Genomic DNA, 70820 nt, shown 5'->3' on the forward strand with positions numbered 1-70820 from the left:
ATTGCTGCTGCTCTCCTACCCAGGAATGACTTTTAATTGGGAAATTCTAACGCTCCTGTAGCCTGGCGTGGCAGGGGATGATAGACAAGAGGTCTGTGAAGTCTTTCTTGGTCTTGAGTACAGGCTCTAAAGGCTGACCAAACACCCCTCCCCACCAGCTTGAGGACTGGCGACTCCTCAGTAGTTCTCTGCTTCATTTCTCTGAGTGGGAGCCATCCCAGCAGAGGCTGTCCGCACATAAAAGGAGCACCGTAAACTTCCGCCGTTATTTCTCCTTTCCTACATGTCATCGGTGAGAGAACGATGGCGTCGCAGGAGTAAGGCATAATGGCGCTAGGGTGTGATGGTGAACACATCGAATTTTGGAGCTGGGCTCCAGATACAAGGTCCAAAAAACAATTTCCAGCTGTCAAGTCTTAGCTGTTTGTTCCATTTTTATCTCCAGCATAGAGGTTTGGGTCAATCATACTCCTCAGGTCATTAAACTGGTCTGTCCTCTTTTATTATTTATGTGTGTATGTATTTATTTATTCATTCTCTTTGATTGCCATCCCCACGCCTCACCCCCACTGGCAAGCAGTCCGCTGTACTTCATGTCTATCCTCCTGTTTGCATGCATTCTTCTGAGCAGTGCATTCCTCTCTTGTGCACATACATGTTTAATGTACATAAATGGGGTTTGGTTATAAATCTAATTTTGCGTTTTACTTTTTTCCTAGTACGTGGTCTTTAGGTCCATCCGTGTCGCTCCATATTCTTCTCGATTGCTGTTCCGTGCGGGCCCTCCCCCAGCGCCTTTCTCCGTTCTGCTGTTTTACGGGGCCTTCTCCCAGGGGTGGGCTCCTGCATTGCCTCAGCTCCCGCCCCACAAATATCACAGCTGGGGGCCTCCTCAGCAGACTTTGTGAGAATTTCTTTGGGCTGTCTGTGCAGGAGCAGAAGTGATGGTGTGCGGGGGATGTGTGTAACACAGCGACTTGGTAGTGTTTTTCTCACCTCACCAGCCACCGTGGCTCTCCTCCCAGGGACAGTGCCCCAGGGCAGACCCTGACTTCCCAGGCCAGCCCAGCGTTAGCCGTAGGTAGAAGATGCAGACACAGCCCCTGCTCGCCAAGTTCCTGTGACATATTCCTCCCTGCATCCCTGGGACAGGGCCTCTGTGGACTTGGGTTTTCTGACCACCCTCACGCGGTCTGACTGAGCCCCTGGAGCCCCAGGCCACATCTCCCCTCCTTGGCCCCTGTGCCCCGTCCACCTGCCCTCCTCAGCTATGTGTCAACAAGTCCATGTCATGGCAAATGCACCAAAACTATTGGGAAGTGGATCTTCTCACAGACAGGAGCTTGATGAAGATGAGGATCCGACCTGCCCTGGTTACACGGCGCCCTCAGGTGAGCCAGGCCGAGATCACCTGTTTTAGACACTTCCCTTCACGGGAAAAGATGCTGAAACCCAGAAAAATGATCTCAAGACTGGGTAATGGGTAATGAGAGGCAAAGTCGAGGCCGGAACCCAGGAGCCTGGTCGTCCAGTCCCAGCACCCCTCCCTCCACACCACTGCCTAGTTCCTCCTCCACTGTGGGGACCCCAGACCCACAGACAGCCCCCCCACTCTGTCCCATGAGGTTGAACCCCTTCCTTTCCCGGCTCAGTCTTAAGAAAGATGCAGAAATACTAAACTGGCTTTGTTGGTGGCTCCCCTTCCCTTTCCAATTCAATCAAATCAAACAAGAATAAATAAAATAGAGAAGGAGGAGAGAATAGCAATCAGAACTGTTTCTCAATAGTGAAAAGTCAGCAGTGGAATGAGGGAATAATGTCCTGTAAGAATTCTAGGCCAGTGGGTGTTTCCCCTGCTTTCCAGATGGAGAAACAGAATCAGAGAAGCACCAAGGGGGGACAGGGAAGAAATCTGGCCATTCTTTAGCCAATAGGTCTCAAACTGCCTGTCCGTATGGTTCCATGTTGTCCCGTCCATAAGTCACCAAAGTGGGTTTGGATCCTTTGTCTCCTCCTTGTGGCTCAAAGCATCATTCTTAATACCCTCATATTATGCCTTTATTCTTTCGTCCAACGTTCCCTGAGGCTCATAATAATAGTGGTAGCTCCAGAAACATTCAAATAACGTGTATACAACACTGTCAAAGTGACAAAGTCGAACATAAAGATTGATGAGAAATGTTAAATGTTAATTCTGGACAAGTGATTACTTGGGTGGAACGACAGGATTTGAAGAAGAGGGAGAGAGTTGTGCTAATAAAGAAACAAGGATTTCATTGGACCAGTTGAAGGTCCTTCTCCCTGGACGGCCTCCTGCTCCACGTGGCAGCATGCTGGGGCGCCCCAGAACCTTCCCTCATGAGTTCCAACAGGCTGGGGGAGAAGGGCCCCCCACAGCTGCCAGCTGACTTGGTTACCCACTCAATGGGAGAAGTGTCAGAGAGGGTGAGTGCTTTCTTTGTGCCAGTTTTGTGAACGGTCCAAAGAACCCTTTGAAGGGAATATGACACATACACACCCAGGAGTCTGTCTGCTTCTGTTCCCAGGGCTGTGCCAGGAACCGACAGCATCCCCGGTCCTGCAAGTCCAGCACTTGGCAGCTCCCAGCCCACCCCGTGCTTTGAGCTCAGGGAACGTTTTCTTATTTTTGAATTCACATACTATAAAATTCACCCTTTTAAAAATGTGCAATTCAGTAGTTTTTAGCTTATTCATAGAGTTACATGACCATCGTCACAATCCAATTCCAGAAAAATTTTCATTGCCTCAAAAAGAAACCTCACGCCCATTAGCAGTCACTCTCAATTTCCTCCCTTCTTCTGCCCCCAGCCCCTGGCAGCCACTGATGCGTCTACCTGTGCTGGGCACTCATGTGAACGGGTCAGACAACATGTGGCCTTTTGTGACTGTCTTTTTTCACTTAGCATAATGTTTTCAGGGTTCGTCTGTGTTGTAGGATGAATGAATACTTCATTTTTATAGCTGAATAATATTCCACTGTGTGGATGTGGCACGTTTTATTTATCCGTGCATCAGTTGATACAGTCAGGGTGGAGGTTAGTACTAATCTGAGCCGAACTTGAAACCTAAAAACAGTCTGCAGCTTTTTCCATTTCCTGATCGGGTGGCTGATGTGACAAAATTAGAGATTTAGGACGATGACCGGGCGCACCTGTGCAGATAAGATCTGCTGTGAGGCAGAAAGAGGGGGCGATGGAATTGGGAGCTTCCTTCTCCTAAAGAGGAGGAAAAGTCAAGGTCACCTAGGGAATCTTTGTGCCAGAAGCAAACCTGAACTCCCTCTGTCTCCAGCTCTGACCATAAAGCCATAAAGCCACAGGTTTAACCGCAAGGCTTATTCTGGGGGTGACAGCCCCGCGGTGGTTTCAGCTTTGTCTCATATTTCTCCTGGAGCTCCATTGCACACCAGCCTGCCACACGCCTTCCTGGAATGCACGTGACTGATAACGGCCTCTTGCACCATTATCTGCCAAACCCTGTTAATGAAATGAGTGATTTAGTTATCCTTGTTAGCAATGGCCCCCACTGTACAACGACCGTGAGTGCATGCGCAAGGCTGGCAGGGATGCCCTCCTGGGGCACCTGTGAGCCATCCTTACCATGAGCTCTGTCGGCTCAGCTGGATTGGGAGAGGGGGGCTGCCCAAGGTCATGCGGGTGCAGCCTGTGCCCTGCACACCCCGCGATGCATCAGAGCTGGGAGCATCTGGGGAAACAAGAAACGAGGCCAGAGCACGGCTCCATTTGCCAACTCTGACCTGCAAAGCTGGATGCTGCCTTCTCTCAGCACAAGGAAGGGACACACCGAAGGATCATGGTGACACGTGAGGGTCACTCAGGCCCAGGCAGACCATTTGTCTGTGGTGTTGGGTTTCTGGGCTGGTGCCTCCTCTCTCTTCCAGTGGTGGCTGTCCAGCCCTGAGTCCCTATTTCCTCTGGTCCAGTCTTCTTGCATTTCTCACACTCGCTGTTTCTCAAGGAAAGCAGGGAGGACGGGAGAAAGAAGATAGAAAGGGGTGTGGTTGGGGCAGGTAGGGCTGATCAAGGCCAGTACAGGCAGAGATATGGAAAGTTACTTGGAGCACATCATGTTCAGTGCACACACGTGTGGACACCTGCACACACACGCATGTACACATTTTCTCCTCATCTTGTCTTCAGGAATGTTCTATTCAGGAGTGAGGTCCTCAGGTTCGGAACTAGTTGCCCAGAGTTGCGACTGAGAAATGTGCCTCAGCGTAAAGGGACAAGACTCACGTATTGTTAAGGGGCTGTTGTGAAACGAGCAGAACCAAGTGGTCAGCCCCCTGTTCACCAGGGAGCCAGGTGTCGGACGCGTGCAGGTGACAGTGGGTGTACACTGGCCTGACTCCGGCCCCCACTTAATCCTCAGCTGTGTCTGACAGAGGCTCTAGAAATGCTTGCAGATGTAGAGATTGATTTTGACAGCCCCCTGAATGCTCCTCTCTAAAAACTTTGAGGCAGCTTACAGCACTAATAATGAAACAGAAGGGTGAACTAATTTCTGTGAGAGCAGCATAGTGTGTGCAGAGCAGAATGAAATCGAGGGAGGATCAGTGCCTGCCGGGCTCTCCCTTGGGGCTGGAGTAGCTGCACACCAGACCCTGAGGGGTACAGCCCTTCCCACTCCCCAGAGGGGAAAGGGATGCCTGGGTCCTGGGAAGGAGGTGACGAGGTGCCTTTGATAGCACCCTGCAGGGGAGAAGGAAAAGTCCTGGACCTGCTTCTCGGGGGTCCCTCCCAGAAGATGGGGCAATGCCAGCACGACCATCAGTGTAAGATCCAGACCAAGTACTGTGGCCTGTCATCCAGCTTGAGCTGGGGAGAGAATTCCGTTATCTACTGCAGTCATTTTCAAAGTTCTGTAAAAGGCAGTGGTGCTCTTCTCTTCCCGTAAAATCTTGTGCAAGCTCCCCTGAGGGGCAGGGGGAAGAGAGAGAAGGAGGAGGAGGCAGGGAGGGAGGGGGAGAGAGAGAGAGAAAGGAGAGAACCTTCCTCCGTTCAAATGACAGTGGGACCTGGCCATTTCCCCGTGGCCTCTCTCTCTCCACACACATGCGGCTGAGCACCTCTGCTCTGAATCCCAAGGGTTGGAAAAGCCCCATCTGATCTAAGAGAACGGATCCATACCAGGAGGGAAAGAGGGCGGGAAGGGGAGAGGGAGAGAGGAAGAAAGAGGGGAGGGAGGGAGGGAGGTTTTTAGTTGCTATTTGTACAGGATCATTGTGAGAACCAATAGGAAAATTTATATCCTGAGTCTGATAAATTGGGCTTCCTCTTCTTGTGAGGCAAGGTCACACTTCGGTTCTTTCCATCCTGGTGAAACAAACGTGGTACACCGGGAGACTGAAGAGCCAGTGTTGTGTACTGGCTGAATGTGTGGGCTCTGGAGCCAGATGCCTGGGTTTGAATCCTGGCCGTGCTGCCTAGGAGCTGTGTGATACTGGACAACTTACTTAACCTCTCTGTGCCTCAGTTTCCTCATCAGTAAAAGGGGCTGTCTATAGCACCTACCTGAAGAGGATTAGATGTGTTGGCGTGTATGTGGTGTTTAGAACAGTGTTTGGCACACAGCAATGACTTAAAAACGTTAGCTGTCATTATGTTATAGGTATCTAAGTGTACCATTTCTTGCAATGCCATGTTTTGCCCACACAACTTCCAGCCCCCTGCCCTCAGGTAGGTGCCCTGTCTCACCTCGAGGTTGCAGAGGTGGCTGAGCTGGCTCAGCATGGGGGCAGCCAGGGCTCTGTGAGCACGGTGGACAGCTGGTTAAGGAGGGTGACGTTTGTTGGGGTGGAAGGAATCTACGGTGACATCCAGTCATGATATTATTTTGCAGTTGCATGATGTTGAAAGATGAGCTTTTCTCTAATCTTTATGATCTATGAACCCGAGGGTCCTTTTAGGAGGGGGTGTGTCGCAGATGACCAGCAGACTTCTCCCTCACAGCAGGTGTGTGCCAAGCTCAGAGAAAGGGCAATAGACTGGGGTGGGTCTTGCCTAAAATTCGTAGTCCCATTCTCTTGATCCCACGTGCTCCCTGGGGATAAGGTGGGGTGGCAACATCTCAGGTCCTGTTGAGGAGATTTTCCAGCGTCTTCCATAACAATCGTGAGGCTGTCCACACGGAGGGGGTTGGTGTTATGGAGACACAGGTGACAGCTGCCAGCAGAGTGGTGACGTCAGCCTTTAGTGCTGTGTGTACCTCTTCCTGACATCACCTAGGTTTCCATCAGCCTGTCAAACGCAGCGTGGAGTCACTCCCCACAGGCAGGTTCCCATGTACAGTCGGCCATCCGCTTCCACAGTTCCACATCCGCGGACTCAACCACCGCAGCTCTAACACTGTGTTTACCAAGCACGGTCGGTTGAATCCACAAACATGGAACCTGCGGGTACAGAGGGCCGCCTAAGGGATGTGAGCATCCTGGGATTCTGGTACCTGCGGTGGGTCCTGGAACCAACTCCTCATGGATACCAAGGGACAACTGCATACTCTGGATGATCAAACTCGCAAGCCAGCCTCTGTGGTACCGACAGTGCCTCTCATGGGGTGAGGGGGGCAGGGTGTGTGGGAGGCTTTGTGGCAGGAGGGGCTCGCGTGAAACAAGAAAGACGAGGGTGGAGAAGGAAGCGTGACCCCCTCAGAGAAGTGCAAGTTGGTGTGGATGCGTCAGGGAGGGTGAGGCGTCCGGAGGGAGGAGGCTCCGGCTGCGATGAGGGCAACCTTGGAGTCCCAGCCAAATCATTTTGACTTGATTCCATAGGAAATGGCGTGTGATGTGTGTAGGAGGCCACAGGGGTCTGTCTTCCAGCTGGAGCCCAGAGAGGAAACTTTCTCAGACAGAGAAGTCGGGGCGCCGGGTGGGCTGCAGCAGCCCATGCGAATGCATAAGGCGTATAACCAGGCGTGTGCAGCCGGCCGTGTCTCTAAACCAGATTCTCGAAGTGGGGGATTATCCGTTACTTTTTCTAGTTCTTCAAATCTCTTAATCCTCTAGGCCCTGAGCACGGATAATCCAGGGCTTATGCTGACGTGATTTTTCTCAAGCCTTCATAAGACCATAGTGTATTGTCTTGTCAGAAGGAGAAACTGAGGCACTATGTTCTAAACAGCCTGGGTCCAGGAACGGCCCCCAATCCCTGTGGAGTGAGACTTACATGGTGGGCTGCCCGGCCCCTTCCTACAGCAACCTGCCATCTAAACTTGGTTCTTTTTCCCAAATCTCATAACGAGAGGAGGAAAAGCTTGTACCTAAGAGATCTTATTTGGACCAACGGCCAGTTCAACTGCTCCTGTTCGGCACAGGGTGACAAGCTGGGTTGGGAATTCCAGGGGTCCAGCATCCTTACCCTGTTGGTGAGCCGAGAACCAGAGGAAGCACGAGGATTCGGCAGGTTCAGAAAGATGTCCTGTATGCCTGATCCTTAGCCGTGTGGGAAAGGGGCAGAGCGAGGAGGAAGACTTGAGCCTGAGAAGAGAGGAGGCGTGCAGTGTGTGATGTCCCCAAGCACGCCTGCTTCTCTGGTGGGACGGCCTTTGCAAAGAATGAAGAGTGCGGGACGCTGGTCACGTAGACCTAAGAGTGGAGAGTGGGCAGTCCGCCTCCCGTGGGTGCTGGCCATCCCTCCATCCCTGACTTTCTCCCCACCCTCTCTGGAGCCTCTGCCATCGACCTTTGCCCTCTGAGTTTCCTCCTCTGACCTGGGCTTCTTCTTGTTCTCATTCTCCCTGGGGCAGTGGGAACAGCAGGCGGCCCAGCCAAAGCATGGACATCAGCCTCAGTTCCCCATTCCCAGTAAGTGTGTGAGTATATGTATGAGAGAGGGCGTGTGTGTGTGTGTGTGTGTGTGTGTGTGTGTGTGTAGAGGTTGGGGATCATCCACAGATCAGAGCACGGGGGCAGAGAACTTCTAAAGGGTTGGGCCCCCCCATGGGTCACACCCTTCACCCTGGAGCCTGGAGGGCCTGTCTCTTGGACCCACCACCAGCTTCAACACCTCGAGCAGCCAGAGCCGTGCCCGTCACTGACCGGAGGAAGGTGGAAGAAGACACGGGAGTAAGTCAAGCCCTTGGAGGGACTGGGTGCCGCTGGGCTCGGTGAGAGGCTGGAGAAGCCAGAGATGCTCAGAAAGAGCAGGCAGCACAAGGCTGGAGAGGAGAGGGAAACTGGGGCACTTTGTGCCTCTGCCCCTCCCCCTTGCTTGCTGCACAACAGCCATGCCCCCTTCCCTCGGGCCCTGCAATCTGGGGGCGCTGCAGAGGTGGGAGGTCCTACGTGGAGCAGCAAAGGGTGTGAGGATGGGAGGAGAGTGGTGGCCGATGGGGTCTCTCCAGAGGTGCACAGTGCTTGTCCAATGTCCAAAGGCAGGGACGATGGGGAGCCCCCAGCCAGTGGTCATGTTGTGAGGGAGGGAGAGAGTAAATGAGGGAGTGGTTTAGACAAGACAGAAACCCTGCTTTTACTCACAGGTCCTCACAGTGGCCAGTAAGTACCCTGGAAAAGCTCTGGAATAAATACTCCTGGGCCTTAGAAAACGGAGGTAGGAGATGGTATCATCTGGCGGGAGCTCTGGTTTGTTTATTCCCCCCAGACTGAGGTCAGACACTTTGAGGAACGGGAGACAGTGATGAGCAAGGCTTTGGAGCCAGCCGAGGGGAGGGCTCCGGACAGGTGGGCAGGAGGCCAGCTCAGCCGTCCCCCTTCCCCTTTGCTTTTGTGGACCCGAGGACCAATTCCTGGTTCCCGGGACACTGGCCACTCCCTGCCACCCTCCTTTTTGTCTTCTAGCTTCTCCTGGTGGTGGCAGGCCCTCACGTCAGGTCCCAACAGGAGCCTCTGAGGCTGGCTGGACGCCTGCCACCAACAGCCTGGCTGGGTGGCTCTCTCAGGGTGCGTATCCTGTAAGGTGAGGCTGTGGGGGCCCTGCAGAGTTCTCGGGTCTCCTCTTTGTTGGGTGCCTGCGGGATAAATAGCACCATGATCTTCCTGTGCAGAAGGCTGACCAGCCTTGGTGGGAACAGACACAGGAACCGGGGTCTGTTCCTTCTTCGGCTGCACCGTCTTCCTGTGGAGACACAGATTCCCATCGCGGGCTCCCATTTTCCTGTTCCTTAAATAAAAAAGCAGAGGTCAGTGGCAAGCAAGAAGGAAATTCGTTATCTCCCTCACACCTAAAAGAAACGCCTGCCGCCTCCTGTCTCTCCCTGGGCTCTGTCACCTCCGCCCAGTTTTCTGAGCCCCAAACCCGGTGTTCCTTCAAGACGCCTTGCTCTCAGCCAATTGTCAGTCGGCAAGTGCGCCCCGGGCACGTGCTTTGTGCCAGGCTGTGCCAAGAGCTGCAGAGCCAGCGCTGGGTGAGACACACCTGCCGTCCAGGTGCTCACGGTCCAGGAGAGGGAACAGATGCGGAAACAGGTGATTACAAGTCAGTGCGAGCCGGACAGCAGAAGTGTGCACCCAGGACGGGCAGGAGGGCAGAGACCCCGTTGGGATGTGGGGAGAAGCTTTTCAGAGAAAGTGGTCACACTCGCTGCTGTTTGAGAGGGGTTATTACGGGGAGGCCCTGCAGTAAGCAGTTGATGAGGATCCGCTCATCCAAGTATCGTGACGGCACTGCCTGCACTGCCCCGCACGGAGGGGGTAGGTGACAGCAGGTGGCAAGGCGCCCTGGCCCCAGAGCCCGCACCCACCTCCCTCCCCTCCTGCCCCAGTGCGCCAGCCGGGAAGAGGCCAGGGGTCCCCCTGAAGAAGCAGCCGCTGACAGCCATACCTCTTCTTCCTTCTCTCCTTTACGGGTGGGCCATCCGTCCTTCATTACGCTCATCTTCAGTCCATTCTACCCTGCTGACAGAACGACCCCTCCGAAACACCAAAGGGATACTGTCACTGCCGTAGGTGGCCCTCCCATGGCTTCCCGGCCAGCAGAGGCTAAGGTGAGACTCCTCCGATGGCATACAAAGGCTCCCTTAGTCCTCTCCAGCCTCAGCTTTCCTGTCCGGTCTTACCTCCCCCTCTCCCCCAGCAGCCCTGCACGCGGCCTCATTGCACATACCCTGCTCAGTGGCCTCACAGCCCACAGCCCTGCTGGGTCAGGCCCAGGCCCTGGCACATGACTGTTTTTCTGCCAGAAATGCTTTTCTCCCTGGGTGCCCTGACGAGTTCCTGCACTTCCTGTAGACTCAGGCCATTGTCATCTCTTATGAAACTTCCCTGACTGCCAAAGGCCGGGTTACTCATGCCTTTCCTCAGCTCTTTGCCTGCACCCTCCGTGGTGGACGGGCAGCCTCCCCTGACGAGCTCTGACGGTGCGTGGCTTCCCAAGCCCATGTTCAGTGACTTCCTGGTGGTGGTCAGTAGCTTGCAGCCAGCAGTAGGCGGTGGGAGTACTGGCACTGTAGGAATCTGCACGCTGCAGACAGGCCCTGTGTCCCTCCCCCAGAGCCGAGTAGGCATTTACCAAGATCGCCACCCCCGTGGGCTTCCTCCCCCGGGTCAGGGTCATGATGTGCGTATTTGTGTCTCCCCTCCAAACTGCAGGTGCTTCCAAGGCGGGCTGTGTCTTACTTATCCTTTCACAGACAGGCCCAGCATAACGTCGGGTACTGTGTGGAAGATGCACAGAGATGAGACAGGCCCTAGAGAGCTTGTCATTTAACTGTGGTGACAAAGGACTCTGCTGCCACCATGGTCCTTTGAAAATCTGCCATGCCCATGTCAGCTTCCTGCTTGAAGCCCTCTGTAGCTCCCTTCACCTATGTGACCAGAATGCAAAGTCCCTCGAGGTCGAGGTTTTTATCTGTTTTGTGTAACAGAGGCGGCTCGGTGCTCAGACAGTGCCCAGCGTGGAGAAGAGCTTCGTACCATTCGACACATCGTTGTCGAATGGATAAATAAATGGTGTAGGTCACGCTCCTCAAGACAGCTTCAAGACCTCCCATTAACCGATTCTGCCTTCTCGCAGCTTCTGTGGCTGCTCCTCCTCTGTTGGGAGCCCCCTCACAGTCGCACTGCTCCCTCACCAGCCCCCTGAGTTAGGAGAGGTCCAGGCCAGGGCGCTCTTCTCCAGGCGTGAGCTCCCCTGCTCTTCATCTGGCCCCAACCTTAAGTCAGGATTGTTTTCTACATCCTCAATGTGGCTCTGAGCTCTCTGTGGGCGGGGCTGATGTGTGGACAGCTTCGTGTCCCCTCCAAGACTGCAGCACCTAACATAGTAGGTGCCCAGTGTGGGTTTGTGGTACATATTTGCCTACATTAAAAAAAAAAAAAAAAAGAGACCAGCAAGCTGTATGCAAGTGCCGGCCTCTGACCTAGCCACTCCATGGAGTTTCTCTGATTGTCAGTCATCCACCTAGTGTCAGTGAGGGCTGGGAGGGACGGAGTCCGGAACATGGCTGGAGAAGGTATTAGCCTCGGTGGCCTGAGCCAGTCAAGTCTCAGGGCGGAGGGAGCAGGCTTTGTGACTTGGTCTGTTCCTTCTCTATCCCTCCCAGGTCATGCCACCTCATTCCTGGCTAACTACAGCTGCTTCTGCTAGCCAGTCGACCACCATGGGGGAGCTCGGGATGAGGGGTGGCAGCGAGTGGGAGCGGCAAGCCTGGAAAGTGGGTTGATAGGATGCACTTCCTGATAACTGGAGCTTGGTCAAGATGGCGTCAGTCACCCGAGACTCTGATGGAGAGAATGAAGCGATTGGTTCGGTGCAGGCTCAGAAGACCTCAGTTTGAATCTCAGCTTTGCCAGTAACTTGCCATGTGACAATGGGTAACATACTTGCCTTTCATTGACCTCAATTTCCTTATCTACAAAATGGGCATAGTGATACCTACTTTATACAAGGAAACAATTGAAAGAAGAGTGAGCTAGATGAAGTATGAAAGTGATTAACCCCGGGCCTGGCACACACTGTGTGGTAGATATTTCATTATTTTTAGCTGTTCTGTGTTTCAACTGGAAGCAGAACAAAGGCTTCCTTGTAGGGAACAATCTGGCTGAGGCTCGACAAGTCACCAGGCAGTGATTTGGATGTAGGATCAAGGGATGTTGAAGGATGGGCTAAAGTCTTGCTACTCAAAGTACGGTCCACGGGCCAGCAGCATCAGCATCACCTGGGAGCTTGCTGAAAATGCAGAATCTCATGTCCCACCCCAGGTGCAGTGATTAAGAATCTGCTTTTTGACAAATAAGATCCCAGTGTGATCCATGTGCTCCCTAAGATTGCGTGGCTCCAGGCTGGGGCACGGTTGCAGAGTCCCGCTGTTATCACTCCATGCAGCTTCTCCTCCTCTTTCCTGTGCTAACACATCTTCCTGCAGACAGGTGGGCCCTGTGGGAGCAGGATGTGCAGAGGAACAATGAGGCCTGAGCTGAACCCAGCCCTGCCGGGGCGAGCTGAGCCACCAGCGGGACAGCAGTCTGACTGAACTTCCCCGTCCTGCCCAGGAGATGGCGAGCGTGTGCTGTTGGTGCTTCTCAAAGCCCGCTGAATTGCTTGATACGGTAAGAGCCACATCCATATGCCCTTGTACACTTGTATGGAGTCATCTCTGTCACCCAGGTCTGGTGTGGTTTTCAAGGTGCCTTGTGCAAACGCTTCCCTCCAGCATCCCTATCAGATGTTCTCAGGGTTTGCCCAGGCGGCCGTGCCTGAGGCTGATGTCTGAGCAGAACTTTGGTCCCACTAACCTGGCAGAAGAGAGATGCTCACTGATGTAACATCTCACCGCCATAGGCTCCCACGGGCCCCTGCTCTTCATCCATGCACCACGTCAAAGTAGGCATTTACCCCCATTAGCAAGTGGGTTCCAGGTTAAATGAAAATGGAAAGATAAACAAATAAAAAAGCTGATATTATGTGGCAAGAATTATCAGACAGAAAAAGCCATCCTTAAGTATTAATGAAGGGAAGAAACCCTGCTTGTGGATCCAGGAGCTTGCAGGATTGAGTGGGGTGGAGCAAGGTCAGAATTTGGGGGTAATGATGAAAGGGAGGGGGCTCTTTCTTATCGATTTCTTGCCAAAACGGAGTCTGAACAGAGCATCTTTGGGAATGTGTCTGTGGTTCTCTGGGTCCTGGGCTGGGTGTTCAATACCTGAGCTCTCTCCCCAGTGCCCTATGGGGGTGGGGTAGGACGTTGGAAAGAACCCAGTCTCTGAAGCCAGACTGTGTTCCAATCCCAGCTTGGCTACCTGTTAATTGTATGACCTTGGGCAAGTTACTTCACCTTTCTGTGCCTCAGTTTTCCCATTTGTAAAATGGAAGTAAATATAAATTGCATACTATTCTAAGTGTTTATATGATTTTTTTTATACTTACAAAGTACCCGGCACATAGTAGGTGCTATACAGGTGTTTGACTACTATTATTTCCCTTGAGTTTTAGTCTCTCCCTCAGTAAAACAGGCAGAATCACCCTGTCCTTGGTAGTCAAGGCCCCAGGAGAGGAGTCCAGAGAAAGGAGGCCTGCAGAATCGATACCATCTTCTCTTCCTCTCCAGATCTTCTTTATGTTATGAAAGAAGCCAGAGCAGGTTACCTTCCTGGACGTCTACACCATGGCACCATGCTCTTCAACTGGTAGGCTGGAGTCAAATATATGTCAGGTGGTCAAAGTAAGTGATGCACCTGCGGCAGCTGTCCCAGGCCCTTGTGAGGCAGACCTGTCTCTGCTGGGCTGAGACCCCAGCTTGAGACGTGTGCCCTCCTGTAATATCATGGTTTGGCTCTAATTTGCCTTTCCCTGTGGCCGTGAGACCAGGCCTCTGCTCCCGTTTTATCCCTGTTGCTCCTCAGCACTTCCGAGCCACCCTTTCCTGTCATGGGGGTTGGGTCGGGGGAGGCTGCTGGGAGGTGCTCATAGCCATCAGCCCAGAGAGTGCAGGTAGGTGGAGTTAGTTCTACTCACTCTCATTGAGCATCCCGTTAACTCCAAGCCAGCGTCAGGACTTCAGATGTCTCGCGCTGGACCTCCTCGTGACAGGCCCTTCCCAAAGATTTTCTCTAGAGGATGTGCAGAGGTGCTCTCTGCAGCTCGGAGGATTGAAGTATGAACGAGAAAACCCAAACAACAGCCCCACTCATTTCCGCTTATCTCCCCGCCCCACACTGCAGCCTTCTTCATTGTGATACTGAATTCTTTAGTCTATGTCTTCATGTACCTGTACTAGGGACTGGCCAGTCTGGGGCCCCACATGCAGCCCTACCTGTGGTGGAGGTGACATCTTACCATCCTACAGCTGGTCAGAAAGACCCTTTGGCTTCAGGGGCCTCGGCTGACCCCTTGGTTTGATTCTTGGCTCCGCCGGTGACTTGGTGTCTGACCAGGAACAAGCCCTTCCGATCACTGGGTCTTCCTTAGTTTCTCAACTTGCAAGAGTCTCAGTAACCAGCTCATCAGATCTTAGAACCAACCCCAACCTCCTGACGTGATGTGGGACCTGGAGCAAGTGACTTCCATGCTTGGCCCTCAATCTCATCATCTGTGAAGTGAGGATGCTGGGCTGGATGACCTCGAAGTGCTAATGTCCTGTGAGCCTGTGATTACTGATTGGCCCTCCCGCTGCCTTTTGGTTTGGGGAGCATCACTGCCAAATGGTCAAGACAGCCTGAGGTGTCCCTCATGGGGCTCAGGATGGATTGAGTTCATCATCAGTGTCGACATGACATGGCTGGATTGGGGCAAATGGGGGGCCAGAACCAGGAGAGGGGTCAGGAGGATTCTTAGGATCATGGGTTAGGAAAAAATGGGAGCAGTGTTCTACCATGTTGCATTGTTTTCCTCTTCCTGAGCTATGGGAGGCCTGCCCCCTGCTGGTAGACAGAGAGGTAACCACAAGAGGAGTCAAGGGGAGAGTCTCTCTCGTTCCTCAGCCCGGCTTCTCACTGTTTCCCATCTCTTTCCTCTCGTGTGTTCTTTCACCCAGGGTCAGTTTGTGGTCATTGCTGCCCACTCCTCCTACAATCTCTTTGCTGACTACTCTTGCCCGACGAGTTAGCTTGGCTGTCCTCCTGTACACCTTCAGCCTCATCGCCATTTTCCTCAACTTCAACCAGCAGACATACCTGAGAGGCAATGGGAGAAGCTGACTTAAGGGGAAGGACCCCAGGGCTGAAATTAGCAGAACAGTGCCCACAGAGACTTGGGCAGAAGACGGCGTGGCTCAGCCCACCTGTGCTGAGCACATACCTCTGGGCCTGCATTTTGTCCTCTGAAGGAAGGAGACTTTCCTCCTTTCCAAAATTCAGGAGGGCAGAAACAGACCCAGCTTCCCGTACTCACTTCCGTTACGGCACTTCCCACATGGGTTTGTAACTGTTTGTACATCTCCTTCCTCTACTGGACGTGAGCACCTCGCAGGAGGGACTGTCTTGTTCTCGATGTTCCCCACACCTGGCACAGCGCCTCAATAAATGTGCATTTGGATCTTGTATTCCATGCCTGGCAGTCAGGACCTCTGGGGAAGTTCAGGGCTGGGAGCATGGAAGAAGTCAAGGCTGGCTTGATATCGAAACTTGTGTGGGAAACGATGACCAAGAAAACCCAAGAGTGAGTGTGGGTTTGTCTGATTTCCAGCATGGCTGTGTAAATGGTTACCCCCGTGTATCTTTACATCTGTTCACCACTGCCTGCATGTGTATTTGTGTAGCTGTCTGATTCTGTGTGTGTGTGAAGGGGTGACCCAGAGGGCTAGGTACGTATGTCTGAATACTTGTTTTCAAATAGATGCACGTTTCCATTTCTGTTTCTCTCTGTTTGTGATGTTTGCTTGTGTCTTCCGTAAATCTCTGAACATGCCACACTGGCAAATAAACACGCTGGGATCAAGAGCTCTCCTGTCCCAATGGGGGACATGGAAGTCCACTGAGAAATCTCCGAATATGTGTTCCACTGAGAGCCTCCAAGAGGGATGTGAGAAAAGGAGAAATGTGGCAAAACAAATACAGCATCCACTTCACAAGGAGAGGAACTGAGGCCCAGCAAAAGAGAATATACCCTCAGGGTCACAGGGTTCCGCAGAAGCCAAGGTCTGCTGAGCCGTGCAAACCAGAAGTGGATGGGTCTGGAAAGCAGCTCACCTCAGAGCTGTCCCTGTGCCTCCAGCGTGCTTATCCTTCTTTGCAATCTCTCTCCCAATTCTTTCCCTCCTTTTAGTGAGTTCTTACTTTGCGATGCCTCAACAGTCAAGAACATTATAGAACTGTTGAAGTTTATGCAATGCTATTTGTGGACCGTTTATCCATCAGGTACTCTAGTTAATTAACTCAAGGCCAGGCGGGGCTGCATCCTGTGGACAGAATACTCAGAGAAAATTTCCTCTGAGTTATGCAGGATGTGAACACATCCCACACACTTTTCCATACGCAGGTTGAGTGCCTTCGGAGGTGGGTGCCTATTTTAAGGCAAACTGGTTTTTTTTAAACACATAGGAGTGAAGTCTGTTCATTTGCTTAGCAGCCAGGATAAAGGAAAAATTAGTCATTCCAGAGTTCGGAGCTAATATGTGTCCAGTTCTTTGTGGCTGCCTCTGCCTGATTAAGCAGCACGGGAGGAAGCGACAGGTCCCTAGTCACGTCTGAATGAAATGAGATTCTGGTTGGGGAAGGCCCGGGGGGGGGCCGTGTGCTCGAGAAGGTTTGGGGAAAAATCCTCAGTGAGTGAAGATGCGCTTCCTTTTTTAACCTGCACTGTGCTGCAAGGACTCTGCCTGCTCAGGAGTGCTGTGCAGGTACTGTTTATCAGTTTGGAAAGATTCTGTGCATATTATAAAGCACAAAGTTATTTGTATTTGTCAAAACATAACCAAATTCTTAAGTAATGTTGTAGAAGTTCACTCTATGAACTTTTTAAGATAATGATAAGCAAGGGTGCTGGAGAGCTTTTTAAATATGCAGCAGGGCTGAGCTGTCGTCCAGAGAGTATCCATGTGCCAAGACAGGGAGGCCCAAAGTACCCGGTGGGAAGGTCCCATAGACAGAGTGAGGGCATAGCCCCCTCACCCCCCACATCCATTTCCCGTGGGTTCCTGGCTATCACCTCATAAATCAGAGTATATCTATTGAGGAATAAAAACCACCCCAAATGGACAGCTTCGTGGTCCTCTTCCAGCTCAGAATACAGTGAAGGCCCCTCTCTCTGCCCGCCCCAAGGACTGCTGGGCCTGAGTGGGTGTCTGGAGGCAGAAATCAGAAGAAAAAGCCACTTTCCCCTTTTGTCACCCTCCCTCTCTCTTTCCTGCAGTCCTCTGCAAAAATGGAGGAGCCCCTCTATAAAGAAGACAACCTCTGTCTTTTGTCCTTTGTCCCTGGGTCTTCCAGCAAAATGTCTGTTACAAAGGAGGACTTTAATTAGCGCATTTGAAATTCAAACCCTCGCAATCAGGATCTAGGATCTTAGGGACCCCGCGAGCTTCAGCAAGCCAGCAAGGTGCTGCGGCAGGGCTGTGTGGTGGGAAGGGGAAGGAACAGGCTAGCAAAGAAATAAGGGACCTTGACCTCAAGGATCTGCATTTTAGAGGGGTAGGAGGACAAGGACTTGTGACTAAAATAAGGGAGGATTCCTTTAAAACAGACCATACGCAGCCGTTACCAAGCTGGAGGCGCATGCTGGACAGCACTCACTGGGGAGGCGGCCCTGAATTCTCAGGAGCAACAACTGAGTTCAGAGGCTGTCTTTGCCCTCTGCTGCCTGGATGGGGGTCGTGGGGTGGGGTGTGTGTGGAGCAGTTCTCACCACCTTTTGGTGCCTTTTTTATGCATAGAATTCAGGATAGGAGGTGCATTCAGCTCTAAAAATTCTACTCTCACACAGCTGGAATAATAATATGTGATCATTAAAAACCGTTCTTTTAAAAATACTTAATTTAACAATGCAATATAAAATAAAAGCATAGGAGAATCCCAATTTTGCAGAGAATTACACACAAAACCTAAGCACAAAAATGTTAACAGTAATCATTTCTAAATGGTGAGATTATGAATGTTTTCAATTTCTTTGCATTTTCCTGTTTTCTGCAATGCTTATTTGTTTTTTAATCATAAAAAATGTGTTATTCTACTGTGATGAATTCAGGGTACCTAGGTTGTTCTTTTTTCCGAGAATTATTAAAGCCTTTATTTGATCTGCTCATCAGATCTGCATTATGACACGGATGGCACACTGACCCCACTGTTGACCTGTCGGTCGTTCAACATACAAATATTGAGGACTGGCTGCCTTCTAGGCGCTGAGCTCAATGTGAGGAATTCGACCCAAACCAGACTTGATTTGTACTGGAGGAGCCATGTAAATGCTCAGAAGGCCAGACCTTTAGCCATTCCCACTGCTCCAGGGAAAGTCAGGAAGGACGCCAGTCTCGTCCCAGTGTGGCAGTGAGAGAGGATTTTGAAGAAAGACTTAATCTCAGTGTCAAATGTGAAAATGGGGCTGCACCACATCCACGAGAATCCAGTCTTGCTGTTGACTCCATTCCTCGGCTTGCAGTGGGCTCCCAGAACTTGCTAGTGTGGCACCCAGACGCAAGTCTGAAACCTTCTTAAAAACGGAGAAATGTTACACACTTAAAAAAGTATCCACATCTAAGAACCAACTTTTGCCCAGATCTTGGACTCATTTTGGGTTCCTAGGAAGGGTTTCTGGGAGTGAGAATCTAAGGGGGAGGCTTGGTGATAGTATTCATGTCTATAACCACAGTCAGTTGATAGTTGTGAATGATAGCGATGCTCGAACTCCAGTCCCATCGAGTTTGAAAGGACCATAGTATCTACAAACTTTTCCTTGAGAAGTGAAGAAAATGCCTTCCATAGATGAAAAGAGACATGCCCGAATCAGTCTAGTGATGGAGCCGCACTTGGCACCTCGCCTTCTTGACTCCTATCCAGGGATCAGCATCCTCCAGGGCTGCGTCAGGAGGAAAGGAATTTACTCCCATCATTAGGGTGGGTTAGACATCCCAGATTCCTGAATCCTAGCTTGTAGCTTATCCTAATGGAACCAGCGCTATCAGGCTTCTCTACGCCACTCTCCATACTGCCCTGTGACTCCTTCCTTCTCCCGACCTTCATGTATAAAGCGCCTCTGTGGTGACTGAGTTTACCACTTAGCTCACAGCTTACAAAACGTCAAATGGGGTCAGGATGAAAAGAGGGGAAGAAGAAAGAGACACAGGGGAAAAAAATGTTAAAAACAGCCTCCTTTGAAAAGAAAGAAGGGAAAATGGTACCTGTCAGCCTTCAGATTCTCTAGGAGCAGAAACGGGAGACACAGGTGTGGCTCTCGGCACTCCAGCATCAGATCTGAAGACAACAAGTTTATTAAGAGACTGTCTCACCAGCTCCCACAGCTGCGGAGGGTCAGATCCCTGTGACTAATTCCTTATCACCTCACGTCCCCGTCCTTCTGCTTCTCTGATGCCTCGTTTCCAGACCTGGCCACACGTCATTGATGGCATCCATGGCTTCCTCCTCCACCACAACTGCAAGCGACTGTGCGTTTCAGGCTGGGCGTCAGCACTGACTCCCAGGCCCCATGGAGAAATGCACTTCCTGCTCGTTCCCTAAAAAACAAATCACCGTCACACTTGAACTGAACCCCTCAGCGTGTCTGAATAGTACCTGGTACACGGTATGGCTGATGTCTTCCAGGACCCCTTGCAGGGATGCAATGTGGCGTAAAACAGAAGAAACATTTAGTTATAAAAATTTATGTTTTTATATTTGAGTTTGCGAACCTTGTGGCTTGCGAAAATGAATTCACCTAAGGGGCTCATCTAGGGTTTCAAACACTTGCTGTGGCGTTTTTGTAACGAGTCAAGTTGGCAAGGCTGACTTATTTTCCCAGAAGTCGCCTCCCTGTATGTTTTGGCTTAGAGAGGGGAACAACAGACCATTTTGCACAAGATTTGAAGGACAGGAGAGAAGCAGCAGTCATATTAACTTTTCTCTCAGAAGCTTGGGCCATGTGCTCTTGTAGCTCACATGCTGTCACTTATCTGCCAACTCGGGTCCTTGCGAGGGCTGCACACCAGCCTGCAAGCGTTCCACCTTGCCCTAGGCCCTTCGGCTTCTCTGATTCTGGGGCCAGGTGTGTGCTTAGTGCCATGACAGAAGTGCCAGCTTCTCCTGCAGAACAAGCCCATCTCCAAGGCTGGAGGCAGTGACAACTGTCCTGTGGGTCGCTGGTTGTCCTTGCTCTCTCCCACTTTACCTCTATCTTCTCTTCCTGGCTGTCTGCCCTGGGGACATGAACTCCAGCATCAGACAGGAGGCACCAGCCTTACAGAGACTGTCTCACCAGCTCCCACATTTGTGGAGGGTCAAGTTCCAGTGACTAATTCCTTATCACACATACCTCCTAGTGGCTCTGCTTCTCTGATGGGACCCTGGCTGATGGGAGCTCCTTGCAGTGTCTACCAGCTCCACAAACTCATAGAAAACCCCGAATTACAAATGAAGAGAAGTCTTGAGGCGGTAGCTGTACCCTGTGTGGGAATGAACAAGCAGAGGAGGTGGAGGGAGCAGCTATTGCAGAGCGAGAGGCTCCTGGGAGAACCCAGAGTGGCCTCCAGCAGAGGGCTGTGGACTCCCAGGGGCCAGGTTTGCTGCCCGACCCGGACAACCTTGGGGCTGTTCTGAAGACGCAGATCCAGGTCAGGGTTACCTTCCCTCATTAGGGCACCTACATAAGAGGACATTCATTGCTTTAAGATCATCAACGAAGAAATCTGAGAGCAGAGAACTGAAATTCTTGGCTTTTAAAGTGAAAAGTCTCAATTCACATCTAAGGAAAAATTAGAAAACATATATGTGACGAAGCAAGGATTTTTTTGTTGTTGTTGAGGAAGATTAGCCCTGAGCTAACATCTGCCGCTAATCCTCCTCTTTTTGCTGAGGAAGACTGGCCCTGAGCTAACATCCGTGCCCATCTTCCTCTACTTTATATGTGGGACGCCTGCCACAGCACGGTGTGCCAAGCAGTGCCGTGTCCGCACCTGGGATCTGAACTGGTGAACCCCGGGCCACCGAAAGTGGAACGTGTGAAGTTACCTGCTGCACCACTGGGCCAGCCCCCAAGCAGGGATGTCTTTCTTTCTTTCTTTCTTTCTTTCTTTCTTTCTTCCTTCCTTCCTTCCTTCCTTCCTTCCTCCCTCCCTCCCTCTCTCTCTTTCTTTCTTTCTACCTTCCTTCCTTCCTTCCTTTCTTTCTTTCCTTTTCCTCCTCTCCCTTAGCCCCTCCACTCAATAAAACAAAAGAAAGAGAGAATAGTTGTAGATTACGTGACAGAGTTAGATGCAAGTGTGTGACCCTGTGCCAGGCTCCCCTCATTCAGTCTGGAGATCTGAGAGAGGAGAGGCCTTGGTGAGGTCCAGGGAAAGACAAGTCTTGTAGATGAGATGCCGGATGTACAAATGGACAATGGCCAGACCACGTATATAAATACAACTCTGACCCACACTCTGCAGAGCCAGGCCAGGAAACCAACCCATCCTCTATAGTACTCAGCCCAGGAAGTCAGTGTGCTATCTACAAGTCAGACTTGCAGGAAGTAAGACCACCATCTCTAGCAATCAGTCCAGGAAGCCAAACAGTAACCCCTGTAACAATCGGGCCCCAACACCAGGACTGAATGACTGACAGCTTCCCTAACTTTTGTCCCTGCTTCCAACTTAAGACCAACCAGAGAAAGCTAACCATGAGCTCCTAGCCAGTCACATAGGATGCCCTGCTTCTAGTAAGCCCACCTCTGGCCCCCCCACGCCAACAGCCTCCAATCAGGGCACACCTGAAGCCTTTCCTTTTTCCACTATCAAGCTTTCCCACCTCTCTCTGTATCTGCCAAAATGCAAGTGATGATGGCTGACCCCCCCATCATAGCAAGCTCTGAATAGATAGCCTTTGCTTGTTTCCATTTGGTCGGGCTTCGTTTATTTCTGCACAGAGAAGTCTCCTGTGCTTGCACAATGCAGCAGACTCAGGTCGGATGGTGGTATGGCCTGCCTACGGTGGGGAGGGAGGGTGGAGACAGTGCCCTGAGTTCCCAGTGGCTTTGCACTAGCCCAGGAGGTCGGGTTGCCAGATAAAATGCAGAATGCCCAGCTACCCTTGAATTTCAGAAAAACAACAAATAATTTTTAGTATAGTTTAGCATAAAAACAACTAAAAGTTCTCAGGCCCCACCCCTACTACTAGAAACAGAAATTTAAGAAGGAGAAGGAGTGAGAGCCCTGATAAAGCCGGAAGGAGTCTCAGAGCTAAAAGGAGGGGAACACGTCAGCGGTGACATGGGTGACCATCCCCAGGACTGGATGAGGATGCGGTTTTATCTCAATGGATTTCCAGGGGGAGGTGGCACGGCCGAGAACTAGAAGAGAAATAATTATTCTAGAGCAGGCTAATGAGATCAAGATAGAAGGATGCCCACTTCTTACTGGTGCTTCAGCTATAGGTGTGTAAGCACCGCCCCCCGCCCTGGCCAGTTGAACATCAACCCCAGGAAGAAGGAAAGGGGAGGGGAGAAATACCCTGAAAGGGCTTGGCTGTCAACCTAAAATGACATTTTGGCACTTCTAGGGGAGCATGTCGAGATTGCTGAATTTGACTGGTTTACCTGGAATTGATGTGATCAATTTTCTGCATCAGTCAGAATGGAGCCTCAATATGAAGAAGCAAATCCAGTCATCAGAAATCTTTAAGAAATTAACATTTTGCGCGTATCAGCTCACTGTCAGTGAACTTTTCGAAAATTTATCCCCACCACGTGTACGAGCTTCTGGTCTTTTTAAGTATCGGCTGGAGGGGCACAGGACGTGTTGTGAGAAATAAAACCTCCCCGTTTCCTCCCCAACCCTCACTCTCCAACCTGGCAGTTCCCCCGGGGGCCATTTTCTCCAGAGAGATGTGTTGGCTCTCACTCTATTTGGTCTGTAGTGTGAAAACAAGAGTGTTATTTTTCATTTTTGAAATATCAATTGACATTATTTCATTGAATATACTTTTCAACCTTAATATTCACCACCCACCTTTCACGTCGATGTGCTTCCCCAGACTCTTCATGCTTAGAATCACTGCCTGAAAGGCGACTGTCTCTTCCTACACAGCAAACTGATGATGGTGACGTTGTGGATGGCCATAATGACGATGGAGCCACCTTGATTGAGTGCATGCTGGATCCCACTTGTTTCCACAGTTCATCAGTCCAAGTGACGGCCCTGCAAGTAGATATCATCATCCCCATTTTGCAAATAAGAGAATGAGGCTCAGAGAGGTTCAGTGCCTCGCTCAAGGTAACACAGAGAGTAAGTGGTGGAGTAGGATTTAGATTCGGATTTGTCTAATTCCAAAGCCTGTGATTTTCCCACACTGCCTCACTGCCTGGCCACTCCAGTTCCCTAATTTGCAGGAAATTCCTGCATCCTTTGGTTGGCTCTAATTATAGTCTTTCTAAAGAGGAATGTGCTGGGCCCTCTTCCTGGCTTTGACTGTGCCTCACCGGGAATGCAGGGCATCTTTAACATTTCATTTATTAATAAACACTTACATAATGCCTGCTGTGTGCCAGACACTGCTCTGAGCAGCTTACAAATATTAACTCATTTAATCTTATAAAAACCCCATGAGGTTAAGCACCATTATTATTATTGCTCTCATTTTACAGATAAGGAAACTAAGGCACAGAGGAGTTAAGTCACTGGCCCAAGCTCACACAGCCAGTAAGTTTTGCAGAGCCGGGTTCCACATCTATTACCATGCAAGAGGACCCGCTTCCTTTATAGATTTGGACTTCTCAGCCTAACCTATCTCCTAACTATTTCCTGTGAGTGCTGAGAGGATGACGGGGTCAAGGGCTCAGAGCTCCCCGAAAGAAAGGTCCTGGATGAGCCCAAGTCTTTAAAAATATCCATCATAAGGTGACAGCTGGCACAGGCCCGCTGTAGCTCCCAGTAGCCATCAGCTCTGTTTCCAACAACAGGCCCTTCTTTATTTCCACTGTTTGCTAAGTGCTAATGGCCTCCAAGAAGCCTGCGTCTTTTGAGGCTGAAAACCACATTTCTGGTCTTGGTGGTCCTAACTTTCCTCTCCACCCTGCCTCCCTCCAACCTCAGCCGGCCTGCATGGTTTTGGCTGGTGCAGGGAGAGGGAGGAGCCGACAGGGGGTGCTGTCTCCTCTGAGTAAGCAGTCAGACTGCTGGCCCCAACCTGGGAAGTCCGGCCAGGCCAGGTCGAAAATCTGTGCCTCGTGGAGTTGCTTCATTTTGGCAAGATGCCAGATAGCCACATTTTAGAGATTCTTGTGTGCTAACAGGCGTGACCTGGGAATACTTTGGGGCTATCAGTCATTCACACCTTCGTCACTGGCTTCCCCCCAACAGAAGTGACTAAGGGCAGGGCGGGTAGTGTATCGAAAGTTAGGACTCGAACCCGGTGGAAGACCTCCCCGTGCCCCTCACCTGTTCAGAGGAGCTGCCCTAGTTTGGCACAATCGACTTCTCAATAAACCTTTGACGGTTTGCCTCACTGCATTAACTCTCGGTTTCCACGTCGATAAACCGGAATTAATAATAGCAGCTGGCTCTTAGGGTTATTGAGGATCCAATGCCATATGTATATAAAAAGCATAGTTCAAGGGGGAGCACACACCAAGAGCTCAAGGAATAACTGTCATGCTTGCACAGTAGACGCCAGCTGAAACGCAGCTTGCTGTTTTATGTGAACCCCATTATAACCCACGAAATCGATGTTTTCTTTCCCACTTTACAGATCAAAAGCTAAAACAAGACTTAGAGAGGCTAAAGGACTTGCCCAGGCCATGTAGCTAATAGTCAGAGGAGAAGAGTAGGACCCACAGTCTTGGTTTACTGCCTCCCAATGTCATGCTTATTACATTAGATGCTTATCACATGCTTAGAGACAGTGTTAGCAGCTGTGTCCTTCCCCCACCTCAGCCAACACACACACTCACTCATGCACACTCACACACACTCACTGTGACTTCAGCTTGTTCCTGAGCTCTAGGAGAGCAGCCTGCACGACTGGTGACGGGTTTTCAGTATCATCCAGTCTAGCAGAATCACACTGGGGAGCTGAGAGTAGCCAGGCAGCTCAGGAGCCGTGGGGGCGTTTGCCAGCCATTTCTTTGCTGGCAGAGACAAAGGCTCCGAGGCTTAGTTGAAAACTCCAATGGGTGGTGACTGAGCCCCAGCTGAAAGTGTGCAAGTCCTTATTATGATCCTCACTATCATAGTCCTCCTAGTGGTGTCAGCCTGCTAAAAATAAGGAAGTTATCTCCCAAGATTAATAAAAAGAAAAGAAGAGGATCGGAGTGTGGGAGTTTCGGCATTGGGCTGGGGAAGGGGAAATAGAAGACGACAGACATTACAATAGCAACAAATGAATACCGTGTAATTTCAAACAGTCGATAACGTCATGCTGCAAGGTTGGTAATTCTGCTGAGATAATTGCCCTTCCCTGGATTACTGTGTTTACCAGAGAAATAAATGATTGCTGTGTGTGAGAAGTCATGCTGCCTCTCGCTTCACAAGACGTGGCAGCGAATAAGAGAGCGAATAAGAGCTTTCAATTCTCAGATATTTTCTCCATGCACGGGGATTTCAGGAGCAGAGAGACAGCTCTTGGGGAAGAAGCTAATGTGAGAAAAGCCTCTCTTCCTCCACAGAGAGAGGGAGATGCTCATGGATGACTCAGTCTTAGAGTTGCGCTCCATCTTCCAGCAAGTCTGGGTCTGAAAAATTGTGACTCGCTACTTTCGGCCACTTGTGGGCTTTTCCCCTGCTGCAGAGAGCTGTCTGCTGGTGAAAGCACTGAGCCTGGACTCTGCAGATCTGGGCTGGAAACCAGGGTCTTGGGATGCTCAGCCTCTGCTCCTTCTCTCAGGCAAACCTCCAAATGTTTGTTGGCCGTAAAATCAAAAGATTTGACCAGCTAACCACTTAGATTCCTTTCAGCTCTCAAAGTCCCATCCTAGGAGTCTCCCTGTGTGTCTGGGAGGGGCAGGAACAGTGTGGCAGGCAGAATAATGGTCCCTCAAAGATGTCCAGGTCCCCATCCCTGGAAATTTGGACCTTACATGGCAGATGGGACTTCGCAGATGTGATGAAATTAAGGACCACAGAAGAGGAAAAGTACCTTGGATTAAATGGGTGAAACCAGAGTAATCACAAGGGTCCTTAAAAGATGGAAGAGGGAGAGAGAAGAGTCAGAGGAGATGTGGCAAAGGAAGCACAGGCGGGAGTCATAGGATTGCTGGCTTCGATGATGAAGGAAAGGGCCATAAGCTGAGGAATGCAGGTGGCCTCTGGGAGCTGGACCAGGCAGGGGAATAATTCTCCCCCAGAGGCTCCAGAAGGAAGCAGCCCTGCTGATCCCTTGATTTTAGCTCAGAGAGACCCATTTTGGACTTTCAACCTTCAGAATTGTAAGATAATAAATTTGCGTTGTTTTAAGCCAGTAAGACTGGGTAGTTTGTTAGAGCAGCAATAGGTAACTAACATTAACAGGAAGGCCAGAGGCCAGATGCTGGGGTTGCTTCCCCCACACCCACCACTTAGGGCATCTGCAATGCTGAGGCTAATGCCCAGGCATCCAGTTTCACTTTCCACCAAATTGGGAGCCCATGACTACCTCATGGGGTCAACAAAGAGAAAAGCCACGAATACAGTGACCCCACTGGTCACCACAGCCAACTAATACAGATGATTTAGGGCCTGTGCATGCATTTGTCAGCTGTCAGATGAGACAGGCTAGCTAGCATAACAATACTAACTAGCATTTATTGAGCTCTATGGTTTTCCAGACATTTAGTACCTAGAACAACTACAGGAGATAGATGCCATGGGTGTCTTTATTTGACAGAAGAAGAAGTGGAGGCTGAGAGAGGCTAAGTGTCACAATGAGTAAGGGGTGCTTCTGGCATTCTGCCCAGATCTACCTCAGTCCAGAGTCCAAGCTCTTATTTGGGAGAATTTACTTCCCAGCCCGGAATTCCACAGGCACCACAACATCCAATAAAAGGACCAGACGACTAAGTAGGACAGGCCCTCTATGACAGTGGTTTTCAAACTTTGGTGGCAGCAGAATCACCTGGAGATCTTGGAAAAATGCAGATTCTTGGGCTTCATCTCCAGATACTCTGATTCAGTAGGTATGGCGAGGGGCTTGGGAAATTACATTTCTAATCAGCTTCCACATGATCTTGACACTGCTGGTCCATGGACCGCACTTTGAGTAGCAAGCCATTGCAAGCCATCCCATCTCAGCTCCACCTCCAGGTCCAGTCCCATTGAAACTGCGGCTGAACCCTAATCCTGTTCTATAACTAAACCATTTTTTGTCAAATCAGAATAAAGAGGATTTGTTTTGATAGGGACATTGAGAAAAATGGGTGCCGTCTAGCCTGCATAAATTTCGTAGTGACCACATGTTTTTTCCAGACTTAGAAGAGATGATCCTTACAGAATAATAAAACTGTCTTACATTTGCTCATTCTTTTTAAAATAAAGTACCTTTTTCAAATATCTTGATATATAACCTAAATTCATAAATATATCTTTATGCAATGTGGGCAATAATCTAGCTAGAAAAGCAATTGCATATAAGATACTCAGCTACTGCCTTCCTTGATCTGGATGCCTAAGCAGAGAGTTAGGAAGTAAAGGTTGCAATTGTCATTGAGAAAGTAAAATGCAAGTCAAATATCTCTAACTCTAACCCAAATGAAGCTATTGATTCACGATTCGAGTTTGAAGGATTTCATGTTATGTGAGTGAATATACAGTGAGATGTGTTGAGGGAGGAAAAGATGGACATGAAAAAAAGAGAAACTGAGGAACATAGTGCTGATGCCCCTGTAAGCCACCAGCTTGTCAGTGGAGGAGGGAGTGGGAGGAGGGCCAGGAACCATCTCTCCCCGGAGCTAGCCGTCCCTGGAGCCTCCTGGCCCCTGTATATCTAGGTCACTTTCCTTTCTATGTTTGGGCTCTGAAAATGCACTGGACTCATTAATGAACTTATTCCCGGATTATGTCTAGGGAAGGAGGGAGGGAGGGAGAGAAAAAGCCAAGCTCCAGATGTGAGCCTTGATTTGTGAACGGCCTCTCATCTTAATCCCTCTAAGCAGGACATCATAACAGTTGGCCTGAGTCTCTCTCAGGATCGGGTCAATTTAAACCTCATCTCTCCCTCGCCTCTAACCCTCAGCCTCTTCTCCTGCTTCCGTCTCTCAGCACAGTAAATAAACTCGCCCTCTGCCACGCCCCACCAACACACGCACATTTGTTTTGTGTGTGTTTTGCTTCACTCCACCTTTGCTGCTTCTATCAAACAGGAAAGGAAGGTCATTTCCAGGGCTTCCTTCCCAAGGTGTTGGATTGAGGGGCAAGTGAGAAGGGAAGGGGCGGGAAGGGAGGACAGCTGCTCCCCTCATTAAAATGTTTTCTACTCCAGACCTAAAGGGGAATGCATCTGGGAGAGAAGATTAGCTGAGAGACAGCTTGGACCTCGCGCTGATTGATACTCTATTACCAATTAGTGCCTGATACTCTGTGCAATATATTCTTTCATGGTAATGTACCAGAGAATTATACTCTTTGTAACATTCAACAGGAAGACCCAGCTTATCAAGGACCTATTAAGCAAGTTTTCCTCTAAAAAATTTTTTTTCCCAAAAAAAGTATTTTGGTTTATTCTAGCTATGCCACCATCTCTTCAGCCATCTCCGGTCCCGCCTAAGAAGCCCTGAGACTCTCCCTCCACTGCCAACACCTCCGTGTGTCCCGATAGATGTGACCAGGGAGTTATGGGGAGGCTGGAGAAAACAAGTCCTCCCCAGTCTGGGGGTGACAGCTTTCCTCCTGGAAAAGAGACAACGGTGGTTTTATTCGATTTCCTATGTTAATGGAAAGGAGATTCAGGGTGATGGGGATAATTTAAAATAATTGGTTGACCAGAGAGATAGCAAAGGGCCTGGGAAAACAGCTCGGAGCACTCCTCTCTTCCTTGAGAAGAGCCAAGATCTCCCCAAGATCTCTTCCAAAATCTCTCAGCCATGCCTGGGTTTGCCTGGTGGAACCCTGCCAGAGTTGCTGAGGTGCTTCAGAGACGTGGGCCCCTCAGCAGAGCCTTTCTGTCCCTCGGAAGGAAGGAGCAGATAGCCTGAGCCCGGAGCCTGGACTGACGGGTTAGTACCTGTCCTGGTTTGCACAGTGTGTCAGCCTAGGCTATGGCTGGGACCCTCTTGTCACATTCCTGACTAGGTTCCCATGTCCATAATCCCCTCCAGGGTGAAGGAGCAAACTGATATTTGACGAGAAAGACTAGTGGTATAATTAGAACAGAATTTAATTTTTGCCCCCCCAGTCCCTTTAAATTTTGTCCAATGGCAGAAGCTTTTTCCTTGACCTAGATGAAAATTCAGCAGCTCTCCACGTGGTTTTGGTTTATTTCTTTATAATAAACAGAGCTACGGTAACTTTAGGTCTCAAACACCACCTCCATTTAGGAATTAAATTGCACAGTCCAACATGTTAAATTGTTTTTACCCACAAAGTTGTTTTCATCCACAAAGTTGAGCAGCTCTGTAGTGACAGGTGATGCACGTAACCTGGACAAAGGGCCAACGCAGAGTTTATTGACCGCTTCCCCTGCTGGACCATCCAAACGAGTCTTAACGTTTTCTGGTCAGGTTCCATCTCCACACCTGCTTCAAGTATTTAGCTAACCCCAGTTCAGTTCCTATCCCTCAGTTTGCCCTCCGTCCCTGTTCCACAGTGGAATTTCCTTCCCTTTGTCCAAGTGCATTCAATACATATTTATTGCAGTTCATAACATGGACATGGTGCCATGTTTGGTGTTGTAAGGCAAATCAGAGGTGAGTAAAGTGTGGTCCTTGATCTCAAGATATCTCCACTTCTCTATTTTACCTATCTATCTATCCATCTACCTACCTACCTTCCTACCTATCATCTATAGATAGATAAATGCTGTGATAGATACGATTCATAGATGGGATAGATAGACAGACAGTCAGACAGACAGATAGATACACATACATACACAAGGAGAGATAAAGATATATTCTAGTGGGGATGGAGGGGAGAAGAGGCTAAAACAAGTAATGGAGAGCTAAAATAGAGGCATATTGGCACATTCGCTTTACAGAGACACAAGCAAAGTATCCGAGGGTGGAAGAAAGGAGGTGTTATTACATCTTTCTGGGGGATCATGAAACACGACCTCAAAAGCTCTCCGTGATCTGGCTTTCCCCCACCTCTCTAGTCTGATCTCAGACAACTCTTCCCCAGTCCTCTGTGTCAACCCTGTTAACTTTCTTTCAGTTCCTCGAACCACCCCATCCCTCCCTCCCTCGGCCTTGGCACAGATGTTTCCTTCCACCTGGAATAGTCTGTTTTCTCCATCATCACCTCAGGAGAGCTTTCCTGGTCCTAGATGGGGTCAGGCTCCCCACTATTCTCAGAGCACCCTATATTCTAGACGGTACCCCTTAATATTGTAATTAAACAACCAATATAAAATTAGATGCTCAGCGTCTTTTGCCTTCCCCAGGATGTAACTCCACAGAGGTTAGGAATTATGTCTATCTTGATCATCAATATAATCCTGAACTTGGAACAATGCCTTGCACACAGTAGATACTCGATAAAAATTTTGAGCAGATTAATAAAGATGTATTTAAGATTCTTTATCCTCCTCCTCTTCTCCTTGTCCTTTCTCTTCAAGCCCAGCCGTCCTTCCCTTCAATGTATTACTTCTAATAATATTCTTTCCTCCGTGGTTCTGCACACCGTACAAGACCTCCTGTGGTCTGCTAGGACCCGTCCTGTGAATTAAGAAAAGACCTCCCGTTTGTTCTCCTCTGTATATCTCATTCTGGGCGACATAATCTAGATGTTGCCAATAATTCCTTCAAAACATCATTTGGGGTGTGTCTGAGAGAAGATTGCAACTCAAAGCGTGATCTTTGGACAGAAGCTTCAGAATCACTGGGGAGCTTGTTTGCAATGCAGTCTAGGTTCCCCTGGGTCAGGTTTAACAAGCTCCTCAGGTGATGGTGTACGTTCAACATTGCTATAAGAGAGCTCACCTTCTGGGATCAGATGGCTGGAGAAGAAAGCAGGTTCAGTTATCTGATGTATCAGCAGCGTGCTCTGCAAAGAAGACACTGGGATGGAGTTAGGGGTGCAACAGTTTATTGGGAGGCAATGAAAGAACATGTAGAGCTCAGCAAGGAAAGCCTTCAGACCATGATGCTGATCTGACACCTGTAAAAGGAAAGAGAGGAGGATGGCTGGGTAGGGAGAGTCTCCGACTGCAATGTATTTCTTACAAAGTCTTGGCCGACCCAGTGGGGAACTCCAGAGCACAGACTGCACATTAGCAGAGTTCTGCATTGGGCAGAAATGGCCAGGTCCTCGTAACCCTGTTGTGCTCAGTTATTGGCAGAGGGCTCCCCAGGAAGAGCATGGCCTCTGCATGAAAGCGAGGCAGGGCCAGAAGATGCTAACAGCTGGAGGCTGTCAGCTAACTGCACTCTTTTTCTTTTTGAGGAAGGTTGGCCCCAAGCTAACATCTGTTGCCAATCTTCCTTTTTTCTCCTTCTCTCCCCAAAGCCCCAGTATATAGTTGTATATCCTAGTTGTAAATCCTTCTAGTTCTATGTGGGATGCTGCCACAGCATGGCTTGATGAGCCATGCATAGGTCCATGCCCAGGATGCGAACCGGCAAACCCCTGGCTGCCAAAGCGGAGCACGTAACCACTCAACCACGGGCCTGGCCCCTAGTTAACTGCACTCCTCGAAGCTGAAAAGCAAATTCCTTCTTTAAGGAAGATCCCAGCAATACACCCCCATGGCTGCCACATGTGACATCTGAAGGTAATTTTGCAAGAAACTTATAAAAACTAGTAAATGTATGGAAAGCGGATGGAAGAAAATACCACATTAAAGGAGGCTGGCTTGTGTGCCTTTCCACGAGTGTTTCTGCTGTGCTCTTATTCTTCAGGGAGTTGCCCCCCAAGAGCTCCTGGAAGACAAGGGCCAGAGAATTCTTTCCCTTAAGGAGCCCCAGGGAGAGCCCCTGTCAACCAACATGGCATCCCTGTATTTACAAGACGCATGAGTCAGTAAACAAGACACAGGGGCCACAGGTCTCTGAGCTCACTCGCTATAAGCTCAGTCAGCCCCAGGCTCCCCAGGGGCAGACCTGATCCTGATTGGCAACCTCAGAGCCGGAGAAGAATAAAAACCTGGGGGAGATGGAGCAGAAAGGTCAGAGGTCTGGGGAGGTGAGTGCAAGGACCTGAGGGTAACAAGTGATGCCTCCATGGACTGATTCTCACTTTCATGTCCCTTCCTCCCTCATGCATGTCTGCAAGGGCAGCTAACCACAGAGTCACAAATGATGAAAACATTTGCATATACCAAATTCACATCCATCCTCAGGGACAATTTAAAAAGCCAAATGCACTGTACTTCTCCAACCGTGACGCAGGCTCGTATATCGGGACCCTGCTACTCCAGCACACACTTGTGCACCAGGTACCAAGTTTCCACAACATCCCCTTTGTGTAGATACACTCACAGACAAGAAGTGTAACAGCCACATCTATAAACCCCAAACAACACAGAGGAACACAAATAGACATTCAGAAACACAGTGACTTTATGGTAACTTGAAACCAACAAACATCTGGAGGGTGTGTCTGCACCTTCCAGACGTGCCTCGACAGAGATTTCCCTTGGCCATAGATAGATGCCCATTCAAAGCCTGCAGCGGCTGGGCAGGGGCAGGTAGCTGGGTTCCCTAACCCAGAAGGGCTTAGCAGTTATCTTAGCCATTGTCCTGCCCCCTGCAGGAGGGAACTAAAGCTCTAGGCCCCATGTGGGTGGGGGTGCTTGTACCGGGAAAGGGGGCTACACATTTCCGTAGAGGAGCAGAGCGCAGGGAGGCCCAGGGCCCAAGCCCTACTTGCTGGGGTTTGAATCCCTGCTTCACTGCTTTCTACCTATATGACCTTGGGCAAGTTAGTCATCTCTCTGTGTCTCACTTTTCCTCGTCTATAAAATGGGGATAATAATGGAACTTAGAGGATAGGTTGCTGTAGGAACACCCCAGTCAATATTCGTAAAGTGCTGAGAATGGGCCTGGCACATCCTAAGAGCGAAGCAAGTGTTGGTTCTTATTCTGCCCCTGGGAATTCTCCAGCCCTGGGGATTCCACAGCCTCCCTGGCTCCCTCTCATAAACCAGGGCTAGCCCCCACCCCCCGCACAGACCTGCTGCTGCTGCCAGCTCTGAGCTTCACCAAGCAGGAACAGCTCTCCTGGGATCCTTTTCTCTCTCCTTCCGTCCCTGTTAATGGTTTCTGCAAAGGGAGTTGTGGAGGCAGGGTTGGGTGTCAGCAGGGACATGAGACAAGGCGTGGAATCTTCAGAGCAGCTGCCTGCCTGGGGCTGTCTCACTGGGCCTGTCCGGCTGACCACCCATGTCTGGACTGGGAAGCAGGGGCAGTGCCTTGCTGCAAGGTTTCAGGCGTTACCTTTTGGTGGATTTGTAGGAAGATGGGAAGAGAGACGCTGCTCCAGTAGTCTGGAGATAGATACAGAGACAGAAATAGATATATCTTTATCTGTTTTGGGGAAGAATTACGGAAGTCACGGGGCGTGGCCGAGCTATGGGTCTTGAATTGTAATTCTTCCCAGAGACGAGAGAACCCTTATCCCTCCAAAGGGGAAGTGTAGAGAGGACTGTTGTCTCCAGTCTCTCCTATTCCACCTTAGCTCAAAGCCTCTTCCCTCCAACCCAAGGCAGTTCATTTCCCTTGAGTCCACTCTCCGTTCCGCAGGTTCCCAGGTGAACCGAAATCCAGAGCTATTCTCATCTGGTTGCCCTTGGAGTTTCAGCGCTCGCGGTACAACCTGTTCCTCCATCCTCTCCCCTCCCTCTCTCCCTCCCTCCCTCCCTCCGCCTGGCTGCGCCCTTCTCAGCCCCCCTCCCTCCCCTTGCCCGCGGCCCCAGCTGCGCCCTCCGGGGAGAAGGCCGCGGCCACCGTCCCGCTGAGGGGAGGCGGGCGGGGGAGGAGGGGAGGGGGCGGGGAAGCCGCGCAGGGTGGAGGCCAAGCGCCGCCCGCCGCCGGAGAGGGGCGGCTGAAGGTTGCATCTGCTGGAAGGAGGCTTTTGGCTGCTTGGTAACGGGCTGCCAGAAAGGAGAAAGAGGCAGAGAGCAGGGCAGCGGCTTCTTGACGTCAGGACCAAGCGAAGAGATCGCGCCAGCAAACGCAGCCCGCCGTCCGGTAGGGCCGCCGAAGACGAGAGCAGAGCCCGACGCCAGGCGTCCCCCGGGGCGGGAGTGGGGGCGCGGGAGCCAGTTGACAGGGGCGCAGCATGCCCCCTGTCCCTGGGCCATGGAGATTGCCCTGGTGCCCTTGGAGAACGGCAGTGCCATGACCGTCAGAGGAGGAGGTGAGGCTCGGGGGGGAGAGCTCCAGCGCCCCTCGACGGCTGGGCTCAGCGATGGACCCAAAGAGCCGGCGCCAAGGGGGCGCGGCACGCAGAGGAGCGCGGACCCGGGAGGGCGGCCTCTGCCACCGCTGCCCCAGGAGCCGCCGCAGCCTAGACAGCCTCCGGAGGACGAGGAGGGAGAAGGCGACCCCACCCTGGGCATGGCGGAAGACCACGCGCCGGGCGCAGGGTCCCTTCACCACCAACGCGTCCTCATAAACATCTCCGGGCTGCGCTTCGAGACACAGCTGGGCACCCTGGCGCAGTTCCCCAACACCCTCCTGGGGGACCCAGCCAAGCGCCTGCGCTACTTCGACCCCCTGAGGAACGAGTACTTCTTCGACCGCAACCGGCCCAGCTTCGACGGCATCCTCTACTACTACCAGTCGGGGGGCCGCCTGCGGAGGCCGGTCAACGTCTCGTTGGACGTGTTCGCAGATGAGATCCGCTTCTATCAGCTCGGGGACGAGGCCATGGAGCGCTTCCGGGAGGACGAGGGCTTCATCAAAGAAGAGGAGAAGCCCCTGCCCCGCAACGAGTTCCAGCGCCAGGTGTGGCTTATCTTCGAATACCCGGAAAGCTCGGGGTCCGCGCGGGCCATTGCCATTGTCTCGGTCTTGGTCATTCTCATCTCTATCATCACCTTCTGTTTGGAGACCTTGCCTGAGTTCAGGGATGAACGCGAGCTGCTCCGCCATCCCCCGGTGCCCCACCAGCCTCCTGGGGCCGCCAGGGGGGCCAATGGCAGCGGGGCCATGGCGCCTCCCTCTGGCCCAACGGTGGCGCCTCTCCTGCCCAGGACCTTGGCTGACCCCTTCTTCATTGTGGAGACCACGTGTGTCGTCTGGTTCACCTTCGAGCTGCTTGTACGCTTCTTCGCCTGCCCCAGCAAGGCAGAGTTCTCTCGGAACATCATGAATATCATCGATGTGGTGGCCATCTTCCCCTACTTCATCACCTTGGGCACCGAGCTGGCAGAGCAACAGCCAGGGGGCGGAGGAGGGGGTGGCCAGAATGGGCAGCAGGCCATGTCCCTGGCCATCCTCAGAGTGATCCGCCTGGTTCGGGTGTTCCGCATCTTCAAGCTCTCCCGCCACTCCAAGGGGCTGCAGATCCTGGGCAAGACCTTGCAGGCTTCCATGCGGGAGCTGGGCCTGCTCATCTTCTTCCTCTTCATCGGCGTCATCCTCTTCTCCAGTGCCGTCTACTTTGCAGAGGCTGACAACCAGGAGACCCACTTTTCCAGCATCCCGGATGCCTTCTGGTGGGCAGTAGTCACCATGACTACCGTGGGCTATGGGGACATGAGGCCTGTCACTGTGGGGGGCAAGATCGTCGGCTCGCTGTGTGCCATCGCTGGTGTCCTCACCATCGCCCTACCTGTGCCAGTTATTGTCTCCAACTTCAACTACTTCTACCACCGGGAGACGGACCATGAGGAGCAGGCAGTCCTTAAGGAAGAGCAGGGCAGCCAGAGCCAGGGGGCAGGGCTGGACAGCAGAGGCCAGCGGAAGGCCAGCTGGAGCAAGGGGTCCCTCTGCAAGGCTAGGGGATCCCTGGAGAATGCGGAAGGAGCCCGAAGGGGCAGCTGCCCCCTAGAGAAGTGTAACCTCAAGGCCAAGAGCAATGTGGACTTGCGGAGGTCCCTGTATGCCCTCTGCCTGGACAGCAGCCGGGAAACAGATCTGTAAGGGGAAATCCAGGCGACTGGTAGCGGGGGTGGGGGACGATGGAGGCGTCCTGAACCTGCATATCTACTTTATACCACAGAGTATTTCAATGCCACCCTGTAACCTACATCTGTCCCTCTTTTACTCCTTCCCTCCCGTTCTCCCTCTCTGGATCCCCCCATTTTTCCTCTTCTTGCCATGACACCAAGGGTCGCCTATTTTTAAAAAGCACCACATTCCATGACGCAGAGCTGTTGAAATGGTGAGCGCTGTGAGATGGATGTATTTGTAGCCAGTTTCCTATACCCAAAAGGGGGATAACCCAAACAAAAATAACTTTAAATAGCCCAGATCCCAAGAGATTTTGTAATCCCCCCCAATGTGTTCCAAATTTGCTTTACATATGATTATATTTATTATAGGGGGAATATTATTTTTATGGCCGGTAAGTGGATTTTTGTACTATAGTTTCAGATGAAGATATTTTGGATATATTTTCAAGACATATGTTGTATTTATGGAAGAGAGAGTTACTGTGATGCTTTTCTATGATGCTTATATTAGAGCCAGAGACCCTGGTTACGGCTTTTCTGGTTCCTGTGTCTGCAAGCCTCTCTCTTTTCTGGGATGTGGTATCGGTGCTTTGCGTCTAGGGCAGGGAATATTCTGGAAGAAAGACAAGTCTGACTTTTTCTGTGCGCCTTAAACAATTCTTGTAACATTCTTTGAAAAGCATTTTAATGATGTTGGAGGGAGACTTCTGATCATTCATTCTTTTTTTTTTATCCCAGGAAATAAAATGTTACTTGGTTGAGGCAAGTGTTAGTTTTTCTACAGCTGTTGTATTTTTTGGAAATTTTTAAAAATAGTCTGTCATTTGCCATTTCTGGTTTTGGAGTGAGAGCAAATGCCACCTTAACTGGCATAGAAAGTATAGAAAGCTAATGAATTGCTCATCAACATGTTTTTCCCGGGCCCCTCTGTGCCTCAGAGACGGCGGGGGGAATTCTGTTTGTCTCAGGCTGTCTGTGACATGGATACCCTGCAAGGCGCTGTCTGCTGGCGTGGTCATAGACCCAGCCGTTAGCACGGAGTGTGGATGCAACTAAAAGGCAGAGGATGATCACACTCCACGCCCGCTGCGGTCTCCTGGGGCTGGATTTCTGGACTCTCCTTTGCTGGCATGTTTTAAGTGCTACATATCATGGCTCTCAACAGCTCTGAGAAACAAGCCTGATTCGCACAGACATGAAGGCTCTTCACAAAAGTGCAAAGTCCTGGAGGGAGGGAATGGCGCTTTGTTGTTATACTTTCCCTGCCAACGGTGGCTGAGCAGAAAGCGCTGCCTTTATGGTGGACAGAGGCCACGAGAAACCAAAAGGAAGGGTGAGCTTGTCCACATTACAGGCCAGTTTCTACAGATTATAGCCTTGCCCTGAATAATCCCTAAACTCAGAAGGAAGCTTTTAGTCCCCTCTTCATTGATGGTTATGGCAGGCATCATAGCAGGTGTAACACTGGCTGCAGCTTCTCTCTGGGATTAGCTGTCTGCATGGGGCTCGGGGTTCCTGCTGTCGCTCTTTCTGCTGAATAATCCAAAGACTGGTTGTTCCACATCCTTGCCAGGGTGGGCTGGTGGTCCACAATCGCACCTCCTCTGTGACGATGCTGAGCTGATGGCTGGTTCTGAGGGTGCATCCCGGTCTCCGTGGGGGCGAGGGAGGACCTACTGAATTGATGTCTGGGAATTGTGGATTTAAATAAGATGCCAACAGAATCGTAAAAGCCAGTGTCTGTACTGCCTGGAGTCCTTTCCAGTGAGCAACTGCTAACAGCAGATCTGAGGAGGAAACAGAAGGGTTGTGCAGGCCGGGCACTGTTGTTTTTCATTACATGCTGAAGCTGAGGAAGAAGAACAGAGGCACCTTATTTGTTTATAATTTACAATCTGCCTGAAAGCAGGGCCTCTTTCTGAAGCTCGGCTCCACAGTCTCACCTCCAGTTCCCTTGCCTTTAAAGCTGCCGTGTGTAGTTAGGTACACAGCTAGTGATGGGGCCTGGGTCACTCCTCAGCTCTACCATGATTAATGACAAAGGGGGAGTCACCACCTTTGACCTGAAGACCAGCTTCTTTAGGCTTAAGCAGCAAAGAGAGAGCTGCCAGATCTTAGATGTGTCCATGTACCCAACAGATGTTGGTCCAAATAGAACAAATTGCATCTTAAATGTCTGGTAAATAGGTGCAAGCTTATGCAAGTCTTCAGGGACAGAGTAGAGGAAATTAGAGAGCGAGGCTCCCTATTTTGTGTACAGAGCAGGTTTACAAAGGGGATCCAGATGGTTCCAGATGGTTCCAGAGGGACCCCCCAGAGTCAGGTACCCCGGTCTCCTGCTGCAGCCTCCCATCCTGGGGACCAGTGACATGGTATCTGTCCTGGCACACCGAGAGGGACACTCACCAAGGGCACATATTTCAATCTCTCTGTCCTCTCAGTGCACCTGCTGCTGTGGTTCTGGAACAGGCCCAACCATCTCACTTAGACCTCATGGTTTGCCTGTGCACGTGTTTAGCAGGAAGGGAACATGAATGTCAAGGCTCTTACCCAGGCCACCTGAGGTGAGGGGCCCTTCCTGTCCTCTCCTCCCTCCCCTTCTCTGCTGTCATTGATTTTCCACAGCCCTTACCTTCCTGAGGAGATTAGATCAAGTGGCCTCAGCCAAGCTTTTTATCCAGATGCTGCTTCTTGGCTCCTGCAGCAGGAAACCATCCCTGGGTTTATAATCCAGCAGCTTTGGCAGCCACGGCATGCAGAGCAGGCCTGGGCTTTGTGTCGCACACTTGGGTGAGCGCAGCTTCTCTCCTGCAGAGCCTCTGGCCCCACTTCTTCACTCCTTATTTTTTTCCTGTCCTGCCCATATGCTCACTGAACCCTGAACAATGACAGGTTTAGAAAAAAAATCTTTGCCATGCTTTCAGAGCCCCAGCTCCTTGGCTCACCCTGCCTGGGACACTCCCTGGAGGGGAAAATGAAACAGAGCACCAGCTTGAAGAATCTTTCTGTAGAGATGGGCTTTGAGTGATTCTAGTGTTAATGATGCGAGCACTTCCAGTCTCGGAGTGGAGGGAGCAAAGTGTTTCTCTCGGTGCAGGGACACATTGCTCTAAGTCCCCTCCAGAAATGGAGGCTTGTGCACAGCGGCGTGCAGCCCTGGGTGATGTTCAAGTCCTCTTCTCTGGAGTTGGACCCAGCTGTGCATGTCTACTCAACAGCTCCCTGGCGACCATTGCTAGGTGTGCTGGGGATACAGAAGCAACATTAGGATGTGTTCCCTGCCTTCCTATGGCTTCCAGTCACACTGGGGAAGCAATCAGTGCAAACCAAAAACAAATCATGCAAGACAGTATGTGACAAGTGCCTGTAGGTGCTTCTGAAATGAAGCATTATCTATCGGGGGGTGGGGGGTGAGGAGGAAGGGAGTAGAAAAGAGAAGCTTCTGGATACTTTGAAGGGTGGCTAGGAAGAGCGAGGGCATTTGGGATGAGGGAAATGGGAGTAGTGGGCTAGAGGGGAACGGTTGCCCTGTCCCCATCGCCATCGTTTGGAGGTGGAGTCCAGAGTCAAGGGCTGGGACCGCCCCGGGGCCTCAGTGGGAGTTCGGAGTTTACTGATGGCGGCGGCGGGGGTAGGACGACATGGGACTTGGCAATTGTTTAGGGCAGCGGTCAGCAAAAGTTCCGAAAGGAGTCGGATAGTAAATATTTTAGGCTTTATAGGCCAAAAGGCAAAGTTGAAGCTATTATTGTAGGTTCTTAAATAACCCGTTAAAATGTAATCATTTAAAATGTCAAAACCAGCCATAGCTCGAGAGCTGTACCTCCCTGTCCTAGTGCTGGCAGTTGATCTGTCACACAGAGGGTGCCTCCTGGGCATCAGTCACACCTGGGAAGCCCAGATCTGGCTCCCTGATTTAATTTTACTCCACTCAACTTACATTTCCTGCAAATGCCAACCCCTGGTTTGGGGAGGGGATGTCATGCTGGGATTTCCCTGACCCTGACTATAAGGAAGGTGTAGCTTACTTCTACCTCCTCATGAAAATTAGATTACTCTAGTGGCCATGGGACAGGCTGCTCTATTTCTAGGCAGGAGGAAGGAAATACCAACCTGGAACTTCTGCCTAAGACTCTGGGAGATGGGTTTTCCCTGAGCTGTTGGTGGAAGAGGGCGCAGACTGCCGGAGCATGGCCTCATTCCCCTCTGGCCCTGAGTCTTTTTCTGGACATGACCTCATCCAGGGAGCCTTGACCATGCACTTCCTCTGCTGCTCTTCACTGGTCTCTTCTCTGGCTATAGAGATGGGCCCTGGGCTGGCGTGGCCTCTGTCTGCACACGGTGTGCATGTATAGGAATGTGCCTGGTGGGGCGCGGTGTGGCCCAGCCTGGCATAAACCAAATTCAGACCACAGACCTCCAGACAGAGCACAGTGCTTGCTACCTTCCCTTTTAATTGGCATTATTTTCTAATGTCAGACTTTGCACCATGCAATGTTTCAGCTGGAAGGAAGCTTACAAAGAGTCTGGTCTGTCCCACTCATCTTACAGATAAGCAAACTGAAGCCCATAGAGAAGAGGTGATTTACCCAAGGTCACACCCCACTTACAGGAAACTGGGACTAGAATTGGCTGGAATCCTAGGCTGGATTTCTCTCTGTATCCCACTCTGCTCCTTCTGCATGGAAGTCTGCAAGTTCTCGTGAAGCTGCCCTCTGCCCCATCTCCTGAGACACATCCTGCCACATCAGCTTATCTGTGTCCAGTCTGCCTGTGAGGGCTGCCTCCTGGGTATCCAGTCTGCCTGTAAAGTCCTGATCTGTCTCCTCTGATCTGATTGTTCTCAATTCAACTTGCATTTACTGCAAGTGTCAAGCCTGTATAGGCAATAGAGACGTAGCGCCATGATCAACAGTGTCCTGCATACAAGCCTCTCTCTGTCTAGGGGGGGAAACTAAAACGTTTATAATCCAGGGTACTTAGTACTATCATTCGTTTGTTCATTCATCCATTCATTCACTCATTCCTCCATTCATTTAACAAATATTTATTCAATACGTATTTACTAAGAGGCAGGCAGCGTGCTAGTCTCTGGGAGTAGCTGGCAAGGGATCTTCCCTGATTCATTTTTCAGTCAAGTGGGGAGAATCAACAATCAAGTAAGCAAACAAATATTTTGTTAGATCATTTTTAAATTGACGAAAGAGGCACAGAGGAAGTGAGCAACATTGTAACTGGGGAGAGATGCATGGTTGGAGAGGAGTGACATGGAGTGAAGCATGAGAAGGCCTGAAATGAGGCGAAGAGTGGGGAACGACAGGGATGTGGGGACCGGGGTCCCTAGGAGGGAGTGCATGTTTGCTTGCAGAGGCAGAGGGGCGGAGACCTCAGGCAGCTGGGGGCCAGGGAAAGCCCAGGCCCACTGCATGCTCCAGGCAGGCTTTGCCATCCCAGCACCACCCACCCCAGCCACTCGCTACTGAGGAGCAGAACTGTGGCCCTGCCAACCCAGGCAGCACACCCAAAAGAGACACAGCGGGACCCGCCACAAAAGAAAGCAGAACACGAGTTTCTACTGGGAGGCAAGCGATGGGTTCAAATCCGATTTTTTTTTATTTGCAGGAGCAGGCAAAGGCCTTCAAAGGTCCCTTGATTGCTTGGCCAACTAATAGGAGAGCACAGCAGATTCTTGATTCTGTGCCAAAAAGTAAGCATGGACAACCTAGAGCTGCAGACTGAGGCTGGCCCCAAGTTGGGAGGTGGGGTACTGGGGGACAAGAAGCCCAGGGGACCTATAGTTCCTCCCAGAAGAGGAACTGAAAAATCTAAGAGGGGCTGTGGTGGAGTCAAGAAGAGGGCATGGTGGGAAAGCCGAACTTCTGTGTGCAAAGCGTGTTGCCTAGAAATCAGAACAAAGCCTCCACTTGCACCTGGCCGTGACCTGGCTTGGGCACTGACATACGTGCTCCTTTGTGGTTCTTTGAGGACAGAAGGACTCTGGAGGAGCAGAGTGGGGCTTCCCCTTCAGCCTGCCCACACTCCCCCTTGCTTCCTGTTACTCACTGGTGGACATTGGGTCTTTTTTCCACGTGAGGGAGCCCTCCTTTGGGAGAAGGAGAGCCGTGGGACCGTGGAGGAGCTGGAGATGTGCGCTGACCATCCAGGAGGCTTGCTCAGTGTCTCCCTCCTCTCACTGTGTTCTCCGTACCCTCTCTCAAGCGTGACATCCTGTGCCCAGAAGCCACTTCTGCCTCCTACAGGTGTCTCGCATCTGCTGGCACAACCCCATCAGTGCCAGGTACTGTGGCGAGGACGGAAACGAGACCGATTCTGCCCTCAGGAAACTCCGAGACTGATGTGGGCAGGCTGCACCTGCCTGTATACGAGGAGACACATGCAAAAATCATAACAAATAAACTAAAAATACAACCAAAGAAACTTCTGTGAATGTCCCTGAGAAATATCATTGTGCTTAAAGGTTTTGGCAATTGATCTAAGTCCAATGGGGTTATTGAGCCAGGCTTCCTGGGAGAAGTGGTCCTCAGAAGCAGTGTGAAGGAAAGAGAGCATATATCTAGTTCTTATTGATAGAAGTCTTCCCCATCCTTCCGCCCGCGTGAACCCTCCTGTCAACTCCCACAGCCCTCTCTTGTCACTGGTCGCTCTATCCCCTGCATTGGTTATTTGTGCCGTGTCTTCTCTCTCAGGTTGTGCTGGCCTGCTCACAGCACATGGCATCTTGTGCCTCGCTGTGGCTCTGTCAGCTCCTAGCACATGGCCTTTGTGCGCCAATATGGTGAGAGCTCAGTGGTGATCCACTGAACCCCAAGTTTTACATGGAAAGAATGAGCTTTGCCTTTTCTTTCCTTAAATCTTCAATTTTATAGTGACTGGTGTCCTGAAACATCTGAAGGCTACGGTTAGGAGTCTTTGACTTCAGTTTTTGGTAATACTGCAAACTTGTGTTTCAACACAGGACTTGTTCTTTGGGAACTTCTGAGTGCTTATAATGCGACCTCACTGCAATGTAATGTTTACTATAAATTTCCAAATTACTGCAATAATAAAACTGAAGATTTGCACAGCAGCTTTGCTCCAGAGAGTGCAAAGAGCTGTTGCTCTGGCGTGTATGATTAACAACTGAGATCACTACAGCCTGCATGGGTACCTCAGTAATCCATGCCAATTACAAGAAATGTACAGAAGATGTCCATGCATGTTTCCTCCCCAGCCAATGGAACTTTTTATTTCTGCAATAATTTGCATTTTTAAAATAGATGTCATCTTGGAAATTGAGACAACTCATCCCGATTGTGCTTAGGTGGCCAAGGCATCCAGTTTCAAGGAACTGTTTCTCACAAAATATTCAACTTGAACAACTACCAGTGGTGTGTATTTCTGCTCCTCTGTTGTATGCTCTTAATAGTGTATGTTATGTTATTGTTATTTATTGTTCTTCTTTGGTTGTGGTGAAGTCATCTATAAATGCCACATCATTTGGATACGAGTTGTAAAGTGGAGTCTGGGATGGCCATGGTCACCTCCTCATGGTCTTTCTGCTTCCCTTTCACTGTTTGCTCCAGGCCGCCCTACACACGACTTCCAAATCAGTCACTCCAGAGGACAACTCACATCACCACGTCTGTCCAGGGCTCCTAAACAGAATAATTCCAGTCCCTTTAGCCTGACTTAAAGTCCTCCATAAGGGCCGGCCTGGTGGCGCAGTGGTTAAGTTTACACGTACCACTTCTCGGTGGCCCGGGGATCGCCGGTTCGGATCCCAGGTACGGACATGGCACTGCTTGGCAAAAGACATGCTGTGGCAGGCGTCCCACATATAAAGTAGAGGAAGATGGGCATGGCTGTTAGCTCAGGGCCAGTCTTCCTCAGCAAAAAGAGGTGATTGGCAGCAGTTAGCTCAGGGCTAATCTTCCTCCAAAAAAAAAAAAGTCCTCCATAATGTGATGCTAAATCTTCCTTTTCAGCCTTCTCTTTCTCTACATTACCCACCCCCATACTTTGTAGTTATGCTGGACAAAGTCATGGCCCAAGTTGACACCTATCAGCATACCATCTCATCCGTCAGTCTCTTGGTTGGCATACCTGACTCTTATTTTCATCTACCGAAATCCTACTCGTCCTTCAATGCACAGCTCAAGTATCTTCTCCTCAAAGGAGCTGTCCTCAGGCCCTCCAGTCCAAAGCCACTTCCCCTCCCTCAGTGCTCCCATCATCAACACCTTCTGCTCCAACTGTAGTCAGCTGTCTACCTACCTCTCTCCTACCCAAGCTAGAACAAGCTCTTCCTTGAGAACAGGAATTGGCTCATCATCTTCCTGTTCACCTCAGGGCCTAGAATTGGGCCCAGGATACAGCAGGTACTTAATAATAAGGCTTTGTGGACTAAATGGACTCTTCTTCAGACTTCTTGCCTGTACCGTAGAATTAGGTCCCAGACCTCTCAAACCACGAGACATCTAAAGTAGCTTCCTCATTATCTCCATACGTGATGTGTTGATGAGGTAACTGCGATGGGTAAGGAGCTGGGTTAAGCCCTTGACAAGCTGTTTTGTAATACAATAAAATATAATCTCTCTGGGCCTCCCATGTTGAACATTGTAGAACAATCATTGATACCATCATTCCTTGGCATCTAGGCAGCTGTGGAACAATGGCCTTCGTTTAACACTTGTCGTTGCTCTACCTCCTCTCACCGTGTGTAGACCAGGTGGATGATAGCATTTAACATGAGCAGGGACTTCTAGAATTAGAAGTGTGGAGCACTCTCTGGGTGAGGATTCAGGGGAGTGCTTCTGGGACCAAGGAAGAGCCATAGGGTGGGGATGGAAGAGAGAATGGGCTGAGGGATAGAGGTGGAAGACTGGAGAAATTCTCACTCTGGGTAAAAAAATTGTTGGTAAGGGTAGGGTGACTGTGCATCAGAGGTGCCAAGCTCAACCAGTGTACATCTGTTGTTGATCGATGAAGTCTTATTAATTACTTCTAACACTCCATCCTCCTGGCTCCCTAAACATCGCAGTTTGGAAGATGAATTGAATGGTCACCCAGGCAGAGGTGGTGGTAGTGGTGGTGACAGTCTCTCTTTCCATCATTCTCTGCTGTTGTTTTCACGGGGAGCCCTGTCTCCCCAGGTTGGTTGGCTGTAATACTAGCAGCAGGTGGCGCCTGCAGGGCCGAGCGTAGTCAGGCTATCACACATTTCCTGTGCCAGGTGTTGTGCTAGATGCTGGGATTTAGGCAGACATAAGACATTAGAGGGCCCTGTGTGCCATGAATCCGTGTTGTCAACCCAAGTCCAATGTCTCCAATCCTGGCCTAGGACTGGGTAAAATCTGCAGAAGTCTCAAGAATTGAAAAGACAGTAAGGCTCCCCCATATGTAATTCAAAATAAAAACAATACTAACCCAAACATAAATTTAAGAAAATACCAAAAAGTTCTAATATTTTCCTTGATGCTTTTACTGAAATATCAAGTTATTTCAAAAGAAAATTTCGATGCGCCCTGTCGAGCTGGTGTCCTCAGCTCAGCTTGCCTCTTCTTTTTGCATAGTCCAGCACTGACCCAATCCCCTCCCAGCTGGCAGGGTCCCTCCCCATCCTCCCTTGGTCACATCACTGGGCCCAATCATGGTTGCATGCAGTTCTGTCAGGGTGGCTTTTCAGAGTGGGAAATGGATTCCAGATGTTGACAGCTGGTAGCCACCAAAGCAGACCTGAGTCTGAGTGGAGCATGGAATTTCTCAGACCCACACAGAGGCCTTTGTCCTGCAGCGCTAGAGGGGCCGCCTTGATGCCACCTCCAGCGAGGCATGGCTCCTTGTGTCTTTTCTGGGAAAACACTGAGAGGGCAAAGTTGAGGATCAAGTCTCTGCTGTGAATTAGTGATGGCCCCTTTCTGACACTGGGCCTGGACTATCTTCGTGCTGTGGGAAACAGAGGGGATGTGTGGTGTGGACACTGAGTTTCAGAGACTAACTTGAAACAAAGGAACAATGATAGGATTATAATGAAAACTGTACATTAATAAGACAATTGAATTCTACGATAAAGGGTATGTCAATGAGGTCTGACCGTGAACTCATTAGACTTTTTTTTAAAGATGTATAATTCTTTCTTTATTCAACTATTTTATTGAGGTCATAATGGTTTATAATACTGTGTAACTTCAGGTGTATATTATTATTTATCAGTTTCGGTATAGACTACATCGTGCTCACCACCAATAGTCTAATTTTTATCCATCATTGTATGTATATGCCCCTTTATCCCTTTAGTACACCTCCCAACCCCCTTCCCCTCTGGGAACCACTAATCTGTTCTTTTTATACATGTGTTTGTTTATCTTCCACATATGAGTGAAATCATGCAGTGTTTGTCTGTCTCTGTCTGATTTATTTCTCTTAACAGAATACCCTCGAGGTCCATCCATGTTGTTGCAAATGGGATGATTTTGTCTTTTTTATGGCTGAATAGTATACCATTGTGTATATATACCACAGCTTCTTTATCCATTCATCAGTTGATGGGCTTGGTTGCTTCTATGTCTTGGCTATTGTGAATAATACTGCAATGAACATCGGGGTGCAGAAGTCTCCTTGGATTGTTTAGTTCAAGTTCTTTGAATAAATACCCAATAGTGAGATACCTGGGTTGCATGGTATTTCTATTTTTAATTTTTTGAGAAATTACCATACTGTTTTCCATAGTGACTGCACTGGTTTGCATTCCCACCCATGTATGAGGGTTCCTTTTTCTCCACATCCTCTCAAACACGTTATTTTTTTTCTTGGTAATTATGGCCATTCTAACAGGTTTAAGATGATATTTCACTGTAGTTTTGATTTGCATTTCCCTAATAATTAGTGATGTTGAACATCTTTTCATATGCCTTTATCCATTTGTATACCTTCTTTGGAAAAATGTATGTTCATATCCTCTGCCCATTTTTTGATCTGGTTGTTTTTTTGTTGTTGAGTTGTATGAGATCTTTATATGTGTTTGAAATTAATCCCTCATTGGATATATGATTAGCAAATATTTTCTCCCAGTTTGTTGGTTGTCTTTTCATTTTGTTCATGGTTTCCTTTGCCTTTCAGAAGCTCTTTTGTCTGATGTAGTCCCATTTGTTTATTTTTTCTTTTGTTTCCCTTGCTTGAGTAGACATGGTATTCAAAAAGAAGCTGCTAAGACCCATGTCAAAGAGTGTACTGCCTATATTTTCTTCTAGGAGTTTTATACTTTCAGGTCTTACATTCAAGTCTTTAATCAATTTTGAGTTAATTTTTGTGTATGGTGTAAGAGAATGGTCTATTTTCGTTCTTTTGCACGTGGCTGTCCAGTTTTCCCAACACCATTTATTGAAGAGACTTTCCTTTCTACATTGTATGTTCTTGGCTCCTTTGTCAAACATTAGCTGTCTGTAGATGTGTGATTTTATTTCTGGGCTCTCAATTCTGTTCCATTGATATGGTGTATCTGTTTTGTGCCAATACCATACTGTTTTGATCACTATAGCTTTGTAGTATATTTTGAAGTCAGGGATTGTGATGCCTCCAGCTTTGTTCTTTTTTCTCAGGGTGGCTTTAGCTTTTCAGGGTCTTTTGTTGTTCCATATAAATTTTAGGATTCTTTGTTCTATTTCTGTGAAGAATGTCATTGGGATTGCATTGAATCTGTAGATTGCTTTAGATAATATGGACATCTTAGCTATGTTCATTCTTCCAATCCATGTGCATGGAATATCTTTCTATTTCCTTATGTCACTTTTTATTTATTTCAATAATGTCTTACAGTTTTCAGTGTATAGGTCTTTCACCTCCTTGGTTAATTTATTCTTTGATATTTTATTCTTTTATTGTGATTGTAAATGGGATTGTATTTGTGAGTTCTCTTTATGCTAGTTCATTATTAGTGTATAAAAATGCAACTGATTTTTGTAAGCTGACTTTGTACCCCGCAACTTTGCTGTAGTTGATTATTTCTGATAGTTTTCTGATAGATTTGTAGGGTTTTCTATGTATAGGATCATGTTGTCCGCAAACAGTGAGATTTTCACTTATTTCTTTCCAATTTGGATACTTTTTATTTCTTTTTCTTGCCTAATTGCTCTGGCCAAAACATCCAGTGCTACATTGAATAGGAGTGGTAAGAGTGGGCACCCTTGTTGTGTTCCTGTTCTCAGAGGGATGGCTTTCATTTTTCCACCAGTGAGTATGATGTTGGCTGTGGGTTTGTCATATATGGCCTCTATTATGTTGAGGTACTTTCCTTCTAGATCCGTTTCATTGAGAGTTTTTATCATAAATAGATGTTGGATCTTGTCAAATGCTTTCTCTGCATCTATTGAGATGATCATGTGATTTTTAGTCTTCATTTTGTTAATGTGGTGCATCACGTTGATTCATTTGTGAATGTTGAACCATCCCTGCGTCCCTGGTATAAATCCCACTTGATCATGGTGTATGATCCTTGTTATGTATTGCTGTATTCAGTTTGCCAATATTTCGTTGAGGATTTTTGCATCTATGTTCATCAGTGATATTGGCCTATCATTTTTTTTCTTTGTGTTGTCCTTGTTCAGTTTTGGTATCGGAGTGATGTTGGCCTCATAGTACAAGTTAGGAAGGATTTTATCTTCTTCAATTTTTTGGAATAGTCTGAGAAGGATAGGTATTAAATCTTCTTTGAATGTTTGGTAGAATTCTCCAGAGAAGCCATCTGTTCCAGGACTTTTGTTTTTTGGCAGGTTTTTGATTACTGTTTCAATCTGTTTGCTTGTGATTCAGATTCTCTATTTCTTCTTGATTCAGTTTTGGGAGATTGTATGAATCTAAGAATTTATCCATTTCTTCTAGGTTTTCCAATTTGTGGGCATATAGTTTTTCATAGTATTCTCTTATAATCCATTTTGTTTCTGTGGTATCCATTGTAATTTCTCCTCTTTCATTTCCAGTTTTGTTTATTTGAGCCTTCTCTCTTTTTTTCTTAGTGAGTCTGGCTAAGGGTTTGTCAATGCTGTTTATCTTCTCAAAAAACCAGCTCTTAGTTTCTTTGATCCTTTCTTTCTCTTTTTTTTTTTGATCTCTATTTCATTATTTCTGCTCTAATTTTTATTATTTTCCTCCTTCTGCTTACCTTGGGCTTTGTTTGTTCTTTCCCTAGTTCTGTTTGGTATAGTTTAAGATTTTTTTTTTGAGATTTTTCTTGATTGTTGAGGTGGGCCTGTATTGCTATGTATTTCCCTCTTGGAACCACTTTTGCTGCATCCCATAAGAGTTGGTATGATGTATTTTCATTTTCATTTGTCTCCAAATATTTTTTGATTCCTCCTTTGATTGCTTCATTGATCCAATGGTTTTTAGTAGCATGCTGTTTAGTCTCCACATATTTGTGACTTTCCCAGCTTTTCTCTCATAGTTTATTTCTAGTTTCTCAGGATTGTGCTTGGAAAGGATGCTTGAGATGCTTTCAGTCTTCTTAAATTTATTGAGGCTTGCTTTATTTCCCAACATATGGTCTATATTTGAGAAAGTTCCATCTGCACTTAATAAGAATGTGTATTCTGCTGTTTTTGGTTGGAATGTTCTATATATATCTATTAAGTCCATCTGGTCTAGTGTTTCATTTAGCTCCACTATTTCCTTGTTGCCTTTCTGTGTGGATGATCTATCCATTGGTGTAAGTGGGGTGTTGAGGTCCCCTACCATTATTGTGTTGCTCTTAATTTCTCCCTTTAGGTCTGTTAATAGTTGCTTTATGTACTTTGGTGCTCCTGTGTTAGGTGCATATATGTTTATAAGTGTTATGTCCTCTTGGTGAAATGTAACTTTTATCATTATATACTGCCCCTCTTTGTCTCTCGTTGTCTCTTTTATCTTGAAGTCTGCATCTTCTGATGTAGGTATGTCAACACCATCTTTCTTTTGCTTGCCATTTGCTTGGAGCATCATCTTCCATCCCTTCACTCTGAACTTGTGTTTGTCTTTAGAACTGAGATGTGTTTTCTGGCGGCAGCAAATTATTGGGTCTTGTTTTCAAATCCATCCACCCACTCTGTGTCTTTCTATTGGAGAATTCCATCCATTTACGTTTAGAGTGATGTTGATATATAAGGGCCTAATACTGCCATTTTATCTCTTGTTTTCCAGTTTTTCTATATTTCCCTTGTTTCTCTTCCCTTGTGTTTCTGACTGCCATTTCAGTTTGGTGATTTTCTGTGATAGTTTTCTCTATATTTATGATTTGTGTCTCTGCTTTGATTTTTTTGTTTAGTGGTTACCAATGAGGTTTGTATAAAACATCTCGTAGATGAGATAGTTCATTTTCTGATAGCCTCTTATCTCCATTAGCCTAAGCAGGTTCTGTCCCTACCCTCTTCCCCATCTACACTATTGTCACAAATCATTCTGTTTCATGTTGTGTGTTTGTGATTAAAATAAAGTGTTTATAGTTATTTTGATGCTTTCCTTCCCTTTATCTTTTATATTATAATTGTTTGCTAACCTGTTCTGATAGAGAGTTGCAATTTTCTGATTTTGTCTATTTATCTCCTTGCTCAAGGCTTTGTAAACTTTTGCCTTTTTGTTTCAGGTGTGAGGGCATCCTTGATCATTTCTTGTAAGGGAGGGTCTGGTGGCAATGAACTCCCTCAGCTTTTGCTTATCTGGGAAAGTTTTTATTCCTCCATCATATTGAAGAATAGTTTCACTGGATACAATATTCTTGGCTGGAAGTTTTGTCTTACAATATTTTGAATTTATAATTCCAATCCCTCTTAGCCTGTAAGGTTTCTGCTGAGAAATTCGCTGAAAGCCTAATAGGAGTTCCTTTGTGTGTTATTCTCTTCTGCCTCTCTGCTCTTAATATTTTTTCTTTGTCATTGATTTTTGCCAGTTTTACTATTATCTGCCTTGGAGAAGGTCTTTTTGCATTGATGTAATATAGAATTCTATTGGCTTTATATATTTGTAAGTTCACTTCCTTCCCTTGGTTTGGGACGTTCTCAGCCATTATTTCTTTGAACAAGCTCTCTGCTTCTTTCTCCTTCTCTTCTTCCTCTTGAATGTCCATAATCCTTATGTTGCATTTCCTAGTTGAGTCAGATATTTCTCAAAGAATTTCTTCTTTTTTCTTCCTTCTGAGGAAGATTTGCCCTAAGTTAACATCTGTGCCAGTTCTCCTCTACTTTGTATGTGGGATGCCTCCACAGTATGGCTAATGAGTGGAGTAGGTCCACACCTGGGATCTGAACCCATGAACGCTGGCTGCTGAAGCAGAGTATGGAAATTTAACCACTCAGCCACAGGACTGGCCCCTCTTCATTTTTTTTAAGTCTTAGTTCTCTCTCCTCCTCCATGTGAAGCATTTCCATATTTCTGTCCTCTAAACCACTAGTTCTGTTCTCCATAATGTCAGCTTCATTTTTTGATGTTTCTAGATAGTTTTTTATCTCAATCATTGTGTTATTCATCTCCAGAATTTCTGTCTGGTTTTTATTAGTTTCAATCTCTTTTGTGAAGAATTACTTCTGCTCATTAATTCTATTCCTGAGTTCATTGAACTATCTTTCTGAGTTTTCTTGTAACTCATTGAGTTTCTTTATGAGAATTATTTTGAATTTTCCATCATTTAGATTGTAAATTTCTGTGACTTCAGGATTGGTTTCTGGAGACCTGTCATTTTCCTTCTGCTTTGGAGTGCTAATGTAGTTAATGGTGTTTGAAGAAGTGATCCCTTGCTGGTGCATAGTGGTAGTATCAGGTTGCAGATTCCACCTGCCATGACTGTTGGGGGGGGGGGGCAGGAGTTGTTTTCTGAACCCACCACATTGGCTGGAAGTTATGCCAATAGGATTTGTCTGCATTTGCCCTCTGACTGCAGCCACTTCGTGGGTCACACAAGCTCATGCAGGTGCTCTGGTGCAGATCCACTGCGTTGGCCCGGGATGGCTGAGCTGGTGTGCTAGGCAGTGTAGGGGAGTGGGTGTGGGGGTGCTTTCTTTCATGCATATGAGGGCCTGCTCTGTGCTCATGGGCAGTTTGCCTAGGCTGCTCTGCTTGGTGGGGACACCTACGTGGTGGCTGAGCCATGCCACTCAGTGTGGAGTGTTTCTGCAGGCCAGGAAGCAACTCTGAAACTGAAAGCATTCACACCCAGGCCTGCCTGCTCTCCCACCTCCTCTTACAGTTGCACACTGGCAGCTGCTTGAGGACCCGCAAACTAGATTGCTGCTGCTGAGAAGAGGGAAGATATCTGCTTACCTCTTTCCACTGCTTCCTGGGAATCCTGTACCCCCACCTTTAGATGTATGGCTGCATGGGCCTCCCAGACGTCCTGTTGTGTTTTGTAGGGAATCCTCTGTTGGTTGATGAATGTCTGTTTACTTGTAACTTGGGGGGAGAGACTAAGTGAACAGCTCACACTGACCATGATTCTGACGTCACTCTCCTCATTAGACTTTTTTTTAAGCAAATGTATATGTATAGACCTTCTGACACACAAATAAATGAGTTCAAAGGGGTCCTCTTATAGAAGTCTATGCATGTAACTAGGAAATGCTGCCATTGTTGAAAACATTTTGGAATTCTCCTTTAGGAACCCATTCAGATTCAGCTCCTTGTGTTGACAGATATTGTCTTATCAGGTGGCAAATTCCTACTGAACTTTAAAGGGCCAGCAGTCACTCACACTTTGGTATAAACTAGTTAAATCAAATGCAACTTAACTATAATCTGATAGTCTAGGAAATGGAAGGAGAGGGTTGTGTAGGGAGAGGCAGAGCTTGGCAGTGGAATGCTGGATGGCAGAGTGGGTTAAAGAATTGTGGGGAGTGGAGAACTTAGGGCCTCCAGAGAGCAACTGGAGAGTCTGCTGTGCCCTAGGATACTAATTAAAGAAGGGGTGGGATGCAGGGCTCAGGGGTGGGAGAGGATTAGGAAGGCATAAGGAGGAGCCTTGGGGTCAGTAAGTGAGGAGGCATTGAAGCAGTCAAAAGTTCACTGAAGTGAGAGACTGGGAGGCAGGTGGACTGGATCAGAGTTGGAATCCTAATTTTGTCATTTATTAGCTATGCGACCAAAAGCAAGTGATACCTTTCTAAATGGCTTACTATAAAACAGTTTTTTCCAACTATAAAATAGGGGTAATAATAAGGCCTTCTTTCAGCGTTGTCACAGGGCAAATGTAATAAATTACATGGATGGTTGTTAGGCAGTCAGCGCTCGTAAAGGTCAGTTTGTTGTTATTACTTGTGTAAAGTTCCAGGAAATGGCCTAGCACACGCCCTGCCCCTTCCAAGTGAAGCCTCACCAAATTCAACTCAGCAACGTTTGTTGAGCACTAATATCCCCCCTGCCGTGTTAGAGCTATCAGATGGAGAAAGATGAATTAAAGGGAATTATTTGCCTACGATCTACCAAGCAGCCCAAACCAAGCTCACAAATGACAAAAACAGATGTAGGAGTCAGGTGTTTGAGAGGGAGTTGAAGGATGGAGGAGATTCACACAGGTGGGGGACGTGGGCAGGGTGATCCTTGAGAAGGAAGGAGTAGAGGCACAGAGGTGGGGTCATCTGAGTAGTGAGTGGATCGGTCAGTGCTGTGGAGCAGGAACAAGACTGTCCTGTTGCAGCCATGTATGAAGCCTGCAATGTATTACTGGCTTCTCATCTTATCTCAACTTGAGCTGTGTTTCCAATACAGGTCTGAAAACTGGGCTCAGGGCAGCTTACACTATTTGTCAATATTATACTTCCTTCATAGTGTTAAAGAAAAAACACTTTAATATCTACCAGTTTGCAAAAGATTCTTGTGAACCGATGAGATCCACAGGAGGAAAAAGATGCCACTTGTTTTACTATTTGTTTTTCCCAACCACAGAAACTAAATCTCTCTCAGATTGCCTGTTGTCCGAGATAAGTGACAATTTGAATGGATATTGGAAAAGGTGTGAACTTTTGGGTGTAGTTACATACCAGGTGAAATTTAATATATGGATGCTAACAATCCAAAACCTGAAGCATACAGACTCCACCTCTGTGTCCCTCCTGGAAATTAATGAGGTCTGAGATCACAGGGAGGGTTGTTCATTCATTCATTCACTCAAACCTGCATGCATTATAGTGTAGGAGACCAGACGGTCTGGAAATAGGGTGCCTGGGTTTGCATCCTGGCTCTAGCTTACTTTCTGTGGAGCCCTCTTTGTGTCTGTCATGTGGGGTAACAGTACGTTCCTCATACGGTGGTTGTGAGAATTAAATGAAATAGCGCATGGCATATACTTAGTACATGGCCTGGTGTGTAGTAAATTGTGAAAATCACTATCACTCCACATCTTGTCTGTATCAGGTACTGTGCTTAGTGCTATGAATAAAGTAGAGCCCCTGACCAAAAGGCAGAGAAGGTTACAGTGGACAGTAGCTCTGAGTTCACGCACATCTTTTGCATTTCTCCAGGGTTTATGGGCAGGTCCCCTACTGGAAGGGATTTTTTAAGAGTCCCTTCTCTTATATCTTAGCACTTTTGACAGACTACTCATGCCACCTCTTCAGAAAGACTTTCTCTGGCCTCCAGCCCCTCCAATCCCATCTCCCTGTCTTCCCTAATTTCCTTCATAGCACTTACCATTTTCTGAACTTGTATTCCTTGCTTACTTGCTCACTGCCTTTTTCTCCTGCTCAAATGTAAGCTCTAAGAGAACCAGGACCTTGCCTGGTTCATTTCCCCTCGTATCCCAGGCACACTATAGTGTTTAATAAATGCTTCTTGGCTGACTGACTACTGAATGAAGGCCAGCAGGAGGTCTTGAGTGGTGCAGATCTGACAGAACAATTAGATTTTAAGTCGTTCCTTGAGGACAGAGGCCATGTTTACTTCTATTATCTTTCTTGGCTTCCCCCGCACCAACCCTCCACATAGTTCTGGACACACGGCAGAGCAGGACAAACATTTGTTGGCTGCTTGGTTGAATCAATAACGAGAGAGAAGGTATACCTGGATGGAGTAAATGGAGTATGGAGATTATGGGTCTTGAAGACAGAACCAAGCGTAGCAAATTGTTTTTAGTGTGGTGTGGAGGAACAAGTAGATTTATAGTCATTTTTACTGTTTGTGAGTTTAAAACTATGGCACATGAGCTCATACAAGAAAGCTGGAGGTTTCACAATTTTCCATTGCTTTGAAATAGAGGTCACTTCCATCTACATTGGCATCCACCCCTTAGGTCTACGTGACATTTACAAGTCATTTATCAGCACTGAACTCCCAAGAGCTTGCTCTGCCATTCTCCAAGATGTTGGCTGACACCTCTGACAGGAGAAGCCAGGATGTGTTTTGACAACCAAGTGGTTTCCTTAGCAAACTGCGGGTGTTCTCAGGCAGCTCAGTGGAGAAAGCTCTGGCTTTCAGATCAAGACCGTACCTCTCAAGGGCTTTCCCTCTCTGAAGCACACGTTGGCTTCATCCTAAGGCTGTTATTTGGATTTGTCCCTGGGCTCTGTGAATCTGGCTTGTCAGGTGAGTCAAAGCAAGTCTCGGTTCTCCTCACCTTTGTTATTTTACTTAAGAAAAGCCAGCGAACTTGTAACACAAACATCCAGAGACCCCAGAACATATGTTCTGAGCCCTTTCTAAGAACTCAGCAGTGAGCTAAGTACCATGGCGGGGAGTATGGTCAAGACACCAAGAGTCAAAGTGGAGTGTCAACTCCTACACAGATGAGATTTAAGAATTCAAGGTACTGGGTGCTACTGGTACTGCTAGCTACTCCTTGCTGATACCTACTGTGTGCCGGGCTTCATGGTAGATATTTTATAAACATTACCCTCAGTCACAGAAAAATCCTTGCCAAGTTGACCAATGAAATTTGTAGAAACCACACAGCTAATAACTGGCAGAGCAGGATTTGAACCCACGTTCTCTGCTTCCAGACTGTGTGTCTCTTTCCCCCCAGCCAGCTGGTAAGGCTGTTAAGGGTTGAACGTGGACGAGTTAAGATCCGTACTGGTAGGTACTCCAGGTAGAGCCATGAAGATCCACCTTAACGGTGAACACCGGATGTGAATAGTTGGAAAGGGGGGCTGTAGTGAGTTTTGAACTGCTGACTGAGGGGTTTGGAGCTGATTCTATAACGTGGGCGAGGGCAGCTGTGGAGGTTTTCAAGAGGGGGAATTAACCCTATGAAAGTGGTATTTTAAGAAAACTTGCAAGAATGGCATGTGGGCAACCCGGAACAGGGAAACCAGCCATGAAGTTTTGGGCCAGCAGAGGCGTGAGAATGCTCCCACTTCCCTATTGGCTGCTCTGTGTGAGAATGATTTCTCTTCCTCTCTACTCACCTCCATTTCAGCACAGCTGCTGATGTCCCCCTACATGGCCGAGGCAGTTCTGCCCCTCTGAAGCGCTCTCCCCAGCTCCTGCTGGGCCTGTGGCCTGACTCCCTCAGGCCAGGGGGCCACAGCTATGTCCAAGGTTGCCTGGCTGTGCAGGGCCTCAGCAGATCCAAATAAGCACATTTTCCTTAGCTTGAGGGAAGCCTGCCAATCTACTGCCATCACAAGGGGGTACAAATCTTTTGCTCTCTTGCTAAAAATGCAACTGGACCTTATAGAAACAACTTGGATGCTTTAGAACATAATTTATTTCCCTTATCTCATTAGGGGAAGGATGGGAAGATGATGCCTCTTATTTTAAATGGGAGACCAACGTCACATATTGCCTAACGTCATGCTTGACTTTTGCTGGAAGTTTGTCTGTGAAGTACAGATAGGATGTCACGATTTCTTTCTCCTACAATGTATTTAGGGCTCCCGGAAAAGACACAGCTACTTTTACCAAGAGAGAAGGTGCCAGTTCCCTGATGGTGGGTTGCTACCAGCACCCCAGGCTCAGGGACACACCTGTAGAGATGCGATTGTGGCGTATGGCATGGGGGAGGGCTTTGGGGCATCTACTCCCTGTTCTCTCCACATCAGAGGGGCAGCTTCAGCCTCTGAAAGCTGATACTAGTGGATCTGGCAACATGGAGTGGACCCAGGAGTTCATACAACCAGACAACCATAGAATCAGGGAGTATCAGAGCTGGAAGGTGTCTCAGAGCCCAACAATAGCAGTGGTCCTCAAATTTCAGGGTGTATAAGAATCCCCAAGGGTGCTCCCAAAAATCCAGATTTGTGGGCCCTCCCCCGAGAGATTCTGACTTAGTAGGTCTGAGGAGTCTGCATTATTAGTTGGAACTCTTCACTATAAGCTACAGGAACTCCTGGTCCTGGTCTGAGCAGGAAAGTAGCCATAGAAAGGATACATGTGGCACGTGGAGCCAAGGGAAGCTGGGCAGGCGGAACTGCTCTGGGACCTATAGACTCTGGGAAAGCAAAGAAGGAGGTGGAATGACATTTAGAGAGTATCATCGGGTCAACCTGATAGCTTAGCGTCAGTTCCACAAGAGGGACCTTATGGCGTAACTCACACACTCTGTACCCTTCCAGAAAGGTCTTTCCTCAGACCTCCTTCTTGAACCCCGTTGTCACCAGCCTTCTGATTTGGGCCCTTCCAGGTCCCTAACTATGGAGCCAAACTACTGTCTGTTTCCTGTGATTTTCTGTAGACCCTTACTTCAGATCGGCTCTCCTTCTAGGAAAAGTGGGCAATCATCGTCCATTGGCTAGAGAGAGGTTTTGTGTTACAAACTTGTGGTATTTTCTGGTGATTTTAATAGACCTAATACTTATGCAGTGTTACTGTGTGCTATTATACGGTTAATCGTTGCAATAACTCTGGAAAATTGGTGTCCCATTGTCACTCTCATTTTACACATGAGGAAGCTGAAACCAGAGAGGCTAAGTCATGTGCCCAAGGTATGTAGAAAGTAATGGCCCAGCTGAGATTTAAGCCTAGGCATTCTGGCTGCAAGGTTTGTGCTCTTCTAACCACTGTGCTGTAGCTGCTGTCCTTCTTTTGAAGAACTGTGTGTTTGTGAAATATATCAGGCCTCCACGCATCACATCCGGAGGGTTTTTAGGCTTTTACTGGGGTGCCCACTTAGTCCCTTTTGGTCGTAGATCCCTATGATCAGGTATCCACTGCCAAAGACGCCCATGGTTTGCATCCTGATTCCTTCCACAGTCCCCTGATCTATGGTGGTAACCATGCCCGCCTCGTCTCTAGTTATAGAGACACTGTCTCTAGACACAGCCAGTACCTAGGTTGAACCATTATAGTTAGAAAATCTTTTTTGTCTTAACTCTCAAAACTGCCTCCTCGGAGAAGGGTAAGGTATGGCACTCCTCCTTCTGTATCTTTCACAGGGCAAAATGAAAACTCCCCCTCAGCCCCCCATCATCTGCAAACAGGCCATAGTTAGCTAACACGTAACGAGCACTTATATTTCCCACAGGCTGTTTGAAGTGTGTCACACGTACCATCTCAATGAATCCTTAAAACAACCACATGGAGTAGGTACTCCATTTAGAACTCTGAAATGAGGCAGGGCAGAGGTTTGCCTCAGGTCTCACAAGAAGTCAGTTGGAGAACCAGGATTTAAAACCAGGCATCTGGCTGCAGGGCCAGCGCTGAGCCGATCTTGCCACAGCGTCAGCTCCTTCTCTCTTGCTATGTCAGCAGGGAAGGTTAATTCATCCACTCAACAAATATTTATTGAGCGCCTACTCTGCCAGGTTCGGGAAGGCCGTATGGTCTCTGACTTTATGCAGCTTAGTCTAATGGGGAGGAAGACACCGATCAAATAATCCTGTCAATCTGTGTGCAATTGCGTGTGTGTACAAGCACTGAAGCGGACATCTATGGTGCGATGACAGTGCGTAATAGGATGATTTTACCCGGTCAGTTAGGTCGGAGCTGGAGGCCTGAAACCACAAGGCCCCTTACGACTAGGACCTGCAAGCCTGTTTGCACACTACTGCTTCACACTCTGTGACCCAACCCCAGCTTCGGGAGCCTCAGGGCAAAGGGGAAAAGAAACAGCAGGAGAAAGTGCCGTGCACCCCTCTGGGATCTTCTCTCCTTTCCTCTCGTACCTGCTGCTTTTTCCAGCCCTGAAGGTGAACTCATGAGAAGAGTGAAGCAGCCTGGCCTCCTGGAGGGTGCCCTGAAAGCTCAGTCTTGCCCAGTGTGAGAACCCAGCATCAGAAACTCTGGGGTGGAAGACAGTTCCTGGAAAAAACTAACCACAACAGACTCGCTGGGAGAGAAATGGGCATCAAGCACATAGACGTTGTGAGAGAGAAGGATGGAGACTTCACAGGATCAGGGGTCCCACTGGCAGATCCTAGAGAGGTGGACATGCCCTTCATCTCTGTTCGCCTAGTGTGCCTTCTGTGGGAAAGTGAGGATGAGTATGGGGCCCCTTGAAGCCACATCGCCTCCACAGATTCGCATATGTCACCACACGCATTCGTGGGAGAGCTTTGGCAACTCAGGGACCACACAGGTGATTTTTGAAGCACTTTATCATCTCGGTTCAGTGTGTTAATTAAAGGAGAGGATGGAGAAGGATTCTCTGTCTCCTCTGAAAAGGCTTGATGGCGGAGGTCGTCTGCCTAGGTCTTTGATCCTTCAGCTCCAGCCCAACTGACATCTCAGGTATCAGAGACCCAGAAAATGGAAGATTTCATTCACTTAAAGCCAATTAAAAAAAGGAGGCTGATCAACCCAAACCAAACCTTTCCCAGACGGGCAAAAAGAGAAACATGGGGGGAAAATAAAAAGAAGATGACAGTGTGAGAGCAGAGGAATAGCTCTCAGAGAAGCTGGGAAGTAATATGAGGTCAGTGCCCTCAGTGGTGTTCACTGTCCCCACACTTCAAAGGCGAGATTCTTTGCCAAGTCCTAGTGTGAGGTTACATGCAGCACAGGCTGTCACGCCCTCCAAGATCAGGGCCAGGACTGATAACCAAGGCGGGATGCCGGGAGTGCAGGGCTGGCCAGAGAGCTGGCCTCCAGTTTATCAAGCCGAGGGGATGGCACTTTCTTCTAGGCTCACCAGACATGGTGACTCCACTGCCCTGAGAGCATTTGGTGGAAGGTTTCTGCCCAAATTCCCGTCTTTTGGACAACCACATTGCAAAAAACTAGTAACGATGAGGAGTTGATCCGTGTAGTATTCCTCCACTTAAGGGAAACCTGATTAGAAAAGATGGAAACAAAAAGTAGCTTTTGTTCAGAGTAAAGATGCTGAAGGGAAGGTGGCTTAGTTGAGTGAGTCTCACACATGGAGTCAAGAGAGAGAGTTCGAGTCCCAGCTTTGCCACTTACTAACTGGCATCCTTATGCGGTCTCTCAAATTGTATGGCTCTCCAATCCTTTGGTTGTAAAATGGAGCTAATACCAACTGCCTTATAAGGTTGTGAATATTTCATAAATGACGTATTTTGAATGCAAGGGCTTTTTAAGACTATACAATACTTTGCAAATAAAAAGGATTATTTCCATTAACCCAAAAATCAATAAAAGAAAAACAGTAGGTGAATTAAGTTTCTTTCTCCTCTGCTGTTACAAATCCAGAGCTGCTGTGTTGCTACTCACATTGTATCCCACACGAATGGCACTCCAGGAGCATATGTGAATGGTGTCCCTTGTGTGGCAATGCATGGCGTCAAATCAAGTGGAAGGAAGTCAGCTATAAATGAAAAGCACTTTAGGGCATGATTCCAGTCTATATGCTACAAAGCTATCAAATCAGCAAAACATTAATGTGAAGCAATGTGTCAGTAAGAATAGAGTAAATTATGCTGCAGTAACAAAATAATTCTCAAATCCCAAGAGCTTAAAACACAAAGGTTTATGTCTTACTCACATTACATGTCCATCACGGGATAGCAGGGGGCTTTGCTCATTCTAGTCACTAAGGGACAAAAGGTGACAAAACAGTCCCCTCTGTTGAACACTGTGAGTCACCATGCTGGAGAGAAGGAGAGCTCTGAAGATCTTGCATCGGTGGTTGCATGCTCCCACCTGGAAGGGAGACACATTACTCTCACTGCCCACCCATTGGCAGAGCCAGTCACATGACTGCAGCAACCCACAAACACCCCGAAAGAACAATTCTGCCCAGAAGGTGGAGAACCAGAAATACTTGGGAACACTAATCACTGCCCCGATCAGTAACTGAAAACCAACCTCGTCAGAATTTTATTTACTACTATCAAGTAGGGTGGGAATCCCCTAGTGAGGGCCAGTGTTCAGAAACTCCAGCCTCTGAAAGGATGTCTAGGTATGGTCTAGTCCTAATTTTACTAGATGCCCCAATTGTTTATTTGAGCTAGTCTCATTGCTATGAAAACTAACTGTATTTAACTATTCTTCGTTTTGTATTTATTGAATCATAGAATGGCAGAGGTGGATGAAACCTCAGTGCTCCAGCAGTTTCACAAAGAGGGAACAGACCAGAGAGAGGCTAGGGGGCTTTTCCTAATCACACAGCCATGTAGGGACTGGCCTGGGACAAGCATCCAAACTTTTTGTTCAAGTCTAATCCACTTGCCTCTACACCACATTTCCTTTAGCTTCTTTTGACAAGACCAGATGTTTCCATTTGGTGGGACCAGCTCTGATGTTATTTTTACTAATACAGCTGACTCATCTAACAGAATTCATCTGCATGACTTCTTTCATCAAATAATGGGATGTCTGCTCAGGGAGGCCAACAGACCCAGGCTTTTAGTGGAACTCCTTGTGGAGTGGCCTGTTTCTAAGACATTCATAAGTTCATTTGCTAGGAGGCTGGCTGGCCTATTGAGTTCACATTTGAAAGCTGTTTGTTGCAGCTTTAGGCAACTTATAAGATGAGCCCTTTATCTCCTAAAGATGTCTTCTAATGCTGTGTTGTGTTACTTGATTGGCTACTATAATAAGAACAACCATTTGTCCCATGCTAAACTATGAAGTCCGTGAGAGCAAGGACCATTCTTCCTCGGTCCATCGATATATTTCCAGTTCCCAGGCCCTCAGTAAAATTGGTGGCATGAATGACTGCTTGCTCTGGGCCACATGCAGTGCTGGGTGCTTAATAAATATCTTGTCCTCACAGCAACCTTGTAGGGTAGATATTATTGGTCCCATTTTATAGATGAGTTAACTAAAGCTAAATAGTAGAGGCCATGTAGCTAATAAGTGGATAAACTGGGGCTTAACCTGGGCCCATCTGGCTCCAAAGGATCCTCTCTGTCCACAGTACGGGTGGTTTGTCTTCTTTCTCAACATTTTTGCCTCCACAAATCTGTGAGCTTCTTAGGCTCAGCTTCACAGTGTAAGCGTCTCTGTCTGCTTTATGCCACCCAGAAAAAAGTGCTGTGTACATTACAAGTGGATCATGAATCATTGCTGACATTAATATTGTTGACAATAATATTGAATTTGGGCATAATCAGATTGAAATTATAGCCCCAGAAAACATTCCTGAGAGAGTCGGTTAGGAGTTCAACCCCTGGAGTTACACAGATCTGGCTTTGAGCCCCAGCTCTGCCACTTGTGGGCTGGGTGAGCCTGGGCAGGCATTTCACCTCTATCCACCTCTGTTTCCTCATCTGTAAAATGGTGATAAAAATGCCTAATTGATGAGGTTGTGGTGAGCATCAATGGGGTATAAGCAAGACGCTTAGTAAAGTTCCCGCTGTTCTGTCACTAGTCGCGTAGTAACATCAGGAGGAGGATTTATAAGAGCTGAAGCATTGGTAGAGATTGCTAATACGGAGAGAATTGCTGGTGGGTTATTTAAAGTTCCTCCTTGTTATTTTCTTCAAGCCATTCCATAGTTATCCATTTGTTCTTTGACAAGTTCCTGTCTGAAGAGTGGCTAAGAAGACTGGGTCTTTCAAATGTGTGGTTCTCGATTTGCAGCTGATGGGGTTCAAGTCACACTACCCCAAACTACAGCAGCTTGGCATATGGAATGTCTTAAACTGAAGGGGTTTGAGAAAATGGCGGAAACAGGATGGTCACTCTGACCTCGCCCTCCCTCCCTCTCCATTATTCCCTGAAACAGGTCATAAATCTCCTGTGGGAAAGATGCCCTCCCTGGACCAGGAGGAAGGAAGACATTCTTATCACAGGAGATAGCATTTGGGGCCGAGAAATCCGTACAGACAAATGTTGTTAGACTCACCCTTATCTTCGCTGGTCCTCCCTCACGAATTACTCTCCAAGCCCAAAGCCCTCAGCACTCAATTCTTCAGAAATTTATTGTTTCTTTGTCTAAAAGGTATTTCTTTGTCTAACAGCTTCCAACTTTGGTCACTTCTTCAGGTCTTCGTTCTCTTGTGAGGACTCTCATGGGCATGCAAAAGTTCAATAAAATTTGTATGTTTTTCTCCTGTTCATCTATCTTTGTCAGTTTAATTTTCAGACCCAGCCAAAGACCCTAAGAGAGTTTAGGAGCGTTTTCCTCCCCTCCACGTCCCTGGAGGTTTGGGCAGGAAATCACCCATTGAAGCTGGATTTTAGGTACTCAGAACTCAACTGTTGTGGGTGAGAAAATGGGATGTACGCACAGTGCACTGAAAATCCACACCGTAAAGGCCCCTTTGAAGGGAGATGCTGTGACGGTTGGAAGGCAAGCAAAAGCAAATGCCGACAAGATCTTCTTCGTGAGTTACTTGTACGTGTGTATGATCGGTCAAATCCTATTTCTTACTTTGGTTTTCTTTGTTCATACAATTTGGAGATATAGCCTTCCCCAACAAGCAGAAATGGTAGGAAGATAAAAAACAAATTATTTAAGAATTGAAATCTCTGAGGTCTTTCAAAGGAAAGAACTATGAAGGTTCGATGTATCCTCATTACTATTACGGAAGTCAAATGACTTTAAATTTAGGGGGAAAGGTCTGGGCTTAAGTCCCACCTCTGTGACTTGAGCACATTGTTTAGTCTCTCTGAGTTTTAGTTTGCTAACCCCAGAGTGAGGCTGAAGGAACCCTCCGCTTGCCTGCTGTCCCTGTCTGAGCGAGATGAGATGAGGACCAAATGAAGGTGTTTCTGCAAAGTGCTTCGTAAACTCTCAAGTACTTTTCTCATCTTAGTTACTGCTTTTATAATTATCACCTTGACTCTCTGTGTCTCCGGGGAGTGAGCTCAGAAAGGCTCAGGCAGTGATGAGGAAGGTGTGGAGTGACAGTTCCCAAGAAGGGGCTATTTTGATCGTGGAGGGCCGGCCGCTCCCGCTGATTGTGGCGGGTGCGAGGAGACAGGCGTTGGCTTTATCTTCTGAGCGATGACCTGCAGTGTGATTTTTCTGGCCACCCTTCTCCCATCCTCTGGTGTCCCGTCAGGAGCACAGGGAGTTCAGTGGGGGAGGCGGGCCTTGTGGAGAGAGGGCCTCCTCCTTCCTACAGGGCATACAAGGGCTTATGGCAAGAGGCCAAGGGCTGAATTTGAAACCCAGGTAACAGAGCCAGTGGGACGAGATTTGATTCTGCTAATCCAGATCCTAGAGCGACTAGAATGAGGGATTTGTATTTTTATGGTGCATTTATAAAATACAGTTGTTCTTTTATATGCTATTAATAATAGATTATAATGATAATGTTATTGGTTGACAAAGGACCATTTTCCAAACTATGAGACAGATAAACACATTTTAGAATTGCAAGACTTTCTTTTCTCTCTTTCCATTTCTTTTACTTTGTTTTGTTTTCTCTGTTTCATCAAACATTCATAGCACTTCTGCTGTGTACCTGGATTGTGATAGGTGCTAGGAATACAAAGGAATAACCCCACCTCTGCCACCTGGGAATTATAATGTGGCTAAACTCAGTGGTGGATGGGCAAGGAAGGAATGAAGCTTTGTTGAATATTCTATTTATCAGTCACTGTACTTTCCATTTTCACATATATTTATTTAATTTAAAACTGTAAATGATCTCCATAAGGTAGCTAATGATAATAATAACGAAACACAAATATTATTTCATTTAATCCTCAAATAACCCCATAAAGCAATACTATTACGTCTGTACTGTCCTTCAGGATGCTGAAACTGAGAGAGTTCTGGAACTTGCAGTGAGTGACTAAGCAGGCATTCAGGCCCCTGTTCCCTAAATATGGAGCCCACCACGCAACTCCACCCTTCTGAGAATTACCCCAAGGACCCCTGGCTCTAAGTGGTGGAGCTGCATTTGTACCCAAGTCCCGGGCCCATGGGGCTCAAACTCTTTGACCCTAAGCAGAGGCCACTTCTCAGACACTGAGTCCAAGCATGAGGCCAGAGAATAGGCTGGAGACAGGACTTGGGGCAGACTGGGCAGGGTCCTAGCGAGCCAGGGGAAAGAGTGGGACTATATCCAGTGTAACACGGGGAGTGAAGAGGAGAGAAAGGAGGAGCTGTGGGCTAGAAGCAGGGAGAGCTTGGCTTTCGTGCTGGCGCGCCATCTTTATTCTGGAATGGTCAAGATGTAGCCTCTTTATGCCTCAGTTATCCCGGCTGTGAATTGGGGACAGAGAGGGCAAAGGGCACTCAGTATTCCTTCTTTTACAACAGTGGCCTGGGAGCAGTAAGCCTGGCTTGAAGACAGGGCGCCAGCTCTGGCTCCCTCATACACCAGCTGAGTGACTGTCGGCAAGTCAACTTGATGCAGCCTCCCTGTTCCCCCTTCTCTGGAGCAGGTCATCCTACATTCCCCATGGGGTTCTTGTGAGTATTAAATGAGGCAACACATGAGTAAATGAAGTGACTGAAAACTGGATGGATAAATGTAAGTGCAATTAGGATGTTTATTTTAGTGTGATAAACTAAACATGCCACCGGGTCTGCAGGGTACTGTGTGGTTAATTTCATGTGTCAACTTGACTGGGCTAAGGGATGCCCAGATATCTGGTAAAACATTATTTCTGGGTGCGTCTGCAAGGGTGTCTCCAGAAGAGATTAGCATTTGAATCAGTAGACTGAGCAATGCGGGTGGGCATCATCAATCCACTGAGGGCCAAAAGAGAACAAAAAGGTGGAGGAAGGGTGAATTCGCCCTCTCTACTTGAACTGAGATCCCCATCTTCTCCCGCTCTGGGACATTGTTGCTCCTTGTTCTTGGGCTTTTGGACTCAGACTGGGACTTATGCCATCAGCCCCCTGATTCTCAGATTGAATTACATACCGGCTTTCCTGCGTTTCTAGCTTGCAGACAGCTGATTGCGGGACTTCTCAGCTTCCATAACTGTGTAACCAATTCCTATAATAAATCTCCTCATCTGTACATCTCTGTATAGCCTATTGGTTCTGTTTCTCTAAAGAATCCTGAATAATACAGGTCCTGTCCCCTTTTTACAGGGAACTCCCTGGCGACCTGTCAGCCTGCTATCACATGGGCTTTAGGGTCAGAATGCCTTGCATTTAAAAATCTCCTTCTTTCTAACTAGGCTGACCACTTTAAATAACAGAATCTCAGTCCCTTTAATTAAGCAGGGAAGGTAATATTGGCCTAAGATGCTTGTTAGAAGGCTTAATTAAATGTAAGCAGTTACTGCAGTGCCTGACGCATAGTAAGTTCTCAACAGACCGTGCACCATGTTCCTTCTCGGAGCTCAGGCTGCAGATGCTCCCTCTCCCTCTTGGAAAGCAAAACTATCACGGGGCAAGTACATCAACCTGCCTGTGTTTCCTGAATCTCTCCCAATACCGTAGAGCTGGACAAGGGCTTACAAATCTTCAGACCCAAGCCTTTCCTTTTTCAGATGAGGATCTTGAAGACCAGAGAGGTAGATTTTGATGGTAGCTAGCGGTAGCTCTGGGGACAGAAACACTTCTCTCACCTTCTCCTCTGGACTCAGCTCCCAGGTGTCTTTGTTCATCTCACCATTGCCTCTGTCTGCTCCTAGCCCAACAGCAGCCTTGCAAGCCAGCCTGCTCTGAGTTGCTCTGGGCTGCTCGCTGGAGCAGAGAAAGTGCTGCAGAAGGCCACACTGTGTTGGCCCTAGGAAGCATCAGAAGTAGGGCCTTGAGAGGTTCTGGCAGCAGCGACCTACTTACAAAAGGAAAAAAGAGGGAGCAGTCATCATGCATTTTACTGTTGGGAGGGCTGGATCCTCTGTGATCTGATTCTTGGAACACAAGCTTGCTCTAATTGAGCCTGAAGAAATGGGACTAGGGCGCCCTTGGGCTCTGCTGTCAGAGGCACCCATGCTTAGTGTGGTTGATCATCCAAATAGAAGCCCATGATGGAGGGAGAAAGAGACAGAGACAGAACCAGAGCACAGAACCCTTGTTATGCAGGAAAGGAAAGGGGGAGAAGTGGATGCGACAGCCCCAATCCATTCTCACTGCAGACTCCATTCCAAATGTTAACAAGAATCTGTGTGGCATTTCACAGTTTACACATTGCTTTTGTGTTATCTCATTTAATTCTCCACAACAGCACAAAGTTAGGAATTTTTCCTTCCTTTCAACAAATATTTATTGAGTTCTTACTATGCCACTGGAGGTAGGTATTGGGGTCAAGAAATTTTTGCTGGTCAAGCATATTTTGAATTATTAATCACATTTTAGAGAGGAGGGAGCTGAAGTTCAGAGACTGACTCATCGTAAGTACTCGATAAACAGATTCAGAACTCAGATTTAAGACTCAAAATCTTTCCATCATACCACACAGCTGGGTGCCCATTAGGGTCATCAGACCTTAATATCCCCCATTTTGCCCCACCTCCATCACCCTGGAATGACTCAGAGAGATGAATGCATGAGAGCTCTGCATTTACACTGGTCAGCTCACACAGGTCCACAAGCAGAGCCAAAACCCTCTGCTTTTCCTTGCAATCTCATCTTCAAACACGGAATGAAGGGGGTCTCTGATTCTTCCTCTGCTTCTAGGATTGAGCGCAGCCGGAGTTATACACGTAGATTCCCAGGTCAAGAATGTACTTATTTATAACTAGAAGGATATAGGCTGGATATCAATCAATAACCATCTATTGAGCATCTTCTAAACACTGAGCAACATGCCAGGCTTGTAGAGAGGAGATGGGACTTACAGGGTGACTTATAGGATGTGTAAGAATTAGGGAAATCAAACCGTAGGATGCCAAGACTGGAGGCTGCGAGACAGTGAGACAATGAGCTGGCTAAGTAAGAATGGGCAGTTCTTGGATTGGTGCGCAGGGGAAGAGAGAGCATCCCAGGCAGAGGCACAGTTGGGGCAGACATAGAGGTGGGTATATTATGGTATTAGGGAAAGGCTAGCAAGAAAGAGGCCTGACTACGTGATCGCCCGGATTGCAAAGCACAGAACCTGAGACAATAGCCCTGGATTCCCATACCCTAAAGAGGAATGGGCTTTAATCACAGCAAGCCTAGGTAAGTCCAGAAAACCTTGGAACCTCTAGGGTCTGACCCTTCAGCCATTTTGAGATGCTCCTTATTCCTTGGTATGAGGCCTGGAAAAGGAGGAAAGCTGCAAAATTCCCACCAGATGGCAGTATTTCCTAGTGCGACTGCCCTGGGGGCGCGCCATGGAGGGATTTGCCTGCAGAGTGCCTGGTATTATGACTTACAGTACCAGGCAGCTGTCCCCAGAGCCAGAGTTCTGGTTCTTTCCATGCCCCACCCTCCCTACTCCCCCCTCCCCCCAATAAAATACTTCCAAGGATTCTATTCTGGGAATGGGAAATGTGAGGTTGTCAGGGGAACCCTCTCCAATTCAAGGGGTACCTCCCCCTCCATTTAAAATCTGAATGGTGCAAGCATTCTCACTTTCCTGTGAGCCACAGGTGCCTGGGGAGCAGAGCATCTGGATCCTGTCTGTGTTCAGCTTTGCCCACCCCTGTGTGATTCCTCAGTGACGGGCTCTGAAGTATACCAGACGTTTCACTCCCCCTCGGTAAGCTCATGCACTTGGATCCCTTGAAGGTGGGATGGGGGCAGGTGGGGACAGAGACAGATGGAACCACAGATGACCCAAGGACAAGATGCTCACTTAGCTGCTTACTGTGCTACATACTTGAGCAAGGAGAAGGTGCGGAAGGCAGGAGTTGGGCTGGGGGGTCTGGGATCCCTTTTGTGCCTTAGTCCTACAATCTGCAAGATACTAGCGGGCTTTTGGATCAGTTTCACATCAAAGCAAACCCAATGCAAATGCTACCATTTTTCTGTTCCCTGAAGTCAAGAAGGTGGCTACCTTAAGAGTACAGATGATGTTATTTTCCAGTTTAGAGAAAGGTTTAGAGACAGCAACAGATATCATTCAAATAAAAGTCTTAATTTAGCAAACAATGGCTGAAATGACACATCATTCAGAAAGCGTATGTTTTATTTAGAGACATAGGGCTTGCCAGGACTTTGGCCGACACCAATAGCTGGGACAAAAGATGATCTGAGTATATGACAAGCAAAGGGGTCCGGAGATGGTGAGGGAAGGGTGTCACGATTTAGGTTTAGGTCAACCTCCAATGATTTGGTAGCCAAGGGCATTCCACACAATGAGGCAATTTAAGCTCCTCTTGGTTCTGAGAAGCTCAGACTCAGCTCTCTCTCCAAGCACACTTGGGTTGTCTATCGTCACATGATTCCTCTAGAACTCTGTGATGCTACTTGTGAAAATGCAACTAAATGTAGTATTGTTCTCTAAGTTTGGAAGCATTCTCTCTCAAATGTGCCTTCTTCCTCACCCCCTTCCTCACCCCTCATTGGAAGTGCTGTTTTATAAGCTAAAGAGAAATGCACATCAAGACCCTGAGCCTATTCCTCCTGACATCACTGCTGTCAGTGTTCACATATTTCATAGCAAATGTAAGAGAGACAGTGTGGCACAGTGGGAATCCCACCGGATTTGTAATCAGAAGACTGGAATTGTATCTTAGCTTATCAGAGAGCTGACTGTAGCCTCTTTAGCATCTCTGTGAACAGTTTCTATAAAAAAGTGATAGTAACTATGTGTCTTAAATCCCAGGGTTTTTTGTAAACTGAATGAGTTCATGTACATGAAAGAATGAGAGAAACTATAAAGAACTGCTGTTATCACTAAGGTTTCAAGGATCTCCCAAATGTCCTTCCAGTTTGTTGGGGTTCTCCTTGGGAACAGCAGGAGACACCTTCCCCCAGCCATGGAGCAAGTTCTCCCCATGCTCTTACCTCAAGCTGAACCCAGCGGGATCTGGGGCACCTCCTACAGCGTGTAGTGTCTGGGACTGCCTCCCCTCATCACCTTCAAAGGCTGTCAACCACGTGGTCTGGGCTGTTCTGTGACCCAGGACATGGTAGTTGCTGAGGCTCAGCCTGGGTCCTACCTCTGTGCTCTGTTACTGCTGTCTTCCTCACATGGAGTGCCTTCCGGCTTTGTCCTCATTATAAACAATGAGTACAGCCTCTTTACACCCTGGCTCCTACCTCCTTGGCCTGGTTACTCTTTCACTTCCCTTCTTCTCTACTCATAATGGCAGCTGACACAGCTTCCCAGAAAGTGCTAATGAAGACGCTGTGCTCTCATCTCTGTTCCAAGCAGCAGGTGCACCCTCTGAGGGCCCCTCAGTAAATACTAAGGGCCAATCTGCTCAGCGCTGCAATGAGTAAGTCCACTCC

General features: G+C 48.2%; 1 protein-coding gene and 2 long non-coding RNA genes across 7 annotated transcripts; 2 read left to right on the forward strand and 1 right to left on the reverse strand.

The window, feature by feature from the left end:
- The first annotated feature begins 7089 nt into the window (after positions 1 to 7089).
- Positions 7090 to 15784, forward strand: LOC103560730 (uncharacterized). Of its 5 annotated transcripts, none has more exons than XR_011540281.1 (7): positions 7979 to 8104; positions 8518 to 8588; positions 8837 to 8938; positions 9879 to 9981; positions 12361 to 12544; positions 13543 to 13621; positions 14968 to 15784. It is a non-coding gene; the product is annotated as an uncharacterized lncRNA (long non-coding RNA). The 5 variants fall into 5 exon arrangements; XR_011540284.1 differs by having other exon boundaries at positions 12365 to 12544; XR_011540282.1 differs by lacking the exon at positions 8518 to 8588 and having other exon boundaries at positions 7090 to 8104.
- Positions 15785 to 17866: 2082 nt separating this feature from the next.
- On the reverse strand, positions 17867 to 25283 carry LOC139083506 (uncharacterized). Its single transcript, XR_011540285.1, has 5 exons — positions 25023 to 25283; positions 23059 to 23247; positions 19423 to 19596; positions 19264 to 19336; positions 17867 to 18941 (listed from the first exon to the last, which is right to left on the reverse strand). It is a non-coding gene; the product is annotated as an uncharacterized lncRNA (long non-coding RNA).
- Positions 25284 to 34148: 8865 nt separating this feature from the next.
- KCNA5 (potassium voltage-gated channel subfamily A member 5) lies at positions 34149 to 37058 on the forward strand. The gene has a single exon (XM_008534982.2). It carries the CDS (start codon positions 34473 to 34475, stop codon positions 36258 to 36260), a length of 1788 nt encoding a protein of 595 aa, XP_008533204.2. The 5' UTR covers positions 34149 to 34472; the 3' UTR covers positions 36261 to 37058.
- The last annotated feature ends 33762 nt before the right edge of the window (positions 37059 to 70820 follow it).

This window comes from Equus przewalskii, chromosome 5, assembly GCF_037783145.1.
Source record: "Equus przewalskii isolate Varuska chromosome 5, EquPr2, whole genome shotgun sequence".
Taxonomy (NCBI): domain Eukaryota; kingdom Metazoa; phylum Chordata; class Mammalia; order Perissodactyla; family Equidae; genus Equus; species Equus przewalskii.

What these genes read in the sequence shown, in the direction of transcription:
- KCNA5 (XM_008534982.2), top strand. Translation starts at nt 34,473, where the DNA reads ATGGAGATTGCCCTGGTGCCCTTGGAGAACGGCAGTGCCATGACCGTC.